The sequence below is a fragment of the Balearica regulorum genome, chromosome 1, assembly GCF_011004875.1.
Source record: "Balearica regulorum gibbericeps isolate bBalReg1 chromosome 1, bBalReg1.pri, whole genome shotgun sequence".
Classification (NCBI taxonomy): domain Eukaryota; kingdom Metazoa; phylum Chordata; class Aves; order Gruiformes; family Gruidae; genus Balearica; species Balearica regulorum.
Window position 1 is genome coordinate 126,150,859 of NC_046184.1, and position 72,089 is coordinate 126,222,947.

General features: G+C 38.2%; 1 long non-coding RNA gene across 1 annotated transcript; it reads right to left on the minus strand.

Annotated features, from left to right (window-relative positions):
* Window positions 1–21,546: 21,546 nt before the first annotated feature.
* On the minus strand, window positions 21,547–22,975 carry LOC142600125 (uncharacterized). The gene is made up of 3 exons (XR_012833579.1): window positions 22,796–22,975; window positions 21,889–22,007; window positions 21,547–21,728 (listed from the first exon to the last, which is right to left on the minus strand). It is a non-coding gene; the product is annotated as an uncharacterized LOC142600125 (long non-coding RNA).
* Between the last annotated feature and the right edge of the window lie 49,114 nt (window positions 22,976–72,089).

A 72,089-nucleotide genomic window follows, 5' to 3' on the forward strand; every position in this document is an offset into this window, starting at 1 on the left:
TACCCACCAAAGAAGCAGTGAACAACTGGGAACTCCTGGCTTTAAATCTGCTTCTTTCTGTTCAGCGTCTGCACTGTTTCAGGAACTGTCATAATGCACTGGAGTTTTAGGTCAGTTTAAGAAAAAGATACTTCAGTCTGTCTTTTGTGCTAAGTAGATGGTAAATGCTCTTCTACAGACTGTGGACAAGTACCTGTTAATCTTGTCAGCACCTGCTTGTTAATGGTCGGTGCAAGAGGCAGGATAAGGGAATGGGGGATGGTTTCTGTCACCTGAAGCAAAGAGGAGGCTGCACACATGGCAGTTTTGTGAGGGGTGTGGGCTGAAACCCTCCACCAGCCTCCATCCCCAGGGCAGCCCCAGATGAGCTCCCGGAGCTGGAGGTGGCCTCTTGCCTTTCAGGGTGGCTTCCACCATAGCTAGTATTGGGGAACAGTGCCCATAATAAAACATGCAACTTATCCTAAAAGATAGAGATGTTCAAAGAGAGGAATTACCTCTAGATACAACACTACCTCTTGGTCCTCCATTTCCAATCCTGTTTTAATTTCCTCCCCCCTAGAGTGAACATATTGCACACTCTGCCCAGGAATCAGGTGCAATCCGTGAGTAAATAACAGCTGCGAACACTGAATGCATCCAGACAATAAACTGTACGTTTGGTATCACAGAAAGAAAGCTACAGGACAGCTAGACCTGAGGTGACAAATCTCCCCACAGATGTACCCACGCTTTCCCGGTGTAACTTTGTGTATCGTATGCAGAGTAACTGGTCCACAAAGCTCTGCCAGATGGCACAACCCATATCTAAATGGAGATGTGCTGCTTCAACTAAGGAAAGATGTTGTGACTGAGAACAGAAACACTGAGAAGGACGGCTAAAAATTGAAGTAGCTACAAATTAATGTCAGGTAAAACTGTGGAGTCCCTCAGAACTAATTTGGAGACAGAGAGGAGCCTAGGAAGAAAAATAAAATTACATAGTTAATTAGTTTTATTTTAAAAAGAAAAGCTATCTGCACCCTCAGTAGATGGAAAGGCTATTCCTTTATTCAACTGGATTTCATATCAATTATACTTGACCTTAATAATAACATATTTATAGTAGTGTTGGTCTGTGCTCATTTGGTTTCAAATATCTTATATCACATTGCCATGATAGATTAGTTTGCCCTTTGAGCTTATACTTTTCATTTTAATGGCTATGTAACATACCATGAAAAACAAATATGGCATTACAGGTTGCTGGGAAAGATTTCCAAGGGAATTTGTCAGCATAATTTCAAGTTAGTTATATACATGATCCTGAATTCCGAGGAAAACAAAGTAGTTGACATTCAGGATTTTGTAAGTGGCTTTCATAGCTTAGTTTTATGTATTGTTTTGTTCTGATGTATACAGCAATTGACACTGATTCTAACAAGACCATGGCTAGATATCAAAATCTGAGGAAATTTTCCAAACATTCAGAGTTCAAATCACAGTGTGTTCATTACAGTGGCCTTCCCTCCTTTCTAGGTGTGCATTTTTGTGTTCCTGTTAGGAAGCGCCATATTTTACCTCTAGCAATCACTCTCTGAGGAACATTTTCTTATCTGTATGTTCTGGCCCGTTCATGAACAAGAGAAAAAGAAGCTGACTTATAAAATGTGCATGAAATCAGCAATGAAAGAAATGAATGACATAAAAAAAGTCATTGAATTCTACTGTGTAGATTCCTTATTTGCCAATATGACATCTTTTTAGCAGCACAAGCATTCACAATAGCAGCTTCCTAGATACTTCTGTGGGAGTGTAAGTTTATCTAACTCACATCTGCTATGTTTCTGGGATTTTTCCCTAAGAGTTAAGAATGGCACAGATTTTTTTATTAGATGAAAGTTGTTGCATAAATAAAAAGCTTGCATGACTTGGTTTAAAATAACTGTTTTCATTTATACTGCATTTTATTCACAATTTACTCAATTTATTTTGTCTTTCCAATGGAATAATTTCTCACTGAAAGGAGGGGAAAAAAAGTGAAGTGAATTTCATTATTGTACAAAAGAAGCATTTCATGAATATATTCAATCTGTGCTAATGGATTTTAACACATTTTTACTATTCTGCAATGAACTGCTCATAAAGTTTTTAATTACCAAAGCAGTATCCAAAAATATACTGCAGAGAGGTGCAGTGTTGTAACAAAGATTATTCCTTTATGCATTTAATCTTGGCTCACTAATGCATCTACAGGTATCTGTGTTTAAATAATATAATACCTAATTATATAAATATATGTAATTCAGCTAAGTTGCTGTTCCCAAAACAAGTTGCTCACGTTATCTTTCAGTTAAAGAAATTAAGAAATAGCATATGGCTCATATATCCCTGATCTTCATAAACCAGTGCTGTGGGATACGGGGTATAGTTAGAGATCTGCACAGTGTAACAGCTTGTGGTCAAATAATATCTGGAGAATCCAAGGATAAATTCCTTCACCCTTCCCTCAGCAATGTGCTGTTTGCCCCATAGTAGACTTGTATTGCGCTGTATGACACAGGATCTTCACTGAAGTTTATGAGTCATGTGGCATTTATCAAAAAATATTTTCTGTTTATATCATGTAAGCTTTTAGCCATGCCACTTTCAAAGGAAGCAGTAATATTGCCATACCCTTTATCTCGTAATACCCGAGTTAAAATACTCAACAAATGATGGGAAGAATCCAGGTCTCCTTTTCTTTTGGCCGTCCAAGAGGAGTTAAAGCAACATCCTCCACTATCTATGATAAACTCACAAGCTGGGTCCTGCCCTGACGCAAGAAGCCCTCCCATATGTCCTGCTGGTACCTTTAAAGCATCATGTGGACTCAGGCTCTGATCAGATGGTACCGGATGAGTTCTGCAGTCTCCTTCCACAGTCCTTGTTCAGGAAGGCCCTGCGTCCTTGTTGCTCCTTGTGTGGGGCCGTATTTCTGTCACGAGATTGCACTTGGATCATTGCCTGCCTGTGGCCACGGTGCTTGTTCGTGTTGGGGCTGCTTGGAAGTGTAATTGTAACTTCCAGGTAAGCTGACACACATTATCCCTGAACAGAGGTTGCTCGCAGGCTGGTTAAGGCATAGAGTGCACATGAGATGATGTGGACTGATTTCCTCTGTATCACAGATTATTACAGTTCATCCACTTTCTTCTCCATTAAACCTAATTACCTATATGTGATAAAGCACTTCTTACAAAAAAAAGAAAAAAAAAAGGTATTATATATTAATCTAAACACATAAAGAGACTTAGAATTACTCTTTTAAGTAAAACCTTCACAAGCCTCTAGAAAGATAATGCTGGCTGATGGTCTCAGAGATAACCCAGGCAGAATCAAGCTACTGTTATTTTAGCTCTTTAGTTAGCTAATGTGTCCTCCACACCTTTGACAATTTGCTTGTTCTGTCTGGGATAATATTTAATAATCTGAGAATGAAAATCAGGGATCTATCTTCTGGGGAAACGTAGATCTTGATTTAATGCTTATAAATGGAATATCATACGTGTTTGGACCTGTAACACAGAGCTCCCCACCTCAATGTAAAGCAGCAAACCTAGGAAAGCTCTTCCACAGCCAGAAACAGAGCAGATGTTGAAGAAGGAAAGAGAGTCCTTGGAAAAAAACAACAGCATCTTGAGAGAAAAGACAGATGAGCTTCTTGCTCCCTTGGGGGGATGATGGAATTGTTTTCTCATTGTATAAGCCTCAATTTTTAACTGAATCTCTAAAGCAGATGCCTATCTCTGAAGAAACTCAGACACAGCACTAATGTTTTTCCTTTCTCCAGCATCTGCAATGAGTCACATGCAGTTTGGCGCTCTCAGCTTGAACTAGAGATGCAGCAACTTGAAGGCTATCCCCAAGCAGCACACTTGATATTACAGTACTCTATATGAGGGAAAATGCCTTTAAGTTCTTCCTGTTTCAACAAAATGCAGAAACTGTTTTCTTGAGATGATGACAGAAGTGTGCAATACCCAAAACCTGAAAATGCAGCTGGGTGCACTTTTTATGCCTAAAATGATAATAGCCTAGAGATGATTTAGGAAGGTGTTTTGTGTGCATGTATATGAATAAAACATCAACAGCAAACTTTTATTCTGTAGTGTGACTCCTTTTTAATTGTTATTGCTGATCTCACCTTTAGAAGTTCATGATTACTTGTGGAAATCAATGTACAGGACCAGAGTCTGCATCCTCTGACAGGACAGTGCCGGCAACTGCCAGCTGCATTCAATGCCCAGGAAAAAGTAGAGTTTATCTATGTTCCGCTGATGCACAGTAGCAGAGTGGGCCTTATTTGCTTGGATGTCTGATGATTTCTTCATATCTTTAAAATGTAACTGATACTGCTAAACACACCCTGAGCTTGGTCGATTGAGCAGTGCTGTAGCAGCGGCAGGCATGCAGCACGTACAGCTCGCTGGCAGGGAGATGCCATGAGACCATATGGAGACAGCACGTACCCAGTATGTCAGGGGTGCAGCTGAAGTCAGATGCCATGCGTGTATCTGATATCAGATCGCAGCTCTACTGACTCACAGGGTACAAGGAGCCACTGTGTTAGACGCTGAGGAGTGGGTGAAGGCTACTTTCCCCCTCATCAGCTGCACACAGGGATAGAAGGCGGCTGCGCTGCTGTGCTGCAGGGATGTGAAGTTTTGGTGCAGGGTTTAGGGACCGTGAGACAGCGGGCAGGTCGTCAATGTTAAATTCTTACCTTTTCAGATGAGAATCCCTGAGGAACCTTGGAAACAGGAATTCCAAAAAGTGAAGGCTGAAAATACTGACTCAACTTTTCCTACTAAAAGATGCAGCAACTTTTTTTGCAAGTTTTATGCATGGAGCACCTGATCAGTGACTGGACCACAACAGTAATGATCCTGCTAGTCTTCAGGAGGTTAAACGAGAAATATGACAGCTAGCTGAAACAGCAAAAGGTCAAAACTGAGCTAACGATAATAATCTAAATGGGAATTTGAACAGAGCTCTGATGTTAATGCTCCTACACTTTTAATAAGTGCCATAGGATTTCTAATTACCTCAGTATCCAGGAGCTCCACTTGTTCTTTCACAACTGTAATGAATACAGCAGAACAGTTCCTTTTAGCCAAGGCAGATGCTCAAAAGTTAATCACGAGGGTAAAGTCCCTCAACACATAAGTCCTCTATTGTGGTCTACTCTTGAAATACGGTGAAGTTCAATTTTGTCCATTTCATTCATCCCAGCTTAAAGGCAAAACTCATCTAGTGTATATTAATTTTGTATTAAAAACATACCCAACTTGTGTTGATTTCAACTTTTGTTCAATGACATCACATTAAGAAATTTCATGATTTCCTTTGTTTTGATTGACTACAGGGTCAATCTGAAACATGTAAGGGTTTAGGTCACTTTGACCTAAACAGCAAATGTAAGAGAAGGTATTTTTGCTTAAGGTTTTGTTGCTATCTCTGTTGTTCCTTGGGTTCTTTTAAGTTTGCCATTTCTAAGGTCTGACTTAGTAAAGAATTCTACTGCGATGGGTTTCCATGGGAGATGGGAAGCTCCATAGAGCAACATTTTGGTACAAAAAGAATGAGTAGCACTAGTACAATGCACATAACAATAATCCATGGGTTTAAGAAGATAGCTTGTTCCCCAAAGGTTTGATTTTGAGGCAACATTACCATGAAGAGAGAGAGATTGTTGCTGTTGTTAATTACAAAATTGTCTGCAGTCTAATGTTTTGCCTATATGTAAAGTTGTCTAAATGCAGTTTTTGTTTACCTTTACCGAACCTTTGTCATGCTAGCTGTTTTCAATATTCTGTAATTTCATGCTGTTAATGTTTTTATGTAAGCTTTGCTATTTTGGGAGTATGAAAGCGGTGCAGTTCCGGCTCTGTAATTAAGGGGCTTCAGTGACCTCTTTTCTCTCAGCTGCTGCTCATGAGGCTGAGAAAGGAAGGACCTAAGCCACAGACAATACAGAACAAAGCTTCTATTTATCAAAACCACCAGTCCTCAGGGTTATTTGAATGATAAAGCTGCAGTCTATCCACAAAGCATGGTGCATCTGAAGGAGAATATGTGGAGTTTTCCATGGTCACAGAGTGTCCCTCTTGGTAAACTGCGGTAAGAGTTGTAAATGTAATTTGGCAGCTCACCTTCCTTGTGCTTCCAACTGAATAAGGTGCCCACTACAGAAGAATGTGGGAAACAATGAAAAATGTGGTGCTGACACTGTTGACATAATATGGTATAGAATGTCTGTGAGCCAGCACTTCTGCTGAAATGGATTTAGTTACGTACATTTGCCAACACTGAGCTGGTTTGCCACGTAGCCCAGGTAAATCTGAATTCCGCTGTAACAAATGTCCATGAGTGCATGCTAACTCCTCATGATTAATCAGTATCTCTCTGTTACTGCAGGTGCACTTCTCTGCACCTCATGGGCTTGCCACTTTATTTTCCGGAATACCTAAAGTAGTCTGAAAGATGAAATGGCCAAGTTTGTGGACCTTTTCAATTAAGAAAGGGGAAACATGAAAGTAGTCAGTAACTCTGATGGATAGTTTTTGCCTAAAATTCAAAATGTAATTTCCTAAAGTATACATTTTATATTATATATTACAAATTAGACTGTGCTATATTTTATACATGCAGTAAGCCAAATTCAGAGCTCTGGTTTACAGCAAATCTACATTTAGCCTTCATTCATTTCTCAGTATTCTAAAGACATCTAAGATTATTAAGAAAGCTCCGAGGAACAAAATGAAAATATCATGAAGTTGCTGCAAAAATCTGTGATGTGCCTGCATCTGGTATACAAGAAAATACAGACAACAGAGTCAGCAAATATATAGAGAAGGGCTAAAGAGATGGAGCAAAGGGCAACTTACTAGTTAAGAACTCTATAATTTGCAGAATTTATATTTGTGGGACATTCAAGGGAGAGTCATAAAAATACAGCTGACTAGGAGAAAGCGGCTATGCAGTTGTTGCGTATTTAAAACAAACTGGTTTTATAATACTGAAACTGGAGAAGCAAACTGAATTGTATTGGAGATAAATAAATAAACGAATAAATAAACCACTAAAGACAAAAGAAATTTTTCACACTGTGCATAAGTAAACTGTGGAACGCCTTGCCCCAGATGTCTTGAACGTCAAGAAGATTTGCATACTAAAAGCCTTTGAAAAAATTCTCAGAAGAGAGGTGCTGATCAACACAAAGAACCGCAGCTGGCTCAGCTAGGAGCTGCAAGCTGAGTGAGTATCCTAGGAAAGTGTGACTGCACGTTTGCCCTGCTCTTTACTCCTCCTAGACCAGCTGCTCTTACTAGCAACTGTTGGGAACATGGTACTGGACTAGATGGACCTCCCATGCTTGTGTTTAGAGATTGTTTTACAGATAAATATTATTATACAAATACTGGAGAGAGAATGGAATAGGTAAACTGATTCTAATTCAAAACAAGTTGTGCACCATTAGGTTTCTGCAGCCAGTTAGCATATGCCCAAAACTGGGTTTCAGTGTGTTTACACTATTGTAAAGTATGCATTCAAGGGAAAGTAGATGGTATGACTGATAGCAAGGATTAAATGAGAACTCAGGCTCTATTACCTGTGTCTTTTGAACTTTTCTCATTTTGATTAGAAAACTCTACAAAATCTTTATAGATTTTACAATATATATATTGTAATAGACTGAAAAATTAGATAGCAGATACATTAATTGGACAGTGTATGATAAGGGCACATAACAAGAGAAGAGTAGGAAAGATCTAATAAAAACCCCCAACAATCACCTTATTCAGTTTGAGGGAAAAAAATGGGAAAAATTCTGAATGGGAACACAAAAGTTGAATTAGTGTCAAAGTATTTGTCAGTATTTAGTGTAGAAATAGAAAGACTATACTTGAATTAAAACCCAAAAGTTAACATTTTCCAACTAATAACTCATCAGTTTGCAGGAGATGAAACTAAGGAATAGGTAGAAGAAGAAAGCCGATTAGGATACAGGCGTGCACATACACACAGACATACACACAAACGAGGGAGAGAATGAGGCAGTGAGTTCAGCAGAATGTAACATGGGTTAAAACTTGCCTGCTACCTAGTAAAATACAGATTTAGAAAAAGATTATTATAATGAGGATTTCTAATATATGTGCCTTTAATTAATTTCCTGTTTATATTTAGATACAATTATTGCTTTCTGTTGGTACTAAGCATTTCAGAAAATCTGCCCATGATATGCTAAGTGTAAGCTGAAAAGCCTGGTTTCAGGACCTTTGGTCATGGTTATTATGGAATGTTATTTTACTTTGTCTCCAGCTGCTCTTCTAGTTTCTATTATAAAAGTAAGATATAGTTATGTTTCATTACTTCAGGTTGTCTATTTAGGTCTATCATTTAATATAATCTGCAATATTTATTAATCTAGCACTTAACCATCTCCTAAATGATTAATAAAAAGATACTGTACTCCTGTTGTTAACTTGGATCACAAATCTCTTTTGTAGGTATTAGCAACTGTAAAATCAGTGAGTCACTAAACATTTCACTGAGGGAACCTTGCAACAGCAAACTTGACTTGTCAGTGAAGAGTAATTTGAGATGATCAAGTAAAGATCACATCTAATAACCCTATAATAACACAATGACTGTAATGACTCTAGAGAGGGCATTAGGAATCATTGAGGAAATTATATGTGTTTCTAAAGTTTGTAATTTTAATTACCTTGTTCTGTAATAGACTGCAATGTCTACAAACCAGCCATCATGTACTTTCCATTATTAGAAAGTGTACAGAACATTTTGGTAACTGCAAATCCGGGTTTATTTATTTTAGTATTGAAAAATGAGGAAAAAAAAAAAAAAGATGAAAAAGAGAATAAATGGAGCTATAATGTTTAGACTAACACTATTTTCTTAACTAACACCCTTGTGAATGAACATAGTAAATTTGAACAGTACGTGTTTTCACCATCTGTGCTCCAATAATGATAGCAGGCACCAAGGGAGAATAGAGTACATAAGTATAGCAGGAAACATCAGTCTGCTGTTATTAGCATGAGCTAAATTTTCAGCTTTTAGGTGTCTTGGTCTTAATTTATGCGCCATTCCTAATTAAATTGTCTTCCTGACATGACTCTGAAACCTAGCTTTCTGTGCCTTAGCCTTAATTTCTTCACACTTCATTGATAATGAATGTGCTTTACCATCATATATTGTTTGGGCCTTGAGAAAGACAAACCGCATTACTGTGGACTGTTATAGTCTGATTGGACAGATGAGCTATATTGGCTATAAAGAAATTTGCAGTTAGCATTACCAACTATTATGTCATGCTAGACTTATATTCCTTTCTAAAGAAGATTTTCATTAACTCTCCTTTTAACCAACCAACATCTATCTAAAATTAAAGGTAGCTAACTGAGTAGTGAAAAAATCAACAGTGGCAAAAAATGGCAGCAAAGAGCATGAAATTGTACTTCTAAAATGAGAAATAAAATTTAATTTAATTTTGTGTGCAAGTAATTACTTTTCAGTTCTTGCCACTCTTGAGGTAAATTTCATTTTTGTCACTACTGATATCACAGAACAAGGAAACAGCAGGCTGCTCCAGATGCCGTTCCAGCATTTTGGAAAAGGTAAGGATGGAGCAACAGAGATGCAGGGAGAACTTAATGCTATCCTTTTGTCTGCGGGGGGAGAAGTGATGCATGAGGAAAAATTATGAGAAGGTAAACTTAAATTCAAATACAGCATATATCCTGCCAGACAGGTAGGCTTGTTACTTTACTTGGAAAACATTTGTTCAGCTCAGCAATTACTGATTTCAGACATGTCGTAGAGTTTCTAAAGAGTGGATACAAGGGTCTGGTAAATGAATATGCCTAACCAGCAACATTTCCCCTTATTATATTTGCTTATTATTATCAGCAGAATATGCTGACATTATTGACATTGTCATATCCAAAATATGCTGTAACATGAAAGTGGTTTGTAATTTTCTTCAGCTGTCATGGCTTAGTCTAAAAAGTAACACTGTTAAAGCCAATCTTTAATATCTTGATGACTCCAAAATTAAAAACAAAACAAAACAAAAACAAAACACACACACACCCCCAAACCACAACTGAAAATAACTTTAAATATTATGCAGTTGGGAAATAAAAATTCAAAGTATTTTTTCAATATAATTCATACCTTACAAGCAGTTTTATCAAAAGAACTTCATGCTGCAGTTGTTTTACTAATACATGCTATGTTACCGAACAAAAACATAACTTATGAGGACTGTAATGCCAAAGTATTCTTTGTGTATATATATCTGAAAGAAGACTGTCCATGAAACTTTAATTCTGATCCCTTATGATTACCTCAATATTATGATACAAGCTTTAGTTTTATGATCGCACACTATTGCTGTTTATAATGCTTACATGTAGCGAGTGTAAATGAAATGTCTACAATAGCATTCATTCCAGCATTTCATAATTTTTAATTTATACCTTTGCAATAACAATTTCCTTTGGACTCACTTGCGTGTGTGTGTGTGTATGTTTGTGTATGTATGTGCATTATTTACTAAGTCTGGTAAAAGGAAACAGACAAAAACTCCATTGTGACATTTTGTTGTCATTCACACAGGTCAGGCCCATACCATCCAAGCTAACCAGATAATAGCTTTCAGAATTTTTCATTCCCTATGTGGAACAGAACTGGAGAAGTGACAGTGCTTGTGGTTTTCTCAGTTATTTGTTATCAGGAGACATAAGATGGGGCTTTGGGCAAGGATGGATGCGTGTCCCAGTCACTGCTGATTTCTGCCTTGCATTCGCCCAGCTCAGTATAGTCTCATTTGTCTACCTCTTTTGGATTCCTAATCCAGGCCCATTTTCTTTGCCCAAGCATGTCTAAACTCTACTCCTCTAGCATCTCAGCACAATTATGTGGACTTCCTTCACTCATTTAAGGCAATCTACCTTACCACCCCATGATCTCAGAGTATTTGAGCCTTTAGCTCAGCTCCTAAATCCTTAGCTGGAAATGCAGATCCTGCTGTTGGTAGCATTCTTCTACACAGTTTTATTTCACACAAGAATAAGAAGCAAGTATTGCTGAAGGACCGTCACTCCAAACATGGAGTTACTCAATGGTATGCATATAAAAGGTAACATATAGAAGTACCAAGATGTGGGTGATGTTGCTACCTCTTCTACCAGGCCTCCATTTGTTCTACCTTCAAGGGTACTATGAATGTTCAAAACACTGTGGATGGGAAACCTCTGGCTTAGATTAACCCTATGGCTGAAGATGGATCTGCTTATGTTTGCTGGAGATGTGCTAGAATAGAAGCTGTTTTCTTCTTAACAGAGAATCGACTAGGACATTTTATGGTGTTGTCCTGGATTGAAACATGGCCTCTGATGTTTCTTCATTTCATCCATTTTATAGCAAGGAACAACAGTGCAGTTGAGACTGCTTCTCACAGGCTAGCTTGTGCTGTGACTCACCAGATTAGGAAATGAAAATGTTTCTTCCAAAAAAAATGTTGGTAATGGCATAGATGTCTAGGCAAGTAAAAAAGCAAAAAACCAAACCCAAACCCCAAAACTCCCATGCTTGAACAAAATGATTATACATTATGTCTAGAAAGAGTAGGACAGTTATAAAGCAGTTGGAGAACAGAGGCTCTGATCAGTGCCCTGGCCTGCTCTGTGAACTTGGCAAAACTATCATCTTGGTTGCTTTTGTTATTTATTTAAATTAGAAAGTATTTAAGCTGTTCTGTGTGCCGTGCTGTTTGCACAAAGCCTGTCACAATAAAAGAATGAACTTAGAAGGATCTCTCCAGAAATAATCAGGTAGAATAAACGTCATCAGAGCCTAGTAAATTCTGCTTTATAGCAGCAAGTTTCTTCACAGCTTTCAGACATTGCTTCCTTTGCCCCCTGCAGTCATAACTAGTTTTCTTCTTTTGCAGGCTCCTAGCTGCTCAGGCAATTCTTCGTATCATAGACTACCCCCTAAATGCTGGTGATAAACAGGAACCAGAGTTTTCTTGATAATTCTCACATTTCTTTTCCAAATAAGTTACTGGAATTGCTCAGGCATGCTCCAGTACTCTGTTCATTTTGAAGTAACCAGTGTTTCAGGAAACACATTTAAAACCAGATAAACACATCCTATGTTTTAGTTTAATTAGGCTTTGCAGTCATGCAAGCTTATTTTAAAAAACAGTAGAATTTGGCTACTAATGAGTATCATCTCTTTTTTTTATTTAAGAGCTTTAAATGCATCTTTCAGTTTGGACTGCACTATAGACTATAATGTAAGCTTCTAGACTGCTTTCTGGTTTTTTTTGTTTTAAGTCTTGGAGAAAATAATCAAGAGCGGCTTTTTTTTTTTTTTTTTTTTTTTTTTTTTTGCACACTGGGATGGTGAGCAAGCCAAGACTAAATTGTTTAACAGGAGTGTTTCAAACTGTTATCAGAATAATGAAAGAAGATTGAGAAAAAAATTGTTCCTGCAACTAAGTTAAGAAAAAAAAAAATAGCCTCCACATAGATTCTAAATGATCTTGTAGCTGCTGATAATTTCCCTCTTAGGTGTGAAGTCCATCGTTGCTGAAGAGGGAAAGAAAACTGTAACAGACAGTGTTTAGCCATAGCAAATGAAAACACAAATCGGATAGTAGTTATGCATGTATAACAAGTACACAGGGATTTGTCAGAGAATGATGGTATAAAATATATTTCTGAATCTTCTGAAAGTGTACATTATATGAATAACTACATATTCTCTATGTGGACCAAATTTTAAAAATACTCTGCCTTGCCTATAAAATTTGAGATGTTGCCTCTAATTGAAAATCTTCTCTTTGGCTACAGATTATGCCCCCAATATTAACACAGGATGAGCTTTCCTATGTGCCTGAGGAATTCAGAGAATAAAAGGTACTAACAAGTGACAAATCTGCTCTCATTACAGCTCAAGAGACATTTAACAGCCCAGTCAGCACTTTAACTATGGCTACTGCCCTTCTGACAACAAGCTTGCAGCATGATACTCCTGCCTCATTTTCTATGATTGGCCTTTTCCAAGGTGAAAGGGATTTCCAAATAGAGATGAATGATTCTGAATGGATGCTCGTAGCTTGTGAGAACAGGAACAATTACCTTCAAAACACAAAGTTTCTCCAAAGGTAAGCTTGGAAGCAACCATGGACCTTTTGGACATGGCTATAGCACTATTTATAAAATGAAGAAAGCAGAGCTGCCTCTCTTCACAAGATGGGGTAAGAAATCTTGTATAAAACCCTATGAGTGAATATCAGGGAGGAAGTCATGAGCAATCCTTGCTATCATTGTTCAAGGATAACTTTTTTTTTAAAGGTTGTAAGGTCTGCTTCTGTTTTTTAATTATTTCTATAAAAAGTACTATAAAGAATAAAAACAATTTGGCAAGATCAAAGAATTCCAGATGTGACTATTGTAAAAAGCACAGACAACTGATCAAAGAGTACCCCAAAGAACTGAAATACAGATTAGAGATAAAATGGGAACAAGAAAGAAACACTCTCCTATTTTATTGTTAGCTTTTAGATAGAGAAATTAGTTTAGATAGATAGAGAAATTACAGAAAGTGATACAAGAACATCACAAAAGCTGCTACATTCTGTCCATAAAACCTAATTGAACTCAGTAAATTTTTGTTGTGTTTAACCCCAACACCAGAGGTGTGAATTCTGTAACGAAGCATTTGCTAACATTTTCCATTTGACATAAAATTCTGTAATACAAGCAATAATGTCACCTAACATGAAGTGGTTTTAATTACTGAATGTGACTATTCCTGAACTCAATTCTAATCTAAAAAAATTAGGTACACAGGAAAAATTATATAGGAGTGTAAAGTTTAATTGAAAATCATAAAAAATATAACTTAATTTAAATTGTAATGTAAGGCTGTTATTTTATTATCTAAAAAATGAACAGTTTTATTCTTTGAAGAATTGAAGTTTGCCATGTCGTCACAGTCAGAGATCTGAATAAAGGTTTGCTTAGAGTTTTCAATTAGTAATAGCTTGTCATTGAAAATCCCATTTATGACAATTTAAAAATATGTTTAAAAAATCAGTTTTACTGATCAAAAGAAACTGTATCAGGAAAACAAGAACAAGTTTATACCTCATTAATTGAATTTCAGTTGAAATATTTTGCTTTATTCCGTGAGGAAAAAAGAAACATATCTTTTGCATTGCTTTAAAAAATACGTTAATTGCCTTTCTTATGACTTTGCCTCTCATGAGTTTCAATATGAGTCTTTTGAACTTTTATACCTCATAATATGCTGAATATTGTAACACCCACCACACCCCAGATAAGTGACGAAGTCTGTTTACTTGGAAATAAATTCTTTCAGGGTGCCCGCCCACAGGAGAACAGAAAATCCATAATTACAAGATTGATGAGGAAAGTTAAAGGCTGATGTGACCTGAAGTACAGCATTTATTGCAATGTCTTTCAGTGCTCATTCATAAACTAAATCTTCAAATTCCTTAATATATTTTTACAATGCCATCCTCTTTAGCAGGATAAATTTTGTCTGGAATTATTTTTGTTAGTTTATACATGACAAAATTAATCTATACAGTAACCCACAAAACAAAAGTTTAGTTTTGGTTGCATTGTTTTCACAGTCTAGATATGACAGGCTACATGGAAATGAAGTAACAACACTGCTGATCACAATGTGTCATGGCATCTCTTATTATAGAAGATACTAGCCAACAGCTTCCTTTGAGATTTGGTTTTCATCTGTTTGTAATTGAGGTGGGTTGACCCCAGATGGCAGCTGAGGCCCTACCCAGTCACTCATTCGTTGCCTCCCCCTCAGTGGGATGAGGGAGAGAATCAGAAGGGTAAAAGCAAGAAAAACTCATAGGTCAAGATAAAGACAGTTTTCTTCCCAATCAAGGGAAAAACAAAACCAAAAAAAAAACCCCAAGTGATGCAAAGGCAATCATTCACTACCTCCCACCAGCAGCCCGATGCCCAACCAGTCTCCGAGCAACAGCTACTTTGGAAAAACTCCCCCCACCAGCGAAGGCCTTGATGCTATGAAAGCACTGTTCAGCAATAGCTAAAACATTGGTGTGTTATCAACACTGCTTTGGTCACAGATCTAAAACACAGCACCATATGGGCTGCTATGAAAAAAGTTAACTCCATCTCAACCAGACCCAGCGCAATCTTCACCCCTTCTTATTCCATACCATTTGCATCATGCTCACGTCCTACAATAATCAATGAATTCTCAGCAACCACCACTGCCCCTTTCCCTGTCCTTTGACATATACATGGATAAATTTCCCTCAGTTTGCTGGCCATCCCCATTCAAATGTCCAGACAGTTCATTTAGTCCATGGTTTGGGCTTCATCTGTTGCAATGATCATTCCAAACAGGAGGTATGGTGTGTTATGTTGGATTGTTGGGTTTCAAAACCAGCTCAGATTGGATCACTGCTGCACTTCCCTAGTTCCTTATGAGGTTCATCCTCCATTGGTTTAGATAGCTCCTGCTGTGGTATTTTTAACATACAACTATGGCATCATACGGCTATAACATCATGCAACTTAAATCATGGTTTATTTTCACTCAAAGATAAATCTTCTTGAGGTACACCTCAGATTTCCCCAACCTTCTGCAATTACCCACCAAGTGCACCTAGGTTCCTGAGTAAAAGCAATCCCATTAGTTTGCCTTTTGCAGGAATAACCTGCAGTCTTTCCCAGACAGTCCCAACCATCTGCAACCAAGAAGCCTTGGTTGTTGTGATATTGCTGCTGGTGCACCATCATGGTAGCAATCAGCACCTTCTCATCTTTGACACGTAGCAACCCCATAGCAGAAGGATCCTCTGAGACACCAGGCAAGACAGACCACTGTTTACTTTACACCCACAGCAGCCAAAAGCCCTTTGGGTCCTTGGAGTAACTGCTGCTGAGGTAGTCTATGCCAAGGATTCATGGAGCCTCTGGGCCAGTCACAACAGGGTGCTTCCCTGCTGGCTCAACTCAGGGTCCAACACAGTCAACTGTTGGGGTCCCTCTGTCACTCCAAAAATCCAGATGTGTTCTGCCTCCTTTTACCCTGATGGCATTAGGATACACTGTGCACTGGTGTCCACCAGAGTCTTATCATCATGTGGGTCTGATGTGCCACCAAATCTATATAGTCCAATAAACCTGGTTGTCGCTTTGCTCCACTCAGCTGGAAGCAGGACCCTTCTATTCCTGTCAGAGCATTCATTACCTGACTCCCATAACTGAAAAATGGAAGTCCCTTCACCAGCTGCCTTGAGGCTGCTGAACAGAGGCTCAGTAAGCATAGGACAGGACCCAGCACAGTGCAAGAAGTTGTGTCTCTTTGGCATAGGCAAGGTATTCTTTTGTCAAGTGTTGTGCCACTTCAACAGGATTGTGTGCCTATTCATGTATGAAGTCTCAGACTGTTGGAGGTGAAAATAGTTCTAGGTACCAACCCAAATTCTCCCAAGCACCTTGCCACCCATGACTCAACTGATTCAGGATACATCCCTGTGTGGCATTCCAAACCAATTGGTTAACCTTACAAAAAGCCAAAATCAGATTCATGACACACACTGAAATGAGCATTCTGGGATGTTCAAGAAACTGAACAACCATTGTAGCATGGCAGAAAACATTTACGCCAAAGAAGGGGGATATGCCATTCCTTGTTTGCCCACAAAGCAGCTCCTGGAGGAAAAGAGGAGAAAGGTGTAATTGTTAATTGTCTCCACAAGATGGTTCTCGGAGTACTGGGACAACAGCAATGCAGGGTCCAAGTACCAGATTAGGCTCAAGGCCAGTGCTTTTATCATAGCTCTCCAAGGCAAAACAAAGCGATAAACAGCACAGCAAGCTGCAGAAGCCATTAACAAGCCCTGAAGTTTGATGTGCAGCAAGAAAGGGAGCACACCACAGAGCAGGTGAGGGAACAAACAAACAAGGATGGGGGAGAGAACCAAAATGGCAAAAAGAAGAAAAACTTGTGGATCAATATAAAGACAGCTTAATAAGTCAAGGGAAGGAGAAAAAACAAAATCAAAACAAACCCAAGTGATTTGAAGGCAATTGCTCACCACCTCCCACCCATAGACCAATGCTAGTCTCCAAGCAACAGCTACCTTGGAAAAACTACTGTTCCCTCTGCCCAGTTAGGCCCAGCCAGCAGCAGAGAACCATGCAGCTGCTCGCTCACCCCTCCCCCAGCAGGATGGGGAAGAGAAGTATAACAAAAAGCTTGGGTCAAGATAAGGACAGGGAGAGATCACTCACGAATTATCGTCATGAGCAAAACAGACTTAACTTAGAGAGGAGATTCATCTAATTTATTACTAAGCAAAACAGAGTAGAGCAATGAGAAATAAAATCAAGTCTTAAAACACCTCCCCCCACCCCTCCCATCTTCCCGGGCTCAACTTCACTCCCGGCTTCAACCTCCGCCCCCCCCAGCGGCACAGGGGGACGGGGAGTGGGGGTTACGGTCAGTTCATCACATGTTGTTTCTGCCGCTTCTTCATCCTCAGGGGGAGGACTCCTCTCAACATTCCCCTGCTCCAACATGGAGTCTCTCCCACAGGCTACAGTCCTTCACAAACTGCTCCAGCGTGGTCCCTTCCATGGGGTGCAGACCGTCAGGAGCAAACTGCTCCAGTGTGGGTCCCCCATGGGGTCACAAGTCCTGTCAGCAAACCTGCTCTGGCGTGGGCTCCTCTCTCCACAGGGCCACAGGTCCTGCCAGGAACTTGCTCCAGTGTGGGCTTCCCACGGGGTCACAGCCTCCTTCAGGTGCCTCCACCTGCTCTGGCATGGGGTCCTCCAAGGGCTGCAGGTGGAATCTCTACACCCCCTCATCCTTCCTCCATGGGCTGCAGGGGACAGCCTGCTTCACCATGGTCTCCACCACAGGCTGCAGGGGGATCTCTGCTCCGGCGCCTGGAGCACCTCCTGCCCCTCCTTCTGCACTGACCTTGGTGTCTGCAGAGTTTCTTACATCTTCTCACTCCTCTCTCCGGCTGCAAAAGCTCCCTCTAACTGTTTTTCTCTTTCTTAAATACGTTATCACAGAGGCGCTGATGGGCTCGGCCTTGGCCAGCAGCGGGTCCGTTTTGGAGCCGGCTGGCGTTGGCTCTGTCAGACACAGGGGAAGCTTCTAGCAGCTTCTCACAGAAGCCACCCCTGTAGCCCCACCCCCCCGCTACCAAAACCTTGCCACGCAAACCCAACACACTGAGCATGACATCATATGGTATGGAATATCCCTTTGGTCAGTTGGGGTCAGCTGTCCTGGCTGTGTCTCCTCCCATCTTCTTGTGCACCCCCAGCCTACTCATGAGGCAGCTTGAGAAATAGAAATGGCCTTGAGACTGTGCTAAAACATCCCTTTGTTATAAACACTGTTTTTCCTCACAAATCTAAAATACAGCAACATACAGGCTGCTATGAAGAAAATAAACTCCATGCCAAGAAGACCCACTACAGTAATATTACCTGCAATGCTCTGTTAATCAGCCTCTGTCTAAAGGTTGGGGTTTTTTTTACTTTCAGAATTCAGAATAATCTTTGATGAAGGTAAGTAAGTCTTTCGGTGAAAACAAAATAAAGTAGATACTGTTTTTCACCAAAATAACCAGTGTATTGTAGATAATTTCTTTGCATTGAAGACAAGAGATCAAATTTGGGTTACCAGAGATAGGATTGTGACATACCAGGGAGAAGAAACTCTGATGTACTGCTAATGAATGATACAATTAAATTACAATTGCAGCTACCAAAGAACAGCAAATGAGTGTAGGATCATACATTCCATGCTGATAAAACAGTTAGAGAGGGGATTTGGACAAGGTAGGAGAATAGTCGAGGACAGAAAACATAAAAGAGAGAATTAATGGCTATAATGAGAATAATATTACTGGGGGCAGGGAAGCAAAGTCTGTGAAAAGCAGACTTGCAAAGCATCCAAAACAGCAAGTTCAGAAAAACAAACTGGCAACTTGTTCAATATATTCTTGATGGATAAGGGGATGAAGAGCAAGAAGAACCACGGTAATTGCATAATATTTTTTTGAAAAAGAAAACAATGGTATATTAAGAGGCAGAGGAAGAAAAATCAAGTTATTAGGGAAAATCTTAAAGCAGAATAAAAATAGGGCAATAGCTTGAACCAGAGAAGGGAAAAGATAGGAACAGGTAGGACTGCAAGGGCCATCTTGAGGAGTAAAAGGACTATTTGATTTGGTATGTCTCAAAATGAATGTACATCTGAAATGAAAAAGGTGATAGAAAAACTGAAAAAGGATGTTCCAGCTGTTAATTTGGATTTTCTTTTTAAGTGTTGCTGTCCTGGGTTTTGTCAGTTCCAGGTATAAGAAAGCTCAATGATAGATGAATAGTTGATGTTGCTGAACATGGTTTTCACACTGCTCTTTATTGTATCAGCAACAGTAAGACACATATTTCTTCATTTTTTTAAGCACACAGATAGGCATTTTATAGTTTCAAGAGTAACAAACTGCCTCATTATCAATATGTATTTCAGTACCCTTTAAGGAATGATCAAAAGCAACTGAGATCACATCCTTCCACTTTTATTTTTAAGAAAGATGTCTTATACACATCAGTCTAGGCAGGAAAATGTATAAAAGTCCATTGAGAAAGCATAAATCACTTCTGAAAACTTATTATCTTATCACAATTTTATCCTGATACTCTTCATTATAGCCCAGCATTTGATCCCTAGTCCTCTATCTGAGTAACTACTTCAATAAGTAATTCCATTTGGCTGGCTGGAATCCCATTTGACTATGCTCCTAACTCACTTGTGAGCCTCACTGCTTACCATTGATAGCAGAGGATTTAGCATTTGAGCTTACATGTCAAATAGACATTCAACTACTTAGCTTGTGCCTTCTTACACATTGCGAAATAACTTCCAGAAGAAAAAGTTTCACATGGTAAAGACATCGGGCAAGAAAAGTAGTCAAGAAGAACACAGGATCAATTAAAGAATTCAAGTACTCTCAAAAATATTATTTGTTTTAAAGATAAATTGAGCAATAATGAAACTGACCTTCAACAAATCAATAAAATTGTATTCAAGCAGCTTAACTAGAAAGATATCAACAGACTAGTAAGCTAATTCTAACATGTAAGGAAAATCATAGGGAAAGGAACTGTTACTGTCTTGGGTAAAATATCCTTTTTTTTGCTTAACTAAGGCTAGCAAAAAAAATTTCCATCTAAACTAGGTCTTGAGAAAAATTCACTTTCAAAAATATCTGGAAAAAAAAATGTTGAAAAATTGAGTAAGTAAAAGTAAATGCTCAAATACTCTTGTCTGGAAAAATCAGTATGGCAGCCTAAGTTGTAGCCTGAGTATCTACAAGCCCCAGTTTTCCTTCCTAGAATGACATCAGATGTACTATGGCTCTAAGTCCTCCCTAATAGCTGATGACAGGATCTCCAGGTGTGATGCCAACAATATATCCAGGATTCATTCGTACCTCTTTGCCATATGTCTCTGGAGTCCCTTAAGAACCTCCTCTAATAGTGAGGTGAAAGGCAGAAGGGACTTTTCTTTAAGCAAAAATTGGTTAAGTGGAGATCTGCTTTAGATTCAAATTATAGATGCCACAAGCAAATGCCTATCGGGTCCATAAGGAGTCCTGGTCCTCAGTTCAGACAACCAACCTTGAGATATGGATAGCTGTACTATGTTTGATCATCAGGAAAATGCAAAGAATTGAAAAAAGTTATTTGGCTTCAAAGTATGTTTTCTAGACTGAAATACTGTCTGTGACTGGTACACAACTGGCTATACTTTCTGTGTTTAATTATGTAGTAACAGCAGTAATAATAAATATTCATTCAGATTTGGCCTTTAGTTATTATTTTGATCATCTCATGAAGAGTTCTCAAATGCTCAGCAATAATCACTACTAGTAATTATAGTTACTGGATTTTTCTGACTCTGTGTGGCTTGAAGCCGGGAACTTCTACATTCTATTTGATTCCCTGAGCTCTCATCTTCATCCTCTGAAGAAAACTTCTGAAAAGCAGAAGCTATTAAATATTGAATACTACTAAACTATAACAGAGCAGAGTTCTGGTTAGGTGCCTGGTGTCCTTCCAAATTATTCTATGCAATTAATTCAAAATGAAGACAAGTTCTGTGAAACATGTATTACAATAAATTTGGGGAAGGTCAGAACCATAACTTAATAACAAATGGAAGCAAAAGAAACAGAATACCAATTTCCTTAATTTTTTAACTGAAGGGCTGTATCTCGGGAATAAGCCCATAGTGGCATCTTAGGCTCTGATCTATACCTCCCCAAGCAACAGCAAATTTCACAACACCACAAATGAAAAATAGAAGAATTCCTGAACTGACATAATTGAAACAGTAGGAGACCTTTTACAGTTCCCCTTACCTCACTTGCTGTTTCTTTTCACCATCTCTCTCCTTTTTCCATGTTCATCAAGGTCATTGTGAGGTTTTTTTCCTCTGATTTTGAGTTCAGTTTCTACATTCATTTTTATGTAAATTTCAGGAGAAGTGATTGTATCTTCATTTCTCCAACCATCTGGCACACTGGGAAATAGAGCAGCATTCAACCCCTAATGATATAAATAAGAAAAGAGTTAGCGGATTTCAGAAGAGACTTAAAAGAAAAAAAAAAAAAAAAAAAAGATGTGATTATTAATGATAGAACCTTGCAAATATTTTTATGAACATTTGGTGTGAGTTTCTGTCATTAAAGATTTCTGAAATACTTACTTATTCAATAAGAGACCCCTTTCATGCCACTAGTATGCTATTTCTGTTGCAAAAATAACAAGCAGAAATAGCTTACTTTCTGTTCCCTTTGATGAAGTTAGGTGCATCATGGTTCATGACTGAAAATAAATACACAAGAAGAAAAACGAGTGATAAACTGTAAAAAATTACCAGAAAAAAACAAACAACAAAAAACCCAACACACACCCCCCACCAACAGGTTTTATAGTATTTTACATTCATTGGTTTCAATTGAAGAAATTGTAGTAGCCAGAAATTATACTAGTTTTCAGCTAATAAAACAAAGTCACAGTCAGAAATATGTTTCTTTTGCAAGTTGATCTATGAATTTGTTTTAAACAGGTCTTTAATAACTTTTGCGTAACATTTTCTGATAACAGACTTCTCTAACTACATAACTACATCACCTCATAATACTATTGCATTTCTTCTTGTTATTTGAAAATTATAAATCTATCGTAATAACTTTATATTTAAATGAATATACAAAATGCTTTGTTTTTCTAAATGAGGCAATGTTAAATGATTTAGAACTGGAAGAACCATGATACCGCATATGCACTTGAAAATTGCAACTGGCTTCAACTGGCACTGGAGTAGAGCAGCATCATATCCAGGCACTGGTACTATTATTTTGAGCTTTTGTATTAATGGCATACAATCTAATGCTAATAAATGCAACACTAATGTAATTCTTTGCGGGCTAGACTCAGTCAGAACACTTTGGCAAAAACCGTGCTATACAAAATACAGGCACATACACACAAATGAAGCTTGGAAATACCTTTTCTGAACCCATTAGTGAAGCTATTGTTCTGTAATCAATTAGAGCTTCTCAATTGCTACAGAACTTTAAAGTGTCTAGAGGGAAAATTCATTTTCTTACCAAGATCTGACCCTGCTACATTCAGGTGTTTAGACAAAATCTGAAGCTGTTAGACAACAGAATAAGAAGAATCTGTTTTAACTCAAGTTTAAACTTTCTTCAGTAATAGTAGCATATTGGATTGTTTCACAAACATATTTTCCATTTCTTGCCTAGGAAAATGCCTTTGTTTCATGTTGGTTTTCTTCCTATAAAAATTAAAGACGTATTAAAACAAAGCTTTCAGAAAAAAATCCTCAAAATAAAATTTAAAAGTACCCAATTTTCTCATTAGAAGTATACAAAGTGTCTAACAGTGTAAGTGGAGAATATAGGGGTCAAGAAACAAGATATGGTAATTGAGGCCATCTGTCTCACTAAATATAAAGCACATTTGCCCGTGGTTTACTGTCTCTGATCTCATTGCGGTTCCAAAATCTGACCATTGAAGTAGAGGAAAAATTGTCTGATGCATGACAAGGAAAATTTAGATGCAGTCATTCCAAGATGAGCAGAACATGTTCTTAAATTCTTTCAGAGTGTGTGGAGTAGAAGAGCAGAGACAAGTGCAAGAATAGCTGCTCCTTTTTGGCTGCCTCTGATGTTTGACTATCCCGACACCTTACACAGCAGCAGCTGACCTGGCAGTAATTCTAGTGACAACCTAGCCTATGGGCTAGAATTATTTTCTTGAAGCATTCATTACTGTCATTGCTACTTTCATCTCCATTAAGAGAACTGCAGGTCTGACACAGGCAATCACAGCTCACCGTTCTGGTGCCATCAGACTGCCATTAGATTTGATACAGGACCACAAGGAACTAAATTCAAGAACAGTGTCTTGAATGTTTTTCTCTTCCTTCTAGCATTTGATTTGCTGTCGATTGGTGATATGGTCAGTAACTACTATATAAATCGCAACGTTCAAATACTATGTACACATTATAATCAGTGTGTTTCACTAAATATATGACCACCTTCACAATGTCATAATTTACAGTACTGTTGATTTGTAAGTGCAAAGCCACACACAAAATTCCAAACGAGTTACTCAGTAGCTCTTGACAGTCGGTGGCATTTTTGCTGTTGGTTTGATTTGATTCAGTCTGGCTGCTTCTATCTCTTCCTAATCTCAGGATAAGAAGGAAACACATGGTTATTCAACTAGAATGTGTATAAATGCATATAGCTTGTATATTGTGTATATACTAAAAAACTTGTATGTACTAAACACACTAGTGTATCTATACTATATATGTGATATATACTATACACTATATACAGTATATACTATAAGTATATAGATGCATACTAGATGCATACTATAGTATGTATACTATACTACAGATACATGCCATATAGTATAATATATAGTAGGTACATATACATATACTATACATAATATATATCTCCATATAGTACTAACTCTGAATATATGATAATATAGATGATTCTTGAGTGTTTTTCTGCGATAAAACACAATTTATATGCAATATATACATAAAAATATCTACTTGAATATATTATCAAGGATAATATTTTAAAAAAGGTAATAAAAACATTCTGCAACCCTGAGTTGCTAATGGGTATGCAACCATTTAAAAAAATTATTTACTTTAGTGAAAATGAACATGGGTTCTCAGCAGAACTATGAAAGTTAATTTTAAGACTTTGGTAAGAAATAACATTTTTATTCAGAAACATTTTGTGGTATGACAGTTCAGTGAACAGCTCAGTGTTCTGCCAGCCATTTAGGAAGTTTCTTTTGCAATGGAATACAAACGATCTTGAAAAACAAAGTAAAAGAAATGTTAACTTAATGGAAACTGGGAGTTTCAGAACTACCAAATATATACCTGGAATTCTTGCTTGAACTATTTACTTGTACTGGGTTATAGAATCATAGAATCACAGAATCATGGAATCATAGAACTCAAAGATCATCTAGTTCCAACCCCCCTGCCATGGGCAGGGACGCCCTCCACTAGACCACGTTGCCCAAAGCCCCATCCAACCTGGCCTTGAACACTTCCAGGGATGGGGCATATACAACTTCTCTGGGCAACCTGTTCCAGTGCCTCACCACCCTCACAGTAAAGCATTTCTTCCCAATATCTATTCTAAATCTACCTTCTTTTAGTTTAAACCCATTACCCCTTGTCCCATCACTACTTGCCCTTGTAAACAGTCCCTCACCATCTTTCCTGTAGGCCCCTTCAGGTACTGGAAGGCTGCTATAAGGTGTCCCTGGAGCCTTCTCTTCTCCAGGCTGAACAACCCCAACTCTCTCAGCCTGTCCTCGTAGGAGAGGTGCTCCAGCCCTCTCATCATCTTCGTGGTCCTCCTCTGGACTCACTCCAGCTCCATGTCTTTCTTGTACTGGGGCCCCCAGAGTTGGACACAGTACTCCAGGTGGGGTCTCACAAGAGCAGAGTAGAGGGGCAGGATCACCTCCCTCGACCTGCTGGTCACACTTCCCTTGATGCAGCCCAGGACACGGTTGGCTTTCTGGGCTGCAAGCTCACATTGCAGGCTCATGTAGAGCTTTTCATCAACCAACATCCCCAAGTCCTTCTCCTCAGGGCTACTCTCAATCCAATTAATTAAGTCAAACTCTGAGAGTCATCTTCTTGTGTTGTAAAAAATCAAAGAATATTGTTGGAAAAAATAGAAACTAAAAGCTGAAAAATAACACTGAAAATAACATTGTGCTAGAAACTCAGGAAAAATTAGCTATGATAACTATACTGATTCAAAACTGTTACTAAGGAATCAGGGCCTACTCGCTTGTATACAAAGACAATGAACCAAAAGGGTTGGTTTAGACTAGCTCTTCAACAATTGTTGAACTACAGTTTTTCTTTTAAAAAAGCAATTACAGCTCTCATTTCAGTTTTCTAATGAAAATGAAAAGACACTGTAATAATTAGGGATGCTCTAATGAATATCTACAAGAAACTCAACATAAAAATGTGTAATGGTTGCTGCATTAAAATTGATAATTACCATTTTTTAAAATAAAATTAGCTTCATAATGATACTAAGATATTCCTTTGCTCTGAACACATTAAAATATGCAACAGCAAGGTGAAGGAGCAGCAGAAAATAAAAAATGTCTGAGATAGATATTACAAAAACAGGTTATTTGATTGACAGAGCACTTTAACATAATTTTGTATGATATGCTTTCTATGACAAGAACAAGTATTGGCTACAAACCTAATTCTGGTATATAAAATTTTGCAGCTTTTACCAAAAATTATGTCAGAAGTTACATTTACTCAAAGCAGGACCTGCAGAATATACGTGGTTGATGTTTCTATCTTGGCAGGAGAGCCCAAAATTTATGATTTATGCTCTCTGCCACAGGTTAGGCAGACAGGAGGCTGATATACTAGATACAACTGCTATTGTAAATTTACTTGGCATTTCATTTTTTTAGTCATACTGATGGTTATTTTCATACATCTTCAATCTATCATTTCCTGCTAAATCCAATTAGTTTGATTGGCAGATTTAGCTTCCCAGCGGGTCTTTGTCAATATTGTGTAGCAGTAAATACCTTGAGAGTCTTTTTTTCAAAACTTTCCTCAGTTATTTGCTTTTTCCTCATCCAGCTAACTATTGATTAGCTGCTTTCATACAGGTCTCACCCATCTGTAGAAGAGATCAGGCCAGCTGAAGTACATGGCGATCAAAATCACTCAAGTGCTAACGAGAACCGTACACTCTTTTGAAAAGGTGGGAAATCATGCCAGGGCTGGGGTGCCCTGGGGTGCAGCAGCCCCTGCCCAGGGCCGGCTCCAAGACAGGGGTGCCATGGGCTGGGGCCTGGCAATGAGGAAAGCCACAGGGCAGGGAGGAAGAGCATTGGGGAGCCTGTGCCCTGGCCTGGGAGCAGTGCCCAGGGAGGCCCCAGGGCTCACCCTGGGCCCAGACTGAGCCTGTCAGCGGGACACCTGTGCTAGACTCAGAGCCACCCGTCCCTACAGCTGTGCCCAGCAGTCCTGGGTCTGTGGCAAGCCCTGGTCACCTGCCGCAGCCCAGCTCTGCTCACCACCTCTGGGCACAGCAGAATGGGGCTGCTGGGGCAGGCCCCTGCCCTGCTGTAGGCCCTCGCTGCGCCCTGGTCAGCAGTGCTTTAAGCTACCACCTGGTCACTGAAAAGAGATACTTCCACGCCTCATCGCTCAGATGGAAGGAAGCAGAACTGACTTTGGTCTTAAATTAAAATATGGGTAGTTTAAAATCTGCAACCTCCTGTGGAGAGGCACTGTCAGGCACTGTCTATGTCACAAGGGCCGAGGTTGACATGACACCCAAGAGTGCAGTCCTGCTGGCGGGGCCTCTGGCTGTCCAGCTCTTTCTGTGCAGCTCAGAGCTGTACACTCTTGTTTCATATTTCACATCCATTTCCAGTTCCTCTTGTACACCTTCCCTGCCTGCCCCCAGAGACGTACATTGCATTACTTTTCTCTAGCCCCCTCGTTTCTGCACTCCCTGAAGGAGACCTCAGATCCTTGCTGTCTACTCTGACCTCTCACTGAATGGCTCAACTCTCCCAAGAAGTTCCTGAAACTAAATGGTTAAGAACAGTGGTCAGGTTTGCTGTTTGTTAGCTGCTGTAAGCGGTGTCCTGCATTTCCAATGGATTAAAGAATCCTCTGGCGGGGGGAAACTCAGGTGGTGCTGATCTCTCATAAAAAGGCCATTTCCCAAATTTGATTTCCAAAGACCTGTACCCTTCTGTCCAACCTGAAAAAGTGGGAGCTGGAGGCCCTTTGGAAAGGAACAGGTCTGCTCATAAAACTTTACTGAAATGTTCCTTAGGTTATCCTTGAAGCAAACTAATAGTCAAAGGCGAGGAAGAGAAGAGAAGAGAAGAGAAGAGAAGAGAAGAGAAGAGAAGAGAAGAGAAGAGGAGAGGAGAGGAGAGGAGAGGAGAGGAGAGGAGAGGAGAGGAGAGGAGAGGAGAGGAGAGGAGAGGAGAGGAGAGGAGAGGAGAGGAGAGGAGAGGAGAGGAGAGGAGAGGAGAAGAGAAGAGAAGAGAAGAGAAGAGAAGAGAAGAGAAGAGAAGAGAAGAGAAGAGAAGAGAAGAGAAGAGAAGAGAAGAGAAGAGAAGAGAAGAGAAGAGAAGAGGGAAGGGAAGGGAAGGGAAGGGAAGGGAAGGGAAGAGAAGAGAAGAGAAGAGAAGAGAAGAGAAGAGAAGAGAAGAGAAGAGAAGAGAAGAGAAGAGAAGAGAAGAGAAGAGAAGAGAAGAGAAGAGAAGAGAAGAGAAGAGAAGAGAAGAGAAGAGAAGAGAAGAGAAGAGAAGAGAAGAAGAGAAGAGAAGAGGAAAAAAAAAAAAGAAAATAAAAAAACCCACCTGACTTTAAAAGAATTCCTGTATGATTTTCGTGGGACTTAATAAGAAGTGTGTGCTGAAGAATCTGTCCTGTGATACTGATATAAAGGGTAAAGTACAGCAGGTGTTGAATTTCTTAAAGACAATATTTTTAATTGTTTTTACTCATAAACTAATTAACAGATTTACATACAAATGATCAGGAAATTCATTCTGCACTCAGCAACACACACGCTGTCTTTTTCATACATAACAATGAGGCTAAACCCTGGATTCAGTCTTCATTAGAAAGCTATAGCTAGTTCTGCTATAGTATTTTGTTTTCTGGACATAGTGGGCAGAAAGACATAATAATTAATGCTGCAGTACTGTGAAAGTTGATCAATTTATAGAAAAGGTCAATGAAGTGAGTCGAAGAAAGGATTAAGTAGTAAGAGAAATGAGCTTACATTTACGAAAACACAGGAAAACCAAGAGCTGGTATAAGATGAAGGATTCCACCAGAACAAAATGTTTGCATTTACAGGCTCCACAGATCGGTAGCGGGAGAGGCCAGTTGGCATGTTTCTCTCCTGAACTGGTAAAATATTATGTTCATAGATCAGCTATGTGGATTCTGAATAATGTATTTAACAAGCTCACAAGTTTAGGTTTGTAGTAAGGCTTGCTGGCAAAACAGATTAGTATATTACTTTTTCTTTAAAGACTGAGCTCCAGACTTTCATTAAAGCACAAGAAACATCTGTCAGAGGGCCTCAAACATGGGTCTGTGGTGATTTGTCTCCCTGAACTTGTGAGAAGCCAGGAAGAGGAATAATATGAGACATGATTAAAGGTAAAGTACAATAACAGATCTACAAGGGGAAACTTTATTAGCCCTTGTTCCTGCTTTAACTAAGCCTCTCATTTTTTCAGTGCCACTTCCTTGGGATTGATTGCTGTAAGAGCAATAATAATGATTTGTGATTTTTTGCAAGGAGTAAGGCTATGATATGGCATATTTGAATACAGAATATAGGAAAATACTGATTTTTTTTTTTTTTCCCAAAAAGCCCTTTTTTCAGCTTGTCTCATTTGTGACTGTGCAGGTAACAAATTGACCATCATGATTCAAATTTATGAGGTACTGCAAAAATAAAATTGGAATAGTGCCATTTTTAGAGTGCTCTTTGGTACGAGCTCTAGTCCTCACACTCTTAGGTGGAGTGGAAGATTTTATTTTACTTTTGACAGGTGTTGTTTATGTATAATCCAAACATTAACAAACACCACATCACCACCACCCTTCCCCCAAAACTGGGCCTGTAAACATACTTACTAAACTTGGGACAGTGTTATCCAGATAAGATACAGCAATTTTTAATAAGCATTTCAAGGTCATGGAGAAAATGCTTCTCTGTAGTTACAAGAAAAGGTTATGAATACTATTTGGGGAAAAATGCTTTTGATACAGTGTTAATGACACTGCTGGGAAACTGAATGTTGTGCCAAAAAGACCTATTATTCCAGAAGTTGGTCACTAATGAAACTCTTTAAGCAGCAGTTATTGGTCTGATCATACTTAATCTTTGGATTGATAAAGGCAAAAAAAAAAATTGTTTACTAGTAGGACATTCTAGTGATGCAAAATGAGAAAGCAATGGTAATACAGAGGAGAGGTAGAAAACTAAATGAGATAATCTGGAATACGTTCCACACTAGAGTAATAGAAAAGGAATAGTGTTCTAGCTAAAATCAAGGTCATACACTGCATTATTAATGACCTGAAATTCTTCTATAAGCTTGTTAGTTGGTTACAACATAATTGGAGGACACATTTGACGAATTAGCCCAGCATGCCTATTGAGAGCTGTCATGCTGCCATTAGAAGAACAAACATAATCTTAGGTACTTATCAAAGACATATGGCAAATCTGATGCTATCCTTTAATGTACTTTATTTGGCATATTAAACTCAAAAAAAGGTCTTTTGTGTTAAATCAGATTCAGTGAGACAGATCCCAAGAAGACCTGTTAGCATCACGTCTAGACTGCGCAACCTGACAGCACTTCCTAAGTCTTTTGCAGGAGGACAGGAGGTCAGCTTGCATAGCCTTCAAACATGCCTGGAGTCAAGGTTAACATTTGTAGCTTGTACAGTTTGAGAAGCAGAACATATTGTTTCAAAGTTGGGGCTGCAGTAAACTGGCAACCCAGCTTCTGCTTGGCTTGGAGCTCAGGCAGGACAGGCTCATGTCTGATTCTGAGCTGAACTGGATCATGTGTTGTTGGTCCCCAAACTTACAAAATAAGCTTCACTCCTCAGGATAGGAACGTACAAGATTTTCAGATAGGTTAGTGACAAATGAGAAGCACTTTTGTTAGCAGATGACTGTTCTTTTGTGCGTGTAAATATGGATATTCACAGAGAGAGCAGCCATATGTATAATTTGTTTCTGTGCTTCTGTGATGGATCACATTTTAATGTCTGGATTTCCTTTATCTAAGAAAAAGCAAATGTGTTTGCCAAGCTTATGCAGACATAATTATTTTTGTGTGATCCTTTTTAGTTCAAACCCTATCCCCCTACCCCAAATATTATTTACCCTTCTTGCTTTGTTTAAAGGCACAATGTTGTACAGAGGGAACATAGAATTTTCAAAACTGGACAGGAAGAATGAATTTTTTCTCTTTGATACCAGTATTGTAAATTAATTTTGTGTGCATATGCATTTGAGTAGTTGTGTACATGACCTGTACCTGTGTTAACAGTCGTATGTATGGGCAAGGGAGCATCTCCACAATGCACATTTCAGGTACAAAGAAGAATAACTACTTATATCACTCTGTCTTTCTAACATTTTCCTAATTGTGTTTCTTCTGGCTATATTTACTGCTCTCAGCCATTTTAATTTATGCTGAAAAAATGGATTTCTAAATTGAAAAGTCTAGAGCAAAAAGAAAAAATATTCTGAATTGAGTGGGCAGAATTTTCCTAAGTTTTTGCTGTCTTATGGTTGCTTAGACCATTAAATCCAAAATTCATAATTTTTCCTATCAAAGGCTGTTATACAGCATGCACATTGCAATAAAGCCTAGATATTATTCCAGGGATGCATCAGGCCTTGTCAAGGCCAAGAAGTAGTTCTGTACCTTCATGAGAGGAAGGAGAAAAGATTATCCTTTTCCTCTCTGAAACCATTCATGGTTCCTTGAGCAAAAGGTTTATGTTCCCCAAGGACTCCCTGAAGTAAGGGAAGCCTCATACTACTTATTTGTGCCTTCCAGAGAGTGCTCCAGGCATGTTTTTGAAATAAGAGGCCCAATGGATGGGAGTTGGAACAGGGTACAATAGACTGTACAGCATGCAGGTAAAATCAGCCTGTATTTAAAAGTCTTTGCTACGATGCCTGTTTGGGTCCTTGGGAGCCAAGGAAAAAGGTGAAAAAGAAGCAACAATTTACAGTTAGCATACACAAACACGTCATTTGTAATCCCTGAGGTGTAATTTTAGTTTGGGAATTGGTATTCATTTTCTCTCATTAAGTATTCATTTTGGAAAGGTGAGAATGGTAGGTAGGTAGGTAGGCAGGTAGGCATGTAGGTAGGTAGAATGATGGTTTGATAATGCAATAAAATGAATTTATGTGAATAAGCGTTACAGGAAATTGTATAGTAGCCTCTTAACAGTTAAAGATTAAGAACTCACTCTGACTTTTGTGACTTTGAGCCTCATTTATGACTGGCAGACATTATTATTACTACTTTTCCTACAAGAGTAATTTCCACTTCAGTTTTTGTTTGCTAGATTTGTGGTTAGAGAGTAATTATTATCATTATTATTGCCTAAAATGGAGATAATTCAGACAGTGCTGTTGAGCTGCAGAACTTTAATCTAAGTATTAATTATGTTTTCAATCCCTCCCATCCCGCAATCATTTAACGATGTATCTCTCCTGGAAAGAATAAGTGCCTAACAAAATCAAATGTGAATTTTCTGAAAGATCAATGAGATCTATTGCAAAGGAGCAATTTGAAAGCAAATAACAGTACACTGGGAAGATACCCATTAAAAAATTTGAAATTTTAGAAGAGGTTATTGGGCTCCAGCAAATTTACAGGCTTATCAAAGAAGTGGGCTCTATCTTTTAGCGATTTTTTGAGGTGCTCTTCCCTCATAATGTCCTTACTAGTTGTGATGTTGCTCAGTGTGGTCACAACATCAGACTACCACATTCAGATGACTTATTCCCACAATCAAAAACTATAATCTAGTATTTATCTTCCAGCAGGAAAGGAAACTTCTTTTTATTCATCTGGTGGGCCGGAAGATCCAGCAGAAGAAACCAATTTTTGCTCTTCCCAAGGTTTCTGAGCAGTCTGATTTAGTTTTTGAGGATGTTCAAGGGGGATTCTCTCTTGCCTCTTCATCTTTCATTTGTTTTCTTAATATCTTGCTCCCACTTGCACATTCATTTTGTGTGAATGTTTGAAAACTAAATGTTTGGGGAAAAAAGCTTTTTAAAGTAAACAATAAGGTTGTGATTGATATCATCATCCATAAACTGTCTTAAATATATATGAAAGAAGAAAAAAATTAAAACCTTCAAAATCCATATTGTGAGACTGAATCCAAAACTGCACAGCAACTGTAAGAGAAGTGCTTTCCAAATACATGGCAATGTACAAAGTTGGTATTCCCTGTGGCCCAGAAGTCCACTCACAAGAAACTACAGACATCCCTTTCCAATCATCAAAGACATCTACAAAACATAAAGGACAGTGGGACTTTTCAAAGAGAAGTAAATGAGGAAGCATCTTTAGAGGGAGGTGAGTTCTAAGGAAATGCATTCTGGCAGAAATCAAAGCATTTCTTAAATTTTGCTAGAAAAAATGGTTTAATTCTTTCCAAAGCAATAGGTTTAGAGGTAAGCAAAGTTTTCTCAGCCTTTAGTTGGTAATGTAGATAACTGGAGTTTAGTGCAAATTACCTGTGGTTTGGGGTTTTGTTTGTTTGTTTGTTTTTCTTTTCTTTTTTTTTTTTTCTTTTGAGGGGGTAGGTAATGCTTGTAAAAAGAAAGCCATATTGGCTGACTGTAAAAGACACCACTGTGCAATTTGCTTATATAACCTGAATGCTGTAAAATATTCCATTTTGTTTTGTTTGAGGGGAGGAGGAATGAGGAAGACATGTGCATTTTAGCAGTGTTTTTTGCACATATCGGAAGTGAACTGGAAGGGCCCAGAAATATCCAGAACTAAAAGAGGGTTGTCATTGGAAAAATCCCAGAGGCTGCCTGAAGATGCAGAGGAAATTCCCTTTGTGAGCAAGCCATCTGGCAGGTCATACTGAGTTATGCCAAAAAGCTGAAGCAATCAGAGCACAGTAGGGGGAAAACTTATAAGCATGGGAGTTAAAGCCAGCTTTCTGTTCATAGCAGTTGACTAATACAATCTACTGAGAGCACTGGATCCCTACACCACTACCGCTCTGGAGATGGACTATGCAGGCTGTTGTCAGGGAATGGAAAGGCACTGTGGTCTATTTTCTTAGGAAACCATGCTAAAAATAACGGCTCAAATCTAAGGTTACCCACTGTCTTTTCAGAATAAAAAGAATGATCAATTTCTTTGCAACCAAGCAGACTAGTTGGCTGTTAACCTAAGGTGGGCACAGCATCTGAGCTCTGAACCCCTGCTGCTTACTGATGGAAGTCCTTTGACTCGTGGTAAGCTATGGAGGGTCCAGCTGATGGGGTACAAAATGGAACAAGATTGGGCTGCACAGGTCCAGGTCTGCCAGGTAAGGGAAAGCAGTAGGCAGAATTTCTTTTGTGTGTGTGTGTGTGTGCGCATCTGTGTACTTTCTGGCTATTTTTACCTTTTGTATATGAAAAGTGAGAGCCATCTAGACTTGAGGCCAATGTACATTTGTATTTGTTAATGTGTTTCCCAAGGAAAGAAACTTACACAATCACTCTGTTAGCTTTGTCTTAGTAGTTGAATGCATCAGCCAGTTCGTACCAATTCTAGTGATGTAAGTCTCAGATACATTAAGTTCTGGAAGTTTTTTGGGAATATGTGACCAGGTAGAGGAGAGAGTACATATTAGTGTCACTGAAAAATGGAAAACCAGCAGTATGAGCTACTAAGCAGACTTTAAACAGAGAATACCTTGGGAAAACAAGCACATAAAAGTGTGCTGCTCAAGGAACTGCCTTTATAACTTTTCACTGAAGGAATTACTCCAAAGAGGCAAAAAAAGGAGTTGCAAGAAAAAGCAGAAGGAATTCTGAATCTTATTTATTCACATGTAAAAGGAGGGAAGAAATAGTTAATGTGTTGATAGTCTGCCCTGTTTAAGCATGATTAAAACAAAAACTGGAGGGTTACTAAAATGTGTTACTCATAGCTCAGTCTAATATAGACTTATGCTAAATTAGAGCATGAAAGAAAAATATTCATGCTTTAATGATAATGGTGGAAGATGCCAGGAATATCTGCAGGAATTAAAACTCTGAAAAGTATTTGAAAATCAAACACGAGTCTTTTGAAATCTTACGATTTGGAAGGGCAGTTCCACCACAGGGACCATATCAGCAGACATGCTGGAACTTACCACCTTCTGCTCCACTCGAGACTGTGTTCAGCCTTGAGTGTGTTAGTCTTTGATCTGGAATCTCTTACTTTGCTGCCAGTTTTTACAGCATGTTTTGAAGTCTGGCTGACTTTCTGGCCTTCAGGAGAAAATAGAGAAAGGACATGAAAACAGATCTCAACCTCCCCAAGATAAAAAGATGAAAATGTATGATCAATTTTGAAGTTTATGAGTAATTAGGATATCCAGGCATCATGGTGGATAATATCAAAATTGCAATAGCAAACACTTGTGAACCAAGAAAAGTCAGTCTTTATAAGAAGCTGCCACTAGATCATTTGCATACTGTAAATACATAGTGTATATGAATCTGCTGAGACATTTAAACAGGTTAAAAAATGGTCTAGGACTTTAGTAAATGAAATAGAAGTTAAAAATCCATTTAAACTGATCTGAGTCATGTAAGTGGGCTTTTAGGTAATTAAAGTTAAGATACTCTCTTTCACACAATTTATGAATTATGGTTTTGTTTGGTCTAGAGATAGAAACTTTAAAAGAGAGATCACAGGTCAAGTAGAGAAATGAAACAGGAGCTATAAAACATTAGTCATAAGAAGGATTGGCCATCTCTCTTTAATTTTTTGTGTCTGCCTTTACGTACTATATATCTCAGTCTTCACTGGTGCCCAGATTGACGAGCTGGAAAGTACTATTTACTGTTAGTGTGTTTCTGTGATGCAGGGGCCAATGCTACTGACCAAAGGATTTATCTACTAACAAGAAGATCAAAAGACTGACACACAGAAAACAAACAATAGCTTTTACTTGAAAAATGGATTTTGTCTTAGTCTCTGCTCTAAAAATCCAGAGACTTTAATTCCTCAGACAGTGTCACCTGATTATAGCTTCATCGTCTCTAAATAGATAGTACTTCTAATAGTCTCAGAGACTGGTTTTCACAATGCTTTTTATTTATAAAGTTACCTATTTTGCAGTTACTGAATTGTAATCTTTCTACACAGTTTACAAGTGAGGTCTTGGGCATCAAGTTGCACTGTTTAAATAAGTTTAGCTATTCCAAGTTTAGTTAATTAAGGCACCCCTGCCTACAGGTTCACTAATTTTTATTTAGTAAAGCACACTCAAGATCCCTTGAAAGCTGGTTCACAAACTTAATTGCATAAAAGGGTATAGATAGTGCTGTATAAATAAATTGTATATGTTTACATGTGCCATGTTTATGTGAGAGATGTTTCAGCTTTGTTGTTTGAGCACTGTTTAGGTTAGTGGTTTTTTGCACTTAGAAGTTTCTGGAATGACAAAGTGGGGGAGGTGCTCGTATAATATAGTCTAACCTGATCTTTTTCTCTACTGTTCTGCTCTAGGGATGATGGTCTTCTGAAAAGTCAAGTCTAAAAGAAATGAGTCTTCTGTACTTTTTAAATGTAACTCGATTATGTCTTTAAGTGTTCTAGTGTTGGATTATTATTATTATCATCATCACTGATATTTTTCATTCAGTTATTTTCATTCAGTTTTGCAGTATCCTCTAGGAGTCCCCACTCAGGATCTGAAACCCAGTTTGTGAGTCCTATACAAACACAAAATGAAAAAACAGGCCCTCTCCTGAAGAGTTCTTGGTTAGAGAAGGAAATGAGGCAAACCGTCAGGGATGTATAGACAGATTACACTAGAGTGATTTCATAACAGTAGCTTTATTAAGTCTAATTCAGGACTGCAAGAAATTAGATATGCTTTCTTTCCCTCTCTTGTGTTATTGGCTTGACTTTTGCTGGCAGTCCTGTCTTCTAGTTTACAGTCCACTGCCCTGGGCTATATCCCCTCAGCAGTTTCTAGCAAAAAAAAAATTCCGACGTGCAGAATATTTCTGCATAAATCTTTCAGGTCCTCTGCATGACTGTCTGATTTTCTAAGAGCTTACCTAAGTCTTACCTACTGAAAAGTGCATATATTGGATAAGGTTTGCCAACAAGTTTCTCTGGTGTGGATTGTAGTCCAATTAGTATGAACGCAAGAAAACCTGTGACATCTAGAATAGGTTCTATTTCCTGACATTACTGTTCAGCAAAAAACACAACACCAGCACTCATATGTGAGCAAGACTCTAAGTGAAGACCCTTAATCCTTTTTTTTTATTATTTGGTTTGGATGCCTGCTCATTTGTGTAGAGTTAACAGGAAAGGAATATGATTTATTCACATTAAGTAATGTAATAATGGCTTTGTGATTGTAATTCAACTCAGTATGAAAAAAAAAAAAAAAGAAAAAAGAAAAAAACCTCAGCAATTTCATTAGTAATTTTGATACCCAACCATCCCCAATAGATAGTGAATTTACCAACCAATGGGTTTGAAACACTTTTTATAGGTGCTCTTTCAGCCTGTTTCCCTTCTTACCTCTTTCTTTTTTGCTCATTTTCCTTGCTGACATTTCTGCTCTTAGTTTCATTGCCATTGACAGCATTTTCAATATGTGCTACCTGAGGATCCTGCTATTCAGGTTCATTTCCACAATCATTATCAACCTAATCTCTCTCTCTTTTTTTTCCCTAAAGTGTTCCTTCCATTCAGTTCTTAGACTCTGTTCTGCAGTCTTGGTTGAAAAATGGAGAAAGCCTAGCTAATGTTTAAATAGTAATTCAGCAGTACTTAACCCGCTGAAGTGTACACATATTACCACTGCATCTATAATATCTTCCTCATGATTACCCAAGAGGAATTCAAGTCTCCTCACTGAAGTTCAGATCCAAGCAGACACATTACTAAGTTGAAAGCAAGCAAGAGCGTCTCAGAAAATAATGAAGACTGTGTTAGGATAATGTTGCCTTTGATGCTTACCTGCCCATCAGACAGACTTAACTTTAAGTCATCACAGCTGCTCGTTAGGGTACATATAACTTCAGGGAAGTGATTCCCTTCCCTCAGCTCATACCTTCCTATAGCATTGTCTTGTGTCAGCAGTGCTTCCCTGCTCTACACTAGCCAGTTCTGCCATTAGATTCCCTCTGGTCTCTGCTTTCCAGTATAAAGAATTTCTGGAAACACCATAATGTTACATCAGTGGAAAATTTGCTGGGTTTAATACTTGCTGGGTTACTGTAGGTAATTTAGAGGACTCTCCATGTGTTATTATGAAGCAGCTCTGCAGCTGGTCTCCACACCAAGAAAAAGAAAAAGCATATGCTGTGTTTTCCAGACATTCACCTTCAGTTCACAGGACTGAACATAGAGTGGACTAATCAGCAGTGAAGAGATAGCTAATAGAAGCAGATACCCAGAAAAGTATGTGTAGATATGCTTTATCTTCTAGACAGTAAAACCAAGAAACATATGAATAGGTAAAAAAATATTCAGAATTGTTTTTAAAAAATCGTGATTCTCCAGTTTCTTTTTTACAAACTTTGCAGAGAGGAAGAAAGGAAGAAGAAAACCAAGAAACACACAAGATACAATAAAGAATCTAGATTGTACTATATTTGGTCAGGCAGCCAACCAACAAGTGTCATATCTATTGGCAGAAAACAGAGGTTTCTTTTTTCACAATATTAAGAGAGAAATTTAAGGCACCTTCAAAATCTCCAGTCACCTGCTGCACTCAATCATCTTGAGCACACAAGCCAGTTTACGTGCAGTCACTATTGTTGTCGTAATTTGTTTCAGTTCATTGCCATGATGTAAACACGAATAAGATCCATGAAATTCATAAAAGTTATAATAAAAATTAGTAGGATCCAGTGTATTTAAGTGAAATAATATATATGTTGGTCATCAGACTGATAAGAAACATGGGAAATAATCTAATCTTTCTAAAGTAAGCATTATACTTTAGAAGTAGTTCATATTCAGTACGTTTAAGTCAGAAATTTGGTTCTCTCCCTTGAGCTGTGTTGAACTTGTTTTGGATCTTCTCTTCTCCCTTTTCTATTCAATAATTGACCACCTTCTTCCTTCCACAGTATTACCATATCATAGAATCATAGAATCATGGAATGGTTTGGGTTGGAAGGGACCCCAAAGCCCATCTATTTCCAACTCCCCTGCCATAGGCAGGGACACCTTCCCTAGACAAGGTTGCCCAAAGCCGCATCCAACCTGGCCTTGAACACTTCCAGGAATGGGGCCTCCACAGCTTCTCTGGGCAACCTGTTCCAGTGCCTCACCACCCTCACAGTAAAGCATTTCTTCCCAATATCTATTCTAAATCTACCTTCTTTTAGTTTAAACCCATTACCCCTTGTCCCATCACTACTTGCCCTTGTGAACAGTTCCTCTCTATTTTTCATAGGCCCCCTTCAGGTACTGGAAGGCCACAATTAGATCTCCCTGGAGCCTTCTCTTCTCCAGGCTGAACAACCCCAACTCTCTCAGCCTGTCCTCACAGGAGAGGTGCTCCAGCCCTCTGATCAGCTTTGTGGTCCTCCTCTGGACTCACTCCAGCTCCATGTCTTTCTTGTACTGGGGCCCCCAGAGGTGGATGCACTACTCCAGGTGGGGTCTCACAAGAGCAGAGTAGAGGGGCAGGATCACCCCCCTTGACCTTCTGGTCACACTTCCCTTGATGCAGCCCAGGACACGGTTGGCTTTCTGGGCTGCAAGTGTACATTGCCAGCTCATGTTGAGCTTTTCATCAACCAACATCCCCAAGTCCTTCTCCTCAGAGCTGCTCTCAATCCATTCTCCACCGAGCCTGTAGCTGTGCTTGGGATTGCACCAACCCATGTGCAGGACCTTGCACGTGGCCTTGTTGGACTTCAGTTATGCCCCCAGTATTGTGAAAAAGTGTAGGGTGAACAGCTGAAGTCACCGTCAAAGCCTGGCATGAGCCAAAGTTGAAAGTCATTGCAGATTTTGCTCTGGGCTTCAGGGATGACACTCATGATTGCTAAAGGCACTCATAAAATCTCAAACACAATTTGAGAGCAAGGGGCGAGGTCTTCTATATGAAAACAAAGGGCAGAAGTGAATTCATGGTCCCAGCTATTTCTTCCTCTCATTCTTCTTGTGGGGAAGGAGAGCGAGGAATGAATGAATAAAAAAGGATAGGATAGATGAATCAGCTCTAGCAGCTTCTTTTTTTTTTTTTTTTTTTTTTTTCACCCATGAAAAGGAAAGCCAAAAGTTGTTGGGATGTAGACAAAACAGACATGTTTAATGCCTTCTTTGTCTCTGTCTTCAACACTGAGGATGCACCCTAGGACCCCCAGAGCCCTGTGTGGGAAGACTGTTACTGGGGAGGTGGTAAACTCCCAGCAGACCCAGCCAGGTGGAACTTTTGTTCAAGACTTGCTGCTCCAGCTGGATGTGTGTAAATCTATCGAGCCCGATGGGATTCATCCCAGGGTACTGAAAGAGCTGGCCAATGTCATCATGGGACCTCTCTGCATTATTTTTCAATGGTCTTGGGAGTCTGGAGAGGTCCCAGTTGACTGGAAGCTGGCAAATGTTGTCCCAGTTTTCAAGAAGGGTAAGAAGGAAGACCCTGGTAATTACAGGCCTGTCAGTTTCATTTCAGTGCCTGGTAAAATTACGGAGAAGCTTATTCTAGGAGTTATTGAAAAACACCTGAGAGACAATGCAGCCATTGGTCATAGCCAGCACAAGTTCATGAGGGGAAAGTCCTGCTTAACCAACTTAATTTCCTTTTATGATAAGGTCACCCATCTATTTGACCAAGGGAAGCCAGTAGATGTGGTGGTTTGGGATTTTAGCAAAGATTTTGATATTATTTCTACAGTATCCTTCTGGATAAAATGTCCAGCACGCAGCTAGCACAAGTCTGTAATACGATGGGTGATGCGTCAGGCTCAAAGAGTTCTAGTAAATGGGGTTACATCAGAATGGTGGACAATCACCACTGAGGTTCCCCAGGGCTCAATTTTAGGGCCAGTTCTCTTCAATGTTTTTAAAAATTGAATGGAATTGAATTGAATGTACATTAAGTAAGTTTGCCAATGATACTGAACTAGGAGGGGCTGTGGACTCCTTCAAGGGTAGAGAGGCCTTACAGAGAGATCCAGACTGACTAGAGACTAATGGAGCAATCCTAATTATATATACAAACTGGGAGATGAGAGGCTGGAGAGTAGCCATGCAGAAAGAGATCTGAGGTTTTGGGTTGATGGCAAGTTGAATATGAGCCAACAGTGTGCTTTGGCAGCCAAAAATGCCAACTGTGTCCTGGGGTGCATCAAGCAAAGCATAGCTAGCCGGTTGAGGGAGGTGATTGTCTCACTCTGCACTGGTGTGGCCCCACCTTGGACTGTGTGCAGTTTTGGGCACCTCAATATAAGGAGGACATCAAACTGTTAGAGTGTGTCCAGAGGAGGGTGACCAAGACGGTGAAAAATCTCAAGGGCAAGACTTATGAGGAGTGGCTGAAGTCACTTGGTTTGTTTGTCTTGGAGAAAGGAAGGCTGAGGGGTGACCTCATTGCAGTCTACAACTTCCTCAAGTGGGGCAGGGGAGAGGGAGATGCTGATCTCCATTCTCTGGTGACCAGCAATAGGACATGAGGAAATGGATTGAAGCTGCATCAGGGGAAGTTCAGATTGGACATTAGGAAAAGGTTCTTCACTGAGAGAGTGTTCAGTCACTGGAATAGGCTCCCCTGTCAAAGTTCAAGGAGTATCTGGATGACACTCTTAGTCATATGGTTTAGCTTTAGGTAGTCGTACGAGAAGCAGGGAGCTGGACTCTATGATCCTTATGGGTCCCTTCCAACTTGAGATTTTCTATGATTCTATAATTCCATGTTATTTCACAACCCCAGCTGTGAACAGCAGCCCTACTATAGGAGACAATGTGGGAAGGACTAGTCCAAGCTACTGTGTTCTTTCTTCTACCAGTTCTCATTCCTCCGCATGTTTTCCTTCCTCCACTGGTTTTCCTTCCCCATCTCTATCCTTTAAGTGCTGCATTGGAGGAACAATAAGTTCAGTTCCCTGGGGCAAGAGGCAATGGTCAGTAGTACATGCTAACCTTGTCAACCTGTATGCTAACATTAGGAAGTTCCTAAATATCAAGGAAACCCACATGGAATGCTGGCAAGGTCTAGCCTCCTTATCTCTCTTTCAAATAAGAACAACCAAAGGATATGAGACAGTCCTTTTACAAAGGTTTGTAAGAGCAGTTTTCTATTCTAGAAGTACCTCCTACCCTACTCCTCACCTGAGACTTAAACACCCATATGAAATGACTGAAGCTCCTTGAAGGCAGAGACAGGAGGACACATTTAACAGGGACGTTCAGGCTGTCATATTTATGAAAGGCATCACGGGGCAGAAGGCAAACAAGTAGGAAGAAGCCTGAATCTCACTGGAGAGCTGGAGTTTCAGATTGTATGACCCAGAATGTGAAAGCTTCTGATACTGGATAAACAACTCAAACTATCCTGGAAAGAGGCACTAGCTGACTGAAGATTGTTAGTTGTACTATAAAATGGGTTTCCTACCTCTCAGCATCAAATGCCATGCCCTTTGTTAAAAGAATTTGGTGATTTCTTTTCCCTGTATTTCCTATATTCTTAATGTTTACTTGTTATTTGAGAAAGAAATGCAGGAAATTCCTTTCCTCCCTATCTTCTCTCCTTGCAGTTTACACTGGCAGCTTCAATCTACTTCCTGAGAACTGGCTACAAGTACGCTGTGATAAGGAAAAGTTGGAAATGGGAGTGGGAATTAAAGACTTATACTTACCAAAACTTTCTACTAAAACATCTAGTCTGGTGGCAGCAGCAGTCAATAAACTCCAAGAAAGGTGGCATACAGTATCACTGATTTTACATTTTAAAATATGAAAATCCTACAGCAGTGCTGGCCACATATTCTGTATACATACTGCGTACTCCATTTTTTGTCTCCTGACTCATTAGTGGACTATTCAGACCATGTAGTTTCAAGACCATTGCCAGGCAGCATCTACCTAGAGGCTGGTGTTTAGTACCTCTTGCTGAGGTATGGGACCCTTTGCTTCAAAACTACTCAGGGTGAAAAGGGTCTATAGATCAACTCTTTCACTTGCTTTATTGCTCATATCACTAGATTATTACACACACACAAAATAAATAGTATCTTTCCCCAGCATGACTAACTTTTCTATGAATATTTTGAAGTACTTTAGGTTGATCTATGTCTAGATTATACAGCATTTCTATCCTGGAAATAATTTCCTGTATCAAAACAGGTGATACTTGATATGGATGGCTATCCAAGGAGCATTCAGACATACTGCATTTTGGCATTTATCCTTCCAGGCCATGGTAAAAAGCAGGTGGATTGGACCATTACCTAGGGTCCAAATTCATTATTTGGCAGGCCTTATGAGGACTGCGTGTTACATACCAAGTATTGCTTAAGATTCCAGAATTTGAGATTTTTCCATATCTATTAATCATAATTTTTCCTCTTGATTAAGATTTTCTTTTCCATTATCAAACTAGAATTTTCATGAGTGTTTCCATAGGTGAATATTCATTTTATGTAATAGACCTAGAAGTGAATTAGTTCTTATGCAAGCTATGTCACAGCAGAGGTTATGAAAAAAATGAGAAGCAATGCAAACAGCCTAAGTACTCAGATTTCTACTTAATTTTGCTGGAATACATCTATGGAGGTAATCTAAGATACTTTTTTAATCAATGGAAGCACACACTACAGAAAGAAACTGACTGTGCTGTATGCAGTAATACTTGACTTCTGATATGGTGGGTTTGTAGTAACACTAGTTTAACTAGATTAGTAACATCACTGCCTATGATGATTTTCTTATTAGAGTATTTTTTATTCTCCTTAATCATTTACAAAATAAACAGGAAAAGAGAATTACAATAAAAATCTTTGTTGTTAAAGATAAGGAAGCCATTTAAATGCATATTGGGAGATATTAGATGATGAGCTTCTGAGTTAATATATGTCCCTCAGCACCACTACTAGTCTCTGATGGCTATGACTGAAAACATAAAAGGGGCTGTGTGAAAGGCTGTATGATGAGGGAATTGTACTTATCAAGGTGATGTTGGATGCCTTGAGCAAAGTATTCATTCAAAGCCCCAATGTCAGTTCCCATCTCCTACAGGACAAAACACCTTTAACAGTAGCTGATTCCCCTAAATCTAAAGAAGTGTCATTCACATTAATTATGGCGTTTGCAGCTTGATATATCAATCTGTGTTACCACCCATTTCTCAGGCAAGACTTAGTGAGCAAGACTTTTTCTAGTGAAGAAAGGTCATTGCTTTGCTTCATTTCAGGGTTCGTAATCTCCTGCCCTTCATAGTGCTGAAATAATTGCTCCCACTAGGATATTGCCCAGCTGTGCTCAGTTTATAATTTGTAATATTTTCCTTTCTGTAAGTCAACTAGTGGTATATTTTTATGGCATTCTCCCAAGTGGATAATGATCCAAACCAATGTATTTATTTAGAGGATTGGATAAACTAGATCAAAATTCAACTGCAAAATGTACAGAAAATGCATTCTGTTTTCCTAGCTTTACATATATATATACATATTTCTGTTACTTCTGTTAGTCATAATGCTTACAGTCTCTCAGATTTTTTCTCCCATTGTTCATTAATCAGGGAGGAAAAAATGTTGCTTTTCAGCATGTGTTAAGAATTTTAAATATGGAAAGGTCAAGATGCTGACTTCCATTGTCTCTAGGTCATGGAGACAGGTGAAGCTGAAGCAGTTTTAGAGTATATAACAAAATATGACTATAATATACGTCATAAGAAGGGCACAGGGAAGACTGAAGCTTTTCTGGTCTCAGCTGCTAACCGTATTTTCTCTTTCAATTTACTCAGTCCCAGTTCTGACAAATGGATGTGATTTCGCTTAAAGGAGCTTAAGACAACCATAGTCCAGCTGTTAAACAACAAGGAATTCATAAATTTGACTCTGTTCACACAATGGGTTGAGGATAGAGATGTCAAATGCATGTAAAAGCTATTCATATAAGGCATGACTGCTGTAATTAAAAAAGTAGTTGTAAGTCTTAATCTTAAAAATTAGTAGTTGGGAGAGATGATGAAGTAACTGATGTCTGCAATGGGCTTGGCTAACTGGGAGACTGTCCTGTGAAGGGATTTTATTTGCCAAGGCGGTAATCTATACCAAACAGACTACAGTGTCAGTTCTCTGCCAATGGGCTTTCATTTGCCACAAAAGAGCTCACTCCCTGCAGGATGAGACACATACATTTAAATCTTAGAAAGCTTTCTTCTCATGCCATGTCTTCGAATTTCCCATTGCATCTTAGAGCCAGGAGATACCATAATGTTTCTAAGGCGATCCAGGCTGTCTTGGCTCTCCAATTGACATTTACCAGTAATGCAGTCTTTTAGCTTGACTTGGATCCTTCTCCTAGTCTAGCATGTTAAGTCAAACAGACATAAAAATTATACATCACAGTCTCACAGGTGGTATAAGAAGGCATTATGCTTCCTGCCAGCTCAATACCCCAAGGATGAGGGCTTCTCCAGCTCTAGCAGTACTAAGAAACACCTGTAAGAGAGCACATGAAAAGGCACAGTATTTTAAAACTAGACCAAGCTGCACCAGAAAGAACTTTATATTTAAACTAGAAAAAATAATATCTTCATCAATGGCCAGATTCTTTCATGAGTTGAAAGATGCAGTTCAGAGTTCTCTTTCAAAACCAGATAAAAGCTAAGATACCATTGCCTTACAAATGTCAGAAAGTGTTGGGAAAGGGGGTAACAGTTCTGGTTTTTTAAGTAAAAACTGGGATACTTCCAATAGCACATATGGATTCTTTAAAGAAAACTCATATTTAAAAACCCTAGCAATATTATACAGACCTACCTAATGAATATTCAATGACTACAGTACTAATTGGGATAAAGCAACTAATACTCCCTTGCCACATCTCTACAGCTTCCCTGTTCTAACTAGTTAATACCAGTTGGTATTTGGTGGTATTTGGTTAAATCTGCTTTGTGATTGGTAGCTGCAGATTTGGGAGAAATGGCAATAAAAATCCACTTGTGGCCTTACAAGACAGATTTGTTGTTTACTGCTTTCACTTTCACTGAAGGATTATTAAAGTACCTAAACTATATCCTGCATGTATAGAAAATCTGAGGTTTAGAATGAATGTGGAAAGTTGTGTCTGAATTAAACACTCGTGGTGGAGTTTAAGTATATTACAACTTCTATTAAAGCAATGAGTTCGTTGTCACTGATAACAAGTAAGAATAGCTTTTATTCAAAGACTTTTGTGAGGGCTTGTGCTCTCTCGTCTCACATATATACATTATTTAATAAGAAATTGAGATAGATTTAATATTGTCAAACCCATGCAAGGATTCTAGGGACATTCATAACCTAACAATTATTTTGTAGCTGGGTCTCATTTATCTCTTTTAGTTGTGCAAGCCTGAGCCCTAACCATCCATGGTAGGTAATGCTTCCATGCAGCAAAATTCATTAACATTTCTATCTTTGCTAAATAAATAGACCACTTTTTCTTCTTCAAACCCTTTTATAGGTTTATATTTATCATCTATCCTCTGCATATGCTGAATGTTGACAGATCACAAAAATCCCCAGGAGGTATTTCATCCATCTTATTAGCTTTGCACTTTGTGAAGTTTTCTATCTAGCAGATCTCAGAGGACAGCTTAAGAAATAAAGTGGTTAGAACTAGAGATTTACAGTTTGGTAGCAGTAAGGTAAAGATGGTGAGAGCTTAATCTATCTTAATAACACACTGGTTGCGATAGACTTCTAGGAACAGATAGACTGCCTAAGAGAAGTTGACAGTGATGGAAAGACCCCACCCTGTTAGCTTGGATGATGAGGTTTTTCAGCATGACACCCATAGCAGGGAGACCAGGCAAATCACCTCATTGGCAGAGCAGCTGCAAGTTGTGGTTTTATTTGCAACATCCATGGAAGTGTGATTGACAACCAGGCATAATATTGAGTGGCATACCTGGGCGAATGCTAGCACCAATTACCTTCTATCAGTTGAATTCATTGACTATAGGTGGCTTCACAAAGTTCAGTGAGGGAGGGCTTACAGTTTATATCCATTTACAGATATATGAAGGAATCTAGTTAACATACTTCATTAAAATTCATTTATTGATGATAGTTTTAACACAGATACCTACAAAATGGCAAGTATAGAAACTGTTTTGTACTGATCTTAACAGAATATCAAAATTTGGAAGTAAACAAATAGTTTAATGCACCCTGTAAACAAAATCACTCATTAAACAAGAAATAGTCCACCTTTCCTTGTTCTAACTTTTTCAGGTCTTAAAATTCATTCATTTACAATGGGGCACTCCAGATGCTCTGCTACATTGCACTTGCTGTGACCATTTGTATCTCTAGAAGTGCAATTTTTGTGTATATAAGGTGCATTGTCTTGGATAAAAAGGTACTCTTACGGCCAAAAGCATGGAAACGAGACTTAAAAGCATAAACAAAATATTCTAATATTAATCTTGCTGATGAAGGTACTTATAGCTTTGACTCCTACATCTACTACACAGTTAAGGATTAGTCTCTTATAGCAAGATCTGAATGGTGTAGAGTAATGTCTTCAGCTAAGATGAACTTTAGAAAGCTGGTGAAATATATGTGTCACTCAAATCAATCCATCATTAGGAAAAGAAACCACAGAGAATAAAACCACCCAACCAGTAGAAACTCAGAATGTGTGAGCACAGTTTTAAGAGACTCCTAGGAATAACATGATTGTTTATTAAATATATAGAACACCGTGTTTTGCCCCCACCTTCCTTCAGTGGATATCTGCCTGTGGTACGTCTTCACCTGTCACCCACCAAGGCAGTAGATTGCTATTCTTATTGAATCATAGAATATTAAAATGGTTTGGGTTGGAAGGGACCTCAAAGATCATCTAGTTCCAACTCCCCTGCCATGGGCAGGGACGCCCTCCACTAGACCACGTTGCCCAAAGCCCCATCCAACCTGGCCTTGAACACTTCCAGGGATGGGGCCTCCACAGCTTCTCTGGGCAACCTGTTCCAGTGCCTCACCACTCTCACAGTAAAGCATTTCTTCCCAATATCTATTCTAAATGTACCCTCTTTTAGTTTAAACCCATTACCCTTTGTCCTATCACTACACTCCCTGTAAACAGTCCTTTCCCATCTTTCCTGTAGGCCCCTTCAGGTACTGGAAGGCTTCTATAAGGTCTCCCTGGAGCCTTCTCTTCTCTAGGCTGTTCAACCCCACCTCTCTTAGCCTGTCTGCATAGGAAGGGTGCTCCAGCCCTCTGATCACCTTCGTGGCCCTCCTCTGGACTCTCTCCAACAGTTCAATGTCTTTCTTGTACTGGGGACCCCAAAGCTGGACGCAGTACTCCAGGTGGGGTCTCATGAGAACAATGTAGAGGAGCACAATCAGCTCCCTTGACCTGCTGGTCATGCTGGTTTTGATGCAGCCCAGGACATGGTTGGCTTTCTGGGCTGCAAGTGCACATTGCCAGCTCATGTTGAGCTTTTCATCAATCAATACCCCCAACACCCCAGGCCTGCTCTGAATGCAGTCTCCACCCAGCCTGTAGTTGTGCTTGGGATTGCCCCAACCTATGTTCAGGACCTTGCACTTGGCCTTGTTCAACATTATGCAGTTCTTACAGGCCCACCCCTTAAGACTGTCAAGATCCCTCTGGATGGCATCCCTTCCCTCTAGCGTGTCGACTGCATCACACAGCTTGGTGTCATCAGCAAACTTACTGAGGGTGCACTCAATCCTTCTGTCCATGTCACCGACAAAGATGTTAAACAGCGCCAGTCCCGATACCAACCCCTGAGGAATGCCACTCATCACTATCTCCACTTGGACATCAAGCCGTTGCCTGCAACTCTTTGAGTGTGATCGTCCAGCCAATTCCTTATCCAGCAAGTGGTCCATTCACGAAATCCATATCTCTCCAAGTCAGAGACAAAGATTTTGTGTGGGACAGTGTCAAATGCTTTGCACAAGTTCAGGTAGATGATGTCAAATGCTCTTCCAGTTAGGCTTGGACACATCACCAAAAAAACCCCTGGAACTTCTCCTATAGAATTTCGAATTTGTTTCAGTCCTAACATGGTAATACTGAACTTATTTTCTTCCTCAGTGAATCATTCTTTCTTCTTCTAGTGATTCTTCTGGTCACCAAACCTTCACCTCTTCTTTTCTTTTCTATATAACCTCCTCTGTTCTTGTTATTAAGAATCCTGCAAAACTCCAAACCCCATCAGTTACTCCATTAGCATTGACAAAGCTTGCCATATCTTATCTTAACAGCTTCATCTACATCTTTTTTGATCTGAGAGCAGGAATTGCATTCAGTTTGTTTGTGAAATACCTAGATGTTGTGTAAACTATTTAACTTTTGACTGCTGTGAAGAAGTGACAATACCTTCACTTTCTTGTGTAAGTCATTCTCCAGTTAGACGGTATCTTTCATGGCTTTGGATTCTTAACAGGTTGCATTTAGTTTAGGCAATTTCCTCATCCAAGAATAAAATCAGAGGCCTGACATCAGCATTTGACCACATAAAACACATCACCTTTCTGTGATATGATTTTTTAAAAAGATACGCACGTTGAGTCAGCCAGTTGTCAGAAATGAATGCTTATAACGAAGGATTATTCTGACTGGCTAGGAAATATAATTGTGCAATTTTCTCTTTTGTTATGGAAACAGAAATATACTCTATGATGCCTAGGTCTAGAAGACATAAAGACATTTCAATCCAGTTAAGGTATACTCACTGCTATATTGATGCAATTGCCTACCTTTAGGTAGATGTGGAAATGGGTTATAAACAATTCACAAGTATGAATATGCCAACATAAATCATGTTTACTAGCATTCATATGCATGCCTCCAATGTTACAATTTGAGGATTTTATAAACAAAAACTGTAGATACAAGTGGCTAATTTTTAAGTACTTTGTCCAATTACCTCTTTTTTTCTTTTTCTTTTTCTTTTTCTTTTTCTTTTTCTTTTTCTTTTTCTTTTTCTTTTTCTTTTTCTTTTTCTTTTTCTTTTTCTTTTTCTTTTTCTTTTTCTTTTTCTTTCTTTTTCTTTTTCTTTTTCTTTTTCTTTTTTCTTTTTCCTTTTCTTTTTCTTTCTTTTTCTTTTTCTCTTTTTCTTTTTCTTTTTCTTTTTCTTTTTCTTTTTCTTTTTCTTTTTCTTTTTCTTTTTCTTTTTTTGTCTTTTTCTTTTTTTTTTCTTTTTCTTTCTTTCTTTTTCTTTTTCTTTCTTTTCCTTTTCTTTTTCTTCTGGGGGAGGTGGAGGCTTATGGTAGGAGTTCTCATGCAGATATTAAGGGTAAGCTTGAGCTGGTATCTCCAAAGTGCCAAACTTTCTAATATTGTTAAAAGTTAATTAATACTGTTAAAAAGTTAATTGAATATACATGTATTTATATATATGTGTGGAATGATTGGGAAGGTTGGTTTCAATCATAAATGACTGAGTTTGTTTTCATCTTTTCATGTAATTTTCCACTTCTAAGAATGCACCCTTCCAAGATAATTTCTTCTGAGAAGTTAGGCTAGCTTAGTTCGTATTTTTCTTGTACCACTTATAATGCCTTCCTGGAGCAGGGTTTCCCAAGAGTTGGATCCAAAAACCACAAAAGATTCTGATGCTCAGATCCAGCCAAAGCCCCATAAAGTAAATGTCATTCATAAACCTTTATAGAATGGCTCTGTTAACATAGGCAACTCATCTCCACTGCAATAGTCAATAATAAAGCTCTTCCTGAGCTCCTGCTCTGATTAAATTATGTTTTAAAAAATCTTAAACTGGAATGAGCTCTTATTATGAAGTCAGTAAAGGGCACTATTATTTTTCCCTACATTGGTAATGGGTATATATTCTTACATTGTCAGCTGTTACTCCTGACAATGACAACAGATGAAAAAAATAGACATTTGCAAGATATGGCAAAACTACAGCACACCATAAATGTTAATAGCTTTATTCATTTCAGATCTGGAATGTGACAAAATGACTCATGCTGGAGAACAGACTTCCTGGATCACAATGCAAGGTAGGAAATTAAATTAGAGATGGTTAACAGAAAGCATTTCAGCTCAGCACCCCACACCCACTCTTGAAACATTTGTCCAAAATTTGTCCCTCTGTTGAGGTTTGAAAGAACTTGTATAATTTTTTCATATTGTCTCTCATTTTTCTCAAGTCCTTATTTTTACCTGATGATGAAGGTCTGATTTACCCCTTCTGTTTCTCATGATAGTGGTTTTAGATTGAATGGAAACAAGAGCAATAGAAATCTGCTCTAAATGTTTGCTCTGGAATTTCCTTCCCACATTTTGATCCAATAAGATCCTAGTTTAGGAAATGTTGCTCTGAACAGAAGCAATATGAATGCTAAATGGACACAAATAAGTGTGTTTTGGCATGGAAATAGATTGATCATCTCTGCTTCAATCTGTTACTGTTATCTTATCATCTAATGGACTAAATTATACCCTTTTTTTTATATGTCATTATATACTTCTATTTATACTGATAATATGGAATATAGAACTATATATTTATATAAATGAATAACAAACTAAATTAAAAATTTTAATACTATCAAAATGGGTTTTTTTACTGTTGTCATCATAGGAACCTTTTAACATTGGACTTTTCCATAGCAATTTAGCATTTAAGGATACTTTGAAAGAAAATTTCTCCATGGAATGAAAAATGTGAGTTTTCCTCTTTATTGCTGGTAACTGAAACTATTTTTTTGAATGTGAAAGATGATTTACTGAAGTCTGTTCACATGACAAAGTTTAGCTTTCATGTTTCTTTTCTTTTCATCACTGTTATTAAGTATCTTATAATATGTTAATATTTAAAACCAGATAACATGGTCTTGGTTAAACTTTTTACTTCCAAAGGGTCATTCTCTTTTCACACATGAAGCATGGAAAATTCCTTTGAAGTATTTTTAGGAGAAGGTTTGGCCACAGAGTTAATTATAGGAAAATGCATTGTTATAGGAGAGATTTATAACTAATCTTGAAAGACTGAATCATTACTTTATTCATAGGGCACGTTTCTCAATAAAGGCATGAAAAGAAAATTTTCAAAGACAGACAAGCAACTGTATCTTTCTCATGAGACACAGACAACTATAAAGGATATAGCAGATGAGAATAAGTACCATACCAGACAGAGAGGACAATAAACACAATATAAAGGTCAGTTTGGCACTGGAAACCATTAGGGGAGCTTTTCCTGAACAAGTACAGCAGACGATCAAAACGAGATCTCTCCAAGGGGTAAAAAAGCAGCATTCAATGAATCAAACTGACCTACTATTGAGAAGTGGAAACAGTGTCCATATTCTTAGTCTATATACAAGTAGGAGGCACAGCTGGATTTTTTCCAGAAATGTTTTATTGCTTAACCTGGTGCTTTATGAGACAAAAAGAATTTAATAAAATAAGGCAGAATTAATTTTTTTTCTATTTAGGGTTTTTTTAATGACATGCATGTTAAATATCTAGTGCATCTCAAAAAATTTATGGAGGTAATTCTGAGTTACCCTGGGATACTGGAATTCCCACAAAACGGATACTACTGTCCCTTGGCCCAGGCCGTGACACATTCATCTCACAATAGGCTGTGATGTCACACTGGTGAATTTATAGAAAATAACTTCCACTACCACTTGCTTGATTCTGTCTATGTTGACTTAGGACAGACTCAGAATGGCAGATCCTAATATGGACAAGCACGATACATCAGGGTAGTGCAAAAATTACATATGCTGTAGCAGTTTTTCATGCCACTGACAAGCAGTGTGTCATAGATGAATGTATGTGCTCCCATAAAAAGCAGTGGGAAGGATTTTAAATTGTGTGAATAAGTAGTCATTTCTATCTATCTGCTCAGAAAAGAAAGAGAAAATGTATTCTGTAACAACTAATCTGTGATTTATTTGAATAGGATTCTTTTGAGGGATGTCAGCTTAATTGCTTAGGTAAAAGAAAGATACTTTGGATTTATCAATATGAAGGTCCTTCAATATTAAAGTTTGCCAACACAAGGAGCTGAAGGAAGTGATTTGGGCATAGAGACATACATGATATTATACATATATAAAAGAAGAATGACACCTCAGACTGTAGCATTTTTTCCACTGAATAAAACTTTGTTAACTTGGGTTAGAATATGACTCACATAGTGTCAAGGACAGATAAGAAAGTAGAGCTTATAAAAATAAAGATAAGGATAAAGCAGAAGAATACATCCATATTCACAGTTCATCGTATTTAGATGTGGTTTTAAATCTTAAATTTTATTGATTGTGACAGGATTTAAGACCATTGGTGTTTTCTTTTTTTAGTCAAATTTGGGATTAGCTCAATGATAATCAGACTTGGTACAGTGGTATGCTTTATCATAAGTGTGTCTGTGGTAACCATTAACACAGCTACCATTAACAGTTGTATATCACTATCTGTCATAAATTTATATTAGGAGTGGGAATCACCTTACTTTAGACATTTGAAATTTAGGTGCCTAGATTAGTCAATCATTCAGGCTCTTTCTGCAGTCAATAAGCACTTTCACAGGGTGATTCATTCCATACTAATATAGGATGAATCATCCCCTGAAGATGCCTCTTTCCCTTCTAAGAGTTATACTTTTCGTACCAAGAAACAAAACCCACCCATGTGGCCTCTGTTTCCAATTCTAACTAACAAATGTAGCTCAAATTTCAAACATCAGTTACTGCAAGAAACTGTTACACACAGTCAACAGACTGAAAAGTATTCATGTAAATTATCTGGCAAATAATATCAAATGACAAAGGCATTGGGAAAGTTTGTTGGCAGTTCGTTAACCAGTTGCAAACAGAAGAATATTTGTTAAGCCATACACAAAACTATAGCGCTATATCATTTTAAAAAAATGACTGTCATTGATCGTTACATAAAATAAAGCTACAGCTTGTGCTTTCTTAGCTCTGTGACAGCGGTTTTAATTGGGGTTTGGAAGGGATAGTGGCTGCTTGCCAGTGCTATATGCAATCATCCAGCTGTTCAGACAGTTAAAGACCTTAAGATGTAATAGCAAAGGAGCTGGCAGACACTCAGTCTGCCTGCTAGAGACCAGTGAGCATCCTAGCAAGCTATTTAAGACTTTATTTAATATGGCAGTCATTAACAGTCAGAGAAAAAAGGAAGAAGCTCTGTGTAATTGATTAGCTGGAAATGCACAAGTTTATACAGATTATTGTGCTCCACTATGCATGCCTTTGCCTTCATCTAACACCACCTTTTAGTTTTTAATTTGATTAAACTATTAAAAAGTCTGAAACTATAAATATCTACTTGATATTGATAGCACAGAATGCTGTCAGCTGAATTTAATATTAAGAGGCAATTATTGCATAAACCAGCACTGGACTATCAAGTTCCAGATTGAAAGTCTTCACCCTTCACATATAGCACTTGGTGCTCTGGCTCCTGATGAATTGTTCTTCCATCAAAATGGTAACCCGAAGGATCATTTTGTTGGAAAAAGAACCATTTAAGGAATATGTTATGAAGATGATGTATACAGTATACTGTATATTGAGACTAGGAAAAAACCCCCATAAAAACAATCCCAAATCATAACTGTATTTGTTGTCATCTATGTGGTTCATCTACAATGGAAGAAACTATCAACTTTAAATAGAAGAAAAACTACCTCAGAGATATTCTTATAGTTGAACAGCGTGGGGTTTTTTATAATCTAGTGATCACATTTTGACCCCAATTGCTCACTGGCACTATCATTAATTTCAGTAGGCTATATCAGTGCAAAGAAAGGTTGAACTGTACCTTGTATTGTTCTGTGAGTAATGGCATATAACTATCACTGTAGGAAGATCTTATTTTACTTAGCTTTTTTTTTATTATACTGAAAGAGAAGTAATAGGTTTGCTTTTGTAAGGTCAGCAAGAAACAGAATGACCATGGCTTCAGTAGTCAATCAGACATCAAATCATATGAAAGAGCTATTTTAAACTATTTTATGTTCATTCATACATTTTAGAATTATTGGGTAGCTTTTTAATGTTTTGTATTAAGCTCATACCTAAGACCTTATGAACAGTCATGAGTTTGCTGTACTATAAGAAAATGTGGAACAATTAATAACAGAATATATCAAGATACATCATCTCTGAGGTCTTTATCTTGTCATACCATCCACCACAAATAGGATTTCTTTTAGAGCCTCAGTAATTTCAACTCTGGCTTATTTGAGCATTACAGACCAGTTGCAGGGGAAGCGATTACCACTTTGGGCCTTTTTTCTAGCAGCAAGTACACTAAACCCTGCATTCTGATGAGCTATCTGTGTTTACATCCAACAGAAAAAGAAAATCAGCTAAGATTATATGATAAAAATAAAAATGAAGATAATTTAAAATATTATCTAATTGAGTGTCTCTAACACATCAGTTAGCTAAGCAGTTGTTTCTTGACTTACTGATAGAAAAGCTTTGAAAAATCTAATTCCTTCTCAGGTGGGAGCTTGCCACAGGAAGTAATTTTGAGACAAATTTTAGCAATTTGACAGCACCACCTCCACTTCAGCTGAGTTACTAATTGGTACTAATTGAAAACTGATTGGTACTAATCAGAAAACTGCCACCTATGTCTCTTTGAGCAATAATACAAATAATTCAGTAGTTTCCCAAGTCTGCAAGCACATCATTATGCTGGAGTCCCTGCTTCCTTGTGTTAACTCATTAGTAAGTAGGCTGGAAGGTCATACAATGGTAACATCATCCATCTTGTTTGCAAATAGTCAAACATCCTGTCAGTGCACAACAAATAACAAATAAATCATAATGGCCCATATCAGCTTCAAGAGATATGTATAAGAAAACTTCTGTGACTTTTCTCTTACACATTTTGCATCCCATGAAAATGGAGATCCATGTGAGACTAAGGGGGTGTGATTTGATGGGGATCTCAGAGCATTAAATCTCTTTTTTCTCCGCTGCACATTATTCTAGTATTATCTGGAAAAAAGTTATATGGTTAAGGCCTAAATTATTTTTTATAGGTCCCATGTGGCCAAGGCCATTATAAACAACTATAGCTTTAAATGGTCTTAACAATACAGCTCCAGAACAGCACCAAATAAAGAATAAATGCTGGGCCTGAGATGCCCTGGGGTTTGCTAGGGGAAGTCTCTGTTCCACTGACAAGATGCATTTAAGAGTGCCCCAAAACTCACATGGACTACGAGGTCATGTATGAATGCAGATCTTAGAGCCCAGGATGGGAACCACTAGTTTAATGGGGAAAAAAATAAACCCAAACAAACAAACCCTACAGAATTTCTGTGGTACTTCTTGTACAAGTTTGATCATGCTTTACACAGTGGAATGATCCAGACCAGTATCATTTACCAGAAACTTTAAGACAAAAGCTTAAATTAAGCTTAAATTAAAGCCTCTTTTAATCAAGACAGCAATGGAAAGAAGTGGATTTGTTGTATAAACATATCCGTAGTCTCTTTCCTTCCCTTTGGTAAGAAGTGCAACATAGTTCAGCTTTTGATGTGCAGATGCTGACATGCTACAGCTGAAAAAAAAAAAAGAATTTATGAATATGAAATCCTGGTTTCTTTAGATTCCTTGATCAAATAATAAATCTTCATTTCAGCAATCAGCTCATTCATTGCCTAATCCAAAATATGCTAGGTGGCATTGTTTGTTTATATTTTAAAGCAACCAAACTTGATGATCTGAGGAAGAATTTTCTGATGTATAAAAACAGAGCAATGCACAGCTATGATATTCTACCTTAGGGTTCTGCATTACAGGGTAAAGCAGAATCTGTCTTGAAAGCAGTGTTATATTAATACACTAAGATTTCAGAATGATATTCATAAGAGTCACATCGTGCTCTGTTAGGACCACATATGAAAAAGACATGGGTGGCCAATCTCTTCCAAGTAGAAGAGAGGGACTCTATGAGGAGTCATTTGGTATTTGGGAGAAAAGCTGATAACAAATCATTACCAGGATTTTTCATTTATGTAAAATTATAATCTTAATTCATGAGGGGAGGACAGAACTAGAGCTGTATTTGGGAGAAATATTGAACAAAGCCAACTGCAGCAAGTGCAGCAAAATTTATTCTGGACTGAGAAAGAGAAACTTGTATTACAAGTAGTGTCTTCTGTAGAGCAGGAGTTGCTAGTGATGGCAATCTGCATAGGAGCTTTTTCTTTTCTGCTTGGTCTCCTCTGGGAGCCTCACTCCCCCTTTGAAAAAACAGCAGGGAGTGGAATTTAGTCCGTAGATATCTCTTACCACAACTCCACTCTGACAAGTCCTAAGCATGTGTTGGCTCGCTCTGGCTCATTCACTTGGACTTGGTTTCTTTGCAGGTTTCTCCTGTTGCTCCAGGGTACGAATCTGAGAGCAGAATAGCCCAGCAAGAGTAGGGAGGAATCAACTAAGTCTTGCATAAAGTATATGAATTCGTAGGTGTAAGTTCCTTCCTTCCTTCCTTCCTTCCTTCCTTCCTTCCTTCCTTCCTTCCCTTCAACAATTTTTTTTTGTTACTATACTCCTTTGTTTATGAAGTCAAAGAGGGCATTTTGGCCAAATTCTAGTTTTACTACAAAACAATTACCTCTTATCTTTTTCTTTTTCAGTGTTTATTCTCTGACACTGGAGTAGTTACATAGTAACTACAAGATCACTGTAGTTACAGGGATTAGTTTTATGGGACTAGAGAGCAATTTCCCATTTACTAAAATGTAGTCCTAACTTCTTCAAATAAAGCAATTCTGAGATGGACCCTTATGTTTTTATCTGCAGCAGTCTTTCTCCTTCAAAGCAAATGTCTTTTTTTTTTTTTTTTTTAGTAGAAATGCCAATCAGGACCAATTGTCTTTTAGTTTTACAACAGTGACAAATGATTTTTGGAATCTATGACTCATTTTACCCCAACCCAATCAGGACTTTTCCAAGCTGTGCAATCGGTAGGATAAACCCAGCTGTGTCAAATCATACCCATCTGTTTGAAAATATGTTTTAAAAAAAAATACACTGGATAAAACATACCAGAAGTTTTAAGCTAATAAATAAATAAGTAAGTAAGTAAATAAATAAATAAATCTGAGCTCCCTTGACCAAAAGTTTTCTCATATTGAAAGGAAAAATATTACAGATGACATCTATGGCTGATGTCCGTTCTATAAAGGGAATCACAAGCAGCACAGAAGAGCATCAGTATACATTTACTTTTTTTCTACTTTATATATTAGATACAACTGGCTTGTTCAACACTTTTATTAACACATTATATAGAACATAAACTATACTAGAGCATCTTCTGTGACTCCAAAGGAAAAATCTTAAAGAGTAATGCTTGAAGTGCAACACAGGAAGAATTTATACACCAAGGTCCATGACAGCAATCTGCAGGAACTGCTTGGGTAGCAGAGGGCCAAGAGCTCTTCAGTTTTCAGCTGTAAAATTTATTAAGTGCCTGAAGTTCTGCTCTGAGCACTTCCAGAGAGGTTAGCTGTGCAAAATGTCCTAGAAACTCTCTCTTGCCTAAGCCTGTAGAGACTAAGAAATTCAGCATCCCTGAAAATTGCTTGCATCTTGCTGCCTATGCCTATGCCACAATCTATGCATGGTTCACGATGACCCAGACATTGTTCAGAGAGGCACTATGTAACTATGGTGGTTTAGCAAGACTCACAGGGACTCCTTTGCAGATGACAAAAGAAACATAATTGATATTTCTACTTCCCTACTTTTGAAGTAAAAGAATCTTAATTTCTACTGTCAAATCATTACCTTGTATTCATGTAACTTCAGGTGCTCATATGCAGTCTTTGTAAAATGATACTGGAACTAAAATACTTCTTTTTTTTTTCATGTAAACACTTAAATATCTATTTTCAATTTACATAGTTCCATTTAATTTTATTATTAATACTATGCACTTGTTACCCTCCCAAATGAATGAAATCTCCATATAATGAGAATGGTATGAAGATGATCCAGTGCTGCAGGCTGTTAATATCCAGTTCCAAATTAATAGGACTATTATCAATTAGATTAGCTGACCTGCTGGTGTGAGTTGCACTTCCCTAGGTGGTCCCCTCGAGGACTAGTGTTCTGAATGGTAGTGACCAATCTCATACGTTTCCTTTTGAAAGTCTGATTAATAAGAGCACCTACTATAATAACCTTTAAGGTAATGAATAGACTGTCCTAGCTCCCAGCCCTGTCCTTATGTGATCAATCAGGCATGAATGGCAAAAAAGTTACTTGGAGATGAAAATAAATGAACATATTGTAACAGGTAATTAAAGAGGATGCTTTGGTATTCTGCTAATCCTGTTTAGCCTCTCCTGTTTTCCTTGCTTGCCAGCTACAGAATTACTGGAGCTTATTCATACAAGACGAGGAAGCATTAATTTATGATGAGGTGTGTATTCATCAGTTAGTGTACAAACATGAAGAGTGCCGGGGCAGAAGGCATAGCCATCAGGAATTTATAACAGAAGATGGTCTGTAACTGCCGTCATCTGTGCGTTCACTTGCAGTGTGAGCTGAAAAGTTATTTCAGGAGTCATGAAATACATTTAAATATCATAACATGCATTGACCAATTTGGGGTTATAACTATTTGTGAAACAATAGAATTGCTCATATCTTGGACTTTTTTTCAGCTAGCTTTTTTACTCTGTGGCAACCCCAAATAAATCCTGATTTTTTTTTTATTTTTTTTTTTTTAATTACTGTAAAAGGACCCTTTCAAACAGGCTTAACTGTAAGGGCACTACAGCTTAGTGATCAGGACATTAAGACAGGGAGTCAGGAGACAGATCCTATCTCCAGTGAGGGGGTGTGCATCAAAACAGGCTCAAGACATGCTAAACAGTTATGGGACTTTCATATCAAAGCTGGCTTGTGCTAAACCACCAGAGAGAAGTCAAGGTATTTATGCAACTGGACCTGCTGTTGGTCCTTTATTAAATCTAGCCTTTCATCTCTCAATGTTTTTTTTCCTTTTTTTTTTTTTTTTTCTTCCTTCTGTATAATAGAGATTGTACTTATTTCTTTTGAGAAGTATCTTGAGTGCTACTGGTGAAAGAAGCTGTGTAAAAGATGAGCCAAGGTAAAATCAGTTCTTTGCATTTTTGTTCTCTGAAGAGAACATGATAGAAAAATTATGGGAAACATTTTGGAGGATCTATTTCATAGGATAAAATCAGGAAAAGCTAACATCATAGTAATGAGTTGTCAGAGTTCTAAAAGGTCTTGAACATTTAAAAATAGCATGCTACTAACCGTGGTTTTTCACCTTTCTCTTAAACTGGCCTGGGTACAAAAGGAAAAGGCAGAAAATACTACATTAAATTTTAGAAAAGGTTCCCATGGTGATCTGGGGACTACCCATCAGACAAATTGGTGGAATATATAATGTAGAAGACAGGCAGTAAGTACATGGATAAATATGGTATCACTGAGAAAAATCAATATGAATTTTGTAGAGAGAAGTTTGGTCTTGCTCATCCTTTAAAGAATCAATAATCAGTTGCTATTGTATACTTGTGTTTCAAAAAGCTTTCCACAGCCCATCAAAGAAATCCAATCATTGTTTCTTTCTAAGACTCTCTCATGAGCAAATAAATACTCAAAAATAGGAAAGAAGAGGTAGGAATAAATAGTCAGAGAAAGACTGGAGAGTGAAATGGCAAAGTTTGTCAGCGGTACTGAGGGCACACAGGGCTGCAAAAGTTCTTAATATAACCATCAATAAACTCTCAATACTGAGTTACTGTGTGTGTTAAAACTCAGTAGTATAGATGACTAAGTGTGGATGAAGTCAAAAAGGATGATAGCCCTGTAAAAGGTAATTTTACATCTGCAGTCAGGTGTTCTAAACTATCGATTATCTCTGAGGAAAGAGATTTCAGAGGTCTAGTAACTGAACTGGTGAAAATGTTAGTTCAGGAATCAATGATGGTCAAAAGAGAAAAAGAGATATTTAGGAATTATTGGGAAAAAACAGAGAACGAAGCTGAAAAACATACTGGCACTTCATGCACGTGGATCTTGAGTGTTGTTGGCAATCCTATCTCACTGCCTCTGCAAGGACTTAACAGAAAAAGTACAGAGGAGAGCATCAATGATGAAAAAAATTACAGAACAACTCCCAGAGAAAGGATTAGACAGACAAGGACTCTTCAGCCCAGAGAAGAGACACTGTAGGGAGCTTTTGACACAACTATAAAATCATGAGTGAAAGTAAGAAGGTAGAGAGGGAACTGATTTTTGTTTCTCATCAGGAATTAAGGCAACTCACATGAAAAAATTGCAGACCAAACAAATGAGGATACACAGATGAAGCTGTAGAGACCTACACTGTTAGCTTCAAAATGAGATTAGGTAGATTGCTGGATGATAAAGTCATCATAAAAATATTTAAAACAGAATCTAAACTCTAGCTTTGGTGTTCACAAGGCAGTGATTGTTGAACTAGTATGAGGAGGAAGATTGCTGTGTGTTTGCCCCATTTCTCAGAGACCCACCTAGAAACTGATTACTAGTCATTGCTGGAGACATGCTGCTGAAGGATGCTGCAAAGTTGTACAAAGTACTGAACCACTAAGACCATTCTTATGTTCTTTGTATTACTATTAATTTTTCATTTGTGAGAAACTGAAGTCAAGCTCTGTGTCCTTTTTTCAGGTTAGCAATGCCACACCGAAGCTGTCTGATGTGGAAAGGTAAGTTCTGAGCCTTAAAGGAAGTGCAGGAATGTGCTGTTTGTCCCCAATCATTATATTAAATGCTCTTCATTTAAAGCTACAAGATAAATCAGAAAAGACCTGTAATTGCTGCCTCATAAATTGGCTTTTAAAATCCACTGTAGTGTAGTATTAAGCAGGACATAGTTTGTTCCAATGCAAATGGTATTCTTCTAAACTGGAAATCAAATCCTTCACATTATATTTGAACAAACTGAGTACAAAAATGCATACTCTCCCTTTCCCTTTCCCCCTTTCTGTTTCTAATGGATAATTATAAACCAGCTGAACTTTAAATTCATTACATGAATAGACAGTACACAGAAAGAATCATATGAATTTAAAGTAGATGATGTAAATAAAGTGTTTATTCATTAGTAATGAGTTTTGCACATTTGTACTAATCATTCCCCTCAAATGTTAAGATATTTGACTGGGTCACTAGGAACTTCTGCAAGTTATTTAGCATAATAGATAAGATTAAATTAACTTTACTGTCTGAGTTGTGCAACATAATAATTGTGGAATTACATGACCGCATTTTCCTCTCTTGCATTTTTTTTCTTTTAATTAGAAAAATAAAGTACTAAAACACCCACTCAGGAAAACAGTAAAGCACATATTTAACTGTAATACAATTTATTCATTGAGATGTGTGTTTGTTGTTACTATGGCCTTGCATGCTTTGCTGAAACAGAGCCTTAATGAATAAAGCAGAAATTCTAATGAGGTCAAACCAAAAATAGCAAAGGACCTAATAAGCTGCATTTTGGTGCAGCTCTGTCTTCCCTTCCATCCCTATTGATTACAGCTGGCCAGCTGACTCCACCTATTCAGCGTTCACTGCAGGGCTGGAGAGAAATCAGACTACAAGAATAAAGAGTTGCATTTTAAAAGTAACTTACTTGCATTGTACATATGTGTTCTGATACTCCTGTTATAGCTGTTAATGTTATGTGGCTGTGATACAAACAAAATATGTCAGAAAATAACCCTAACTTTTATTCCTGCTAACTTTTCCAGCCGATTCACTGAGATAGCCCATAAGGGGCAATGGGCTACGGTGCTGCGCTAGCTCTAAAGGGTCTGGATTGCAAAATGCAGGGGAACTGGCTCCCTCGGCACCGTTCCAGGGCTGGGAAAGGTATGGATAGTTTTAAGCCAGATCTGCATATGGAGAAATATTGACTTTCTCTGTACAGAATGTCTGCCTTCTGGATTAATTTATGTTTAAACTGGCAAACTTATTATTGAAGTACTGTCATTTTTTTATACATGTTGTTTGCATTGCTCTTATTTTGATAATGAAAAAAGATACCTTGCAGCAACAATTCTCATTCTGCCTCGGAGGACAGGAACCAATAAGACTGCTCTTAATTATTTCAAGTATTCAGCAAAATGCTTCAGAATCAAGCAAAATGCTTCAGAATCAAGCAAAATGTGAGATTGATATGTTAAAAAACATTGCCAATATGTATTTCATTTCTCAAAAATTAATATTCTTTTCTTTTTGCTCTTTCATCATAATTTGATTAAAATTATGTTCTGTTATGAAGCTCAAATAAAACATTTATGCATGTTAGGACAGTATTCCTAGAGCTCAAATGGCAAAACATGAACATCAGTCAGACACAAACGTGCAGCGCAAGTCACTTAACCCCTGAATCATTTTTTGTCTCGTGTCCAGCCAGTTGTGGACACTGAAAGCTGACTTGAGAGCTGAGGGCTCCACGCTAGCTCCGTATCACAGCCAGTGCAATGCTATTCATGCACATCACCCCTAACCAGGCAGGAGCTGCATCCAACTCAGCATTCCAAGTCATATGAATAAAGACCGTCCAGATGAATAGCAGTATGGAACACATTTCTGATTAAAATGACATGTCAATTATGTCAGGTTTTGTTTCCACTATGCTAGAGGTCTTTGATCCTTCCTTTTACAGGGAAAAAGGGAAGGGCCTAACAAGGTGTATTCATGGTGTTGCAACCTTGAATCTCAATCCTGTAAATATTTAGGAACCTGTTTAGTTTTCTTATGTTGGGACAGATCCTCTATTGTTGCGAATTTACACGGTGACATTGAAGTGATTTGCAAACTCCGCCTGTGAAATACCTGCCTTTCATACTAGTTCTTTTAATTTCATGGGCCTGGACACGTTTAATTATTTGAGCCACATCTCCAGGTTTTGCACAGAAATGTTTCGTCTCCTGATCTTCACTTTTGTCTTCTTGTATTCTGTTGTGTTTTCTTGTTCTTTTCCTAGGGGAATGATGTTTGATAGTTTGTTTTAATTATTGTCAAAGATGATGACATTAATTGACATGTTAGATGGATGCATTTAAAAACATTTATGTTTCCAAAAATACATCAAAGCGAATGTAAGAAATGTGAAGTTTTTTTCTTTGGTTGGCTGTTTCTCTGTCAGAAATCAAGGTTGAAGGCTTAAGCTCTCATTATGAACAAAAATGATGTTCCAAACATCGATTCTCTAAATGGCCCCCTAGATCCCTGAGGTCTCCTTGTGCAGATAACGTTCAATTTGAGAGTAATCTTGACATATTAATGTGAAGACTGTAGACCCCCTTGTCCTTCTGTCTGGTGGGTCTGCACCTGCCTCCCTCCTCACCAGGGAGGCTTTGGGGAGGCGTGCAGGGTGCTGAGGCACCGGGTGCCCAGCGCAGAGGGGAAGGTGCCTGGTGCCTGCTCTGGCACAGCAAAGCGAGGGGTCTGTGGGGTGACGTTTGTCACTGCCATTCATTTGGTTGCAGATAAGCTTATGGCCATTGGGGCAGAGAGAATATGGGTAAAAAAATGAGCTAAGCATGAGCCTGTGAAAGCGTGCAGCACAGAGCGAGCGAAAGAGGTGTATGTTTTTATTTGTATTCCTTGGAAAGAGACATTCACTTTAACTTCAAAGCTGTATTACTTTCAGGCCCGTATGTATGATTTTCATTATATTGTTAAAAATAAGTGAATAATTCCTAGTTGTAAAAAAATAAAAAAACCCCACAACCAAACCCAAAACCAAAACCACATCAAGAGAGATATTTAATGACAGAAAATACTTTTTTGTGTAAACGGAAATGCCTTGTCAGTGGAGATTTTCGGATCTTATGAGTTTCAGAGCAATTATTTTTTACTTTCTCATTTGAAACTTCCTCTTTTCATCCCAATAATGTCAGAATATTTCATTCTGGTATAGCTAAAATGTTTCCTCTGGTACATTATATTGTAATGTTTTGTCACTATGAAATATACGTGAATGGTAGCTAAGAAAAACATTTTGGCAATGTTACTAGAGTGCTTTCATACCAAGACATTTTAAACTTTCCATTGCATGAACTAGTTAGAATTGCAATTTTTAGCACAGTTCAGGACAAAATAAGCAAAATTTTAGAATTTCCCATCAGATCTAATAAGTATTTTAAATTATAATTCAAATAAATCAGTAAAGTAATATTTGAGTGGATTTTTGGTGGAGTTCGTTCTTTCTTTGTTTCTTTTTCTTTTTTGTTTTGCCATTACTCTGGAGTGGTTATCACAAGGATTTGGTTTTTCACATACTTATTTTAGGCACTTCCATTAATTTTATGGCAACTAATAAACATAAATTAAATGTATGTGTGTGATGGTTATTAGTAGTAAGTATAAATTAGGGTTTTTTTCAGCATGGAACCATTTGAGAATGGGGAAAGCAAATGAAATGACACAATTATTTAATACCAGTGCTGATTTCAGGGACATTCAGTGCTGGAGGTAGTAGTGAGCAGAGATATAGTAGGGAGAGTCACCTCAAGAATATGGAGTTTACTGTAAACCCTGCTCAGTGTGGTTTATACTTTTCTTCAGCCAATCTTCCCATTAGCACTCTACTCTTTTGATTAGTCCAGAAAATAGAGTTGGACTCTGCATCTGCTAATGTCAACTCCGTGCGTAAACACATTGGCAGAGTGAGAACTTAGCTGCCAATTTCCTCACCAGAAATACATAAAACTGTTATTATAACAGTTGATAGCAAAAGGGATATTGGATGAAGAATAAAACATTATAGAGATGAAAGAATGGCACTAACAAGTTGAAATGAGAACTCTTGCAGTTGTTCTAGAAATTGCATTGACTGCTGGATTTAATCTATTCCCCTTGGCCCATCTGTACTTAAATGGCGTTACTGTTACCATTGGAAAGGGTGATGTCTTTCTATTAATGATTTCATTTTCATCAACTCCATGCCTATGGTGAGTATTTGTTTTTGCAGCTGTCATGGTGTAGGCTGAACTACATAACACCTAAAAGATGAACAGGTCCAACATATAGCCACATACCCACATTGCTGCCCTGCCACGCGCTAGGAGGGAAGTAAAACTGCTGGCTGCCTGCCACCACTCCTAAGTTACATGTGCAGTGTCTGTGCCTCCATTTTACTCATTTTATTAACATCCGAAAAGAAAAACATCTGCATATTAAGGAATAATATTGCATTTCAAAATAGATATCAGGGACTCTTATTTCCCAACTCCTCAGCACACTCTGCAAGGAACTAACCTGGGACAATGGTGGTTTAGTACCAATCTTTTCCATATAAAACACCAAGAAGATATTCAGAGCCATTTTAATTTCCAGCTCCGTGACAAATAACGAAGTTGCAACAACAATAAATGCTAAGAATGAAGAAAAATAACATCATATATTTGTCTTGTGAGATCATCTTACTCCTGAATATGCATTTGCTCTGTGTTTACCTTATTGTAGTGTGACAATAAATCGGTGGAAATAAACTATTTTATTTTACTTTCTGTTTGAGAAGCAAATTGATGTATGCATGAGGAAAGATCGGTTACACATTTCCCAAGTTGCTCATTGCTCTTTCTTTGAATGTCTGCTTACACTCACATGTGCATTATGCATCTGGCAGCAGACTCCGAGCCTTACGTGATTTTAGCTCAAAGCTTTCTGGTGCAACAGAGATACTTATTTCTGCTGCTAGCTCCAAAAAGATAACCATGTTGGACGAGCGGCTTCCTGTGCAGGCCATATCAACACTGCTTTGTTATTAGATCTTTTGCAGGGTAGGCAGCAACCTTCAGGGTACGATGCACCCTGACTCCAGCATCAGAGAAATGCATTTAAAAACCACAGCAGTGTTTCTTTCGCAGCCCATTGAAAAATATGGGAGAAAACAGGAGGTTTCCTGGTGAGGGGAAAGCCTTGCTCTGGGCATGGAAAGACCTTTCTGACAGAATAACAGCAGGAGATTGCACGGTCCCTGTGAAACACAGCCCTGGAGCTGTGGTCACTCTATGTGGAGCTGAACGGTGTACTCTGCTTGACCACAGGTGTGCTAACCACACACTTGTGCAGTAGCTGGACATAGATGGTTTGCCTTTGCAACATCAGGACCATGTATGTTTGGTGGGGTCATGACAGTAGGGGAAGGTTGGTCAGGACGGTGAGCCGTGCAAGCGTAATGTCTTGGAGAGGGCAGGAGAAGGTCAGGTGTAGGACAGTACTGGTTATACATTTCTGATTCTCCTAATTTCAAGTTACTGCTGAAACATAACGCATCAACTACATAGCAGAGAGTGACAGATAAATGGGTTTTAAGAGAGGACGTAGGTTCTTATTGCTTATGAGATGACCATGTCAGATTTTTTCTGCAACTTCGTGTGTAACACTACAACACCATGCCTGTAGCAGCTTAATCCAAAACCCCTTTAACATGGTCCACCATTTACACGTTGTCAGGGTGCTGAGGGCACCACCAGCCCCACCTGCCCCTGCCCAGCCCCTCAGGGCTCCCTCACTCTGCCCACAGCCCAGGACCCCATGTCACCCCCCTGGGACCGTCAGCCCCTGCGACGTTGCAGCAGGGCTGGCCTCCTGCTCACCACATCCCTGCCCTGCCCAGCCATGGGCCCCACCAGGCTGGGCCCACCCGTGGGTCCACATCCCGGCCTCATCCATCCATGTACCAGAGAGGTGCCCAATGCCCAGGGCTGAGGCTGCCCTGGTGCCTCTGGCTGCCCTGCTCCTGGCTGGGGTGGTGGGACAGGCCTGGGCTGCCAGACCCTGCCCAGCCACCCCCATGGGGAGCCCCCACGGTCCCGGTCCCAGGTCCCAAGAGAGCCGCTCTTGCTGCGCCCTGAGATGTGTGAGAACAGTCAAACAAGTGTATAAAATTGGGTTTGTCCTGAAGTGTTAAAGGACCATGGCTATGCTGAGTGATTCATATGTAAAATTATTTCTGACTATGCACATTAAGTTTGCCGGCAGAATACATCAGTGCTTTGCAGAGGTACAACTACACCTGAATTTCCTTTAATATTTCAAATATAAGAAATTGGATTCAATGCACCGGGTACATATCTTCCTTACAAATATTTGAAAGTGAAAAATTATGTCTATAGTGTTAGGTGTAGAAAAATATATAATTGAGTTAATATATAAGTTGGCCAGGCTTGTTAATATATCTTAATCATGAACGGATCTGACTAAAAGCTTCCTTTTAACTCTGCAGGTAATTGAAGAATTTCACAAGAATGACCTCTTACTGTGTTTTTACTTCATTTCTGTTGAGAGGAAAGATTCAAATGCTTCTTTCTAACTTCCCCAATTCTTTTTAGCCATTAGCTCTTCAATCTAAATGCAATTATTTAAAACATTTTGGTGGAAATCCCTCAACAGTCACAATGATTTATCAGAGAGGTTGCTCCACAGTTGACAGGTCAATCTATAGATATACTTTAAGACGACAATAATTAAAAAGCCCTTGAGAAAATGTCATTCAAAAATAGGTTTTTGTTACATATATTTTGAATGTGAATGTAGTGCTTACTGAAAGTCCCTGACAGTCAGTCCAGGAAGTTGAAGTCTGATTTTCTCCACACAGAAGCACTTGATTATAAAAACCCCAAGTGGAGCCTTGCTCCAAGACTAGTCTTAAAAGAGGCAGGTAGTTAATCTCCACAGATACATAGCAGTCCTTGGATTTGCTGGGAGAACCGATATGAGGCTCAATTAGTTCCCATCTATACTGTGGCTTGGTAACGTGCAAACACAACCTACTTGAGTTGGATTGCGGCTGCACACTCATTTCACGCATACGAGTGAACAACAATATACTGGTAATGATTATCAGCTGCTGCTGAGCTAGGCTAGATTTGTACCAGAGATCTGAAAAGTCTTTGAAAAGCCTTGCTAATTAACCTCATGTTAAAAAGCCCTCTCTATAAATTCAAACCTGAACCGGCAAATACAATTTTAACAACAATGGAAAATTAGATGAGCGCAGTTCCTCTAACCCTTCTCCTTTTTAGAGGTTTAACCATTAAATAAAAAAACATACATGTCTTACACTCCATTCCAAGATGCAGCCCATCCAGCTTATCCAACAAGTTTTACTCAACTCTGATTTTTTTTGCTTCTTTAACAACAATTTCATAATTCCCAAAAGCTCAGGTTCATTAACATTGCTCCTTAGAATGAAATTTTCCTTCTTAGGCAGTAGTGCTTATAAAAGTAAACTAAGTGCAATTTTACCAACAAGGACACGGTGAAACAGAAGTGCTTGATCACTGGGGTTGTTTTTGCACCCCTTTGCCAATTTATTTAGAAACTAGTACTATACTTAATGCAATGCTGGGTCACATTGATGAATGCTTGTGAATTTTCTGCTTCAGGTGTACGATACTCAGATCAAGACTTTGTGTTTTCATGTGTGTTCAAATGTTCATTATGTAAATTTTACAGAGGTTATTACAGGACTACTATCTGCATGTTTTTTCCATCTCTTCTCACATTCCTGAAGTTAAACAAGTAGATTTACACATATGCAAGACTAAGAAAATGGAGAGTGAAGCTCTAACTTGAACTTGTGAAGGATACTCAGATCAGAAACTCCATTTGTGAGCCACATACATTTTCATTTTCCCTTTTCCTTTCTTCCCCTTGCATTTTTGTGCAATGCCCCAAGACTTCCTCCTCTGTTATTTTTTTGATCGAAGAAAAAACTGTCTTCTAGGCATAAATAACAAACAATAACCTGCGCATATAATCATGCATATGCCACACATAGTGAACCATTCTTCAACTGTATCTCTGTAAATTGTAGCCCCTGCAGATGTACCCAAACAATAATGAAGGACAGGTTTAAAACAAGACCAAATCCAGCTCACATTAAAACCAATAAGACTTTTGTCATAAACTTTAAGGGGAATAGGGAATATTTATTACAGGAAGTGCAACATTGCTATACAACAACAACCCCCAAACAAAAAATCCCAAAACAAACAAACAAACAAAAAGCACTGTTTGGTATTTTAATCAACTACTACAATGATATTGAGAAGACTGGAATATGTGAGAAGAAAACATTCCTTGAGTTTGGTGACATCTTATTTTGAGTAATGACACGGGCTCTCTGGAAATAAAACATTTCATGCATGAATTGAATATTCCTTTGATTTGATGGACAGTTTAGTCCTAGTGCAGGTATATTCATACTAGATTATTTGTAATGGATTCTAATACTAATAGAAATAGCATAAAGATTTGGTGAAGAATACTTGAAAAATGTTAAATAGACTATTTCATTCAAGTCTGCATTGTAGGCACAGCAGTGTTGAATTCAGATTATTGTGACGATCTGGTTTTGTCCACAAAAGTTTGCAAAAGGCTTTCTGAGAGAGAAAATTTCAAATACTCTGGCTTTGGGAAAAGGTCCCTAATGGTCCCTAATTCTTATAAATTAGAAATGAGAACTAGTAACCTAAATATCTTTGAGGATAGGGACCTAAATATTTAAGCATTTACCGCATATGACAGTATAAGCCAAAAGATGCCTAATGATAGCTATGAAAATGTAATTAGGCATTACTTCACAGAGGGTGCTTAAGTCTATGCATGAGGCAATGCTGATTGCCTTTGTAAATATGGTTATGAGTGCTGTAACTGAGAGGTTATTTTGTAACTTTTTAGTACAAGGGCTTTAATACATGATACATCATTGTGCAATAAATAATTCCTTTTGACATTTATTTTTATTTGGTTTCAGTTACTTAAAGGCCTTTTTATTAAAGATTCAACACACATTTTTCTCCAGAATTAGGTACACTAAAAATCAAATCTAAAGTAAGCATTTTACAGCACTGCTTTATATGTATAGCTTTCTAATAAATCTTTAATTTTACAAACATTGTAGCAGAAAAAAATGCAGAAAAAAGGTATAACACTATCCATCACAAGCACAGTTTCATGAGGAAGCCCGTGACAAGATTTTGTGCAGTTTGCACTAGTATTTGTGTTCCCAGGAGGTAAGCAGGTCACCAATTTAATAAGTACTTATCAGTAAATAAGCTTTCAGGTTTTTTACTGTATTTAGAGTGCTGACTTTCAGGTTTGCTTGAATAGATTATAAAACTAATTCTGAGATGAAAAACAAGCTTTTTAATCAGCTGTGACAAAAAACCTATATGCAATCTTGAATAGCAGTTATGAAAGATGGAAAGAAATTGCCTCTTTATTTTCAATACCAGTAAAGTCTCATTTTCTGTTTATACCATGTGATTCTTGTTAGCTGAGGGGGTTGCCATAAATTAGTTAGATCAGATGAAGTCTGTAGCACAGCCACACATCCTTTTTTGCTTCAAAGCAATCATTTTAAAGCCTGAATTATCCCAAGGAAAGCTTTTATGTATTTTTTTTGACTGATTGTTTATTCGTTTTGATTTATAAAATAATTAAAAGATAATGTAAGTATCACAATCCTACGTAGCCAAAGAACTGGTTTTAATATGGGATGGGTTATGCACTGTTGGCAGAATAAATAACTACTTTTTTCTTTTTTTTTTTTTTTTTAAGAGAGAGAGTGTTTTTTCTAGATTGACTTTGACTTTTGCCAGCAGCTTCCTTGCCTAGCTTAATCAAGCTGCAGAAAAGGTTCTGAAGTATCCCAAATGGCCTAGCAAAAGCCAGAATTTGGTGTGAACCATTGGAAAAGGCATGCATGATTTTGTAGGATTTAAAAAACCCTTTTAATCCAGAATGTTAATTTTTCTCCTAAAGTTTTGAACTCTTCTTCACAAGGAATATAATTACCAACCTGAAAGTCAGGACTTCGTCCCATATAAAGTTTTGGTCATATTTTAATATTTATTATGTTGCATATATTAATGAAAATGGTGGATAAAGTCTAATTGTGAACAAGCAAGTGCTTGTTCTAACTCACAGTTGAAAACAAGCAGCCTCCTCAACATGACTAGCAACAAGTCTGCCTTTGAACATGTAACTAAAAAAAATCAGTATATTTAAGTGGAATCAAAGAATAAATATGCCTCTAAGGATAGATAATCTGTCATCTAGAACTGCTAACCTCAGACTCTGAGCATATTTTAGAGTCTATTATTAAACCAATAGTTTTCTGAAATGGGCTTTTAATAATCTTCAAATATGGAACTAAAACATAGTGTTTATCCTAAAATGTAACATCTAACTGAAGGGCTCCCTAGTATTTGAACTAACCAGCCCCAGCTTTTGGCAAACAACTGATCAAACAGTTTTGATA